Below are 51,251 nucleotides of genomic sequence, written 5' to 3' on the forward strand. Positions count from 1 at the left end.
AAATTAGTATTTCGGAAGCTGTCAAAAGAATTCAATACCCCCTTAACATAAAATTGTCCATATTTTGAGTTAGAGCTGATGAAGTTTTCTGTAATTTTGATATAATTTGTCCCAAAAGTAGTACACCACAATGTGAAAATATTATAGAGAAAGCGCAGTTGGGATTTTTAAAATTTTTATTTATTGTTTAAAAGAAATGCACTACGAAATAACTGTGTTCTCGGGCCAGTCATCCCACCAGAAGATCAAACGGTAAAATAAAATTCGAGTCAATGCCGTCTCCAGACTGTCCGCACCGCAAAACACCTATAGTGAGCAAGTCTTATGAGTAAAAAGATTTATCATGCATTTATTAATACTTTATTAAAGTCACGTGTGGCATGTCGTCACATATTTATCTATATTTAACCTTCCTGGTACATGACAGGTAAAATATTCTAAACCGTTCAATAAATTTTCATGTAAGTTCCAAGCTTTCATTAACCAAATCACACTCAATGTTATCTTTACCTACCTTATACCAATACGGGAACAATGTTTCCTGTACTAAAAATGTGGATAATTTGCTATATTTTTTAACAATGGGGCGTCTCTTTTTGAAGACTCCGTGACCTTGGCATTAGAGACGATATAACGGTATTATATGTCTCTGATAACATGTTAAACAACTTTTCTGAGATTTTTTATTGGTGTACATTATGCAAGAATAAACTTATCTTGAGGTAGGAATGATCCTGGCTTTATAGTCACGCGTCAAACGCACGGCCCCCTCTTCATCAAATAAGCCTACATTTTTGTCGTCAATCGTCATATTATAATTATGTGCTACCGTTAGCGTCAAATGGAGATGCGCGTTGTCATCAAAGTGAATTGACTAAAAAAATTCCATTAAGGTGGCTGGGGCGTCTTAATTAGAATTTTTTAATAATTTGTCAAAATGAAGTTTTTATCATGCTTTTTTCAAAAATATAATAAAAAGTATGGGTCACCGGACTTTTTTTCACGCTACAGGTTGTGCAAAATTGTCAGATTTTGTATAGATTATGCAGGGAAAATCCAATTTTGTGTGACAAAAAGAAATTATTCCTGTAAATTGTGATTTTTTTTTCAACATGTCAAAGTAAATATCTTGTCCAAATTTTATGAAAATTAAACGAGCCAAATCTATTTTAGTCAAAGTGTTGGGTATCCCTTAATAAAGTATATAAATGTACAAATTGTGACATTGTGTATATTTACTAAAAGAAGCAAGATTTTACTTGCTGAATGAGTTCACGTGTTTATTTGTGTTCTTGTATATTTTTTTATTTCATATTGTAAAGGAAAACAACTCTTATTGGATGTTGGAAAATGATGGTTTATTGCGCAGCGTTGCTTCAAATGTTCAAATATACATAATTGTGTTTCAGTCACAGATCCCGCATTATGGTTGTTGACAAATTTTAACCGTTTTATTTTGCGCTCGAAATGTGGTCATTATTATTAAGTTGAATTATTATTAAATGAAACTATTTTACTGGCAAACCTATAAAATCACTATAAGCTGAACCATCTCACAGAACTTGTTAATTCACAAAATGATGTTTAGTCTTTACAAGGGAAGATTCAATTAATAAAGATTTATTATAACTGGATGTAGTGACGCACCCTGGACAGTAGCAATGAAGCAAAGATATTTTTTTTCTTATTTATCTGATTTTTTTTTTTTGCATTTAAAATTGAGAATGGTAATGGGAAATGTGTCAAAGAGCAGAAAACAGCCGAAGGCCACCAATGGGTCTTCAACACAGCGAGAAAATCCCGCAACCGAAGGCGGGCTTCTGCTGGCCCCTAAACAAAAATGTGTACTAGTTCAGTGAAAATGGACGTCATAATAAACTCCAAAACATATAAAGGAACTAAAATTAAAAAAACATACAAGACTAACAATGACCAGAGGCTCCTGACTTGGGACAGGCGCAAAAATGCGGCGGGGTTAAACATGTTTTGTGAGATCTCAACCCATCCCCCATTCCTCCAGCCAATATATCATACAATCTTGGTAAAAGTTTTTTAATCATTAATCATTGGAAACTTGAACATAAGCTTGTTCATAACCATGAAAAAGTATCTAAAGAGGAATTTATTATTTTCTCCGTATTTTACTGATAATTGGAGTCTTAGTTTTTGGCAGTCAACATTACATTATGGATTTTATTTGATTGAAATTTGTTGTTATAAAATTTTGGAAATCATTTTAGATTAAGGAATATAATTCCCCAATGGGTAGCTTTGATTCCGGATTTGGCTATACTTTAGGTCTTTTTTGGGTTTATCAGCTCTTCAACATTTGTATTAGGTTTTGGATTTTTAAAATTTTGCCTCGAGCATCACTGCAAATATATTAATTGTCGAAATGCGCATCTGGTGCAGTAAAAATTGATACCGTTAATGTAAATAAACTGATAGCAGCATCGCTGGCAAGACACAGTTTTCAGCAAAACATTTTGCGAAGATTTGCCTTAATCTACTTAGTTTTTACCGTCGGTAAGCAATAATAGGTCCCTTTGTGATTCGTGTTGAAATTGCTTTGCTGACATCTATATCCTAAACTCACAAAAAGTGTAAAAACACTATCATTTGTTTTTGTTGCTCAAATCTTGTAGAAATAGCCAATCTTTAATATGTTATCCTTGTAGGTTGATTGACTATACGGTATTGTTTTCCACATTGCTGGAGGCTGTTCTGTAACCTTGTTCACATCCTGATCCAGTGGACAGTTGTTTCATTTCCAATCATACTGCATCTCCTAATCTAAGGTGCCATGGCAAAAAGGACTATTTTCATCACGTTGCCGTTGTCTGTTTACTTTTACAACAATCTTCTCTGAAGAAACTACTGGCCAGGGCCAATTGGAACTAAACTTTACCACAATGCAAGTTTTGTCTATTATTTTTGAAAACAGCTGTAGATAGGGAAAATATGACGGGAGCAAAAATGCTGAGAATGAGAGGGTTGTCAACGGTCTATTTGGACAAAAAAAAATTCAGACGACTCCTTAAACGAGTTAGTTCGTTAACTACTTGAGTAATTTCCCTTACATTGCGATGTTTATTATGTTTTAAGTGTTTGCCTATCATCATTCTATCAGCATGACAAGATATGCAAATTAGTCATATGACAGAAATCATCGATCGACTCCTTGTTAGAATTATTGCCCTTAAATGACGATTTTTACATTTTTTTTTTTTTTTTGCTTTTTGCCTTTCATCTTGAAAACTTTTATAATAGAAAGAGAGACACCATACACTGCAAAATTGATAAACAAGACAGACCTACAAATAAGTCATGATCGCTGAAATCATCAGTCGACCCCTTAGAGAAAATTTTGCCCCTAAAACAGAGGCTTAAAATATCAAAGGATAATCGAACTCATTGGTCGGAGACAACTGGCAAAGCCATGGCGAAAAACGAAAAAACGACTAAAAGACAGAAAACAATCTACAAAACACAACATAGAAAACTGAAGACAGAACAACACAAACCCTTCCAAACACCAGGGGTGATCTCAGGACTCTGGGATTACGGTCATAACACTTTCGAGTACGATTTTCGTACACAGACTCAGAAATCAACCAATCAAAATCCTAAATTTGGCTTTCAAGTACAAATATTATACTCCAAGTACTGAGTTAAGTTTTAAGACCGAAATTCCGTGAAGTAAGGGTAAGAAGATCCTGATCCACATATGGCGAATTGTACCCATTTTTGCATTTTGGGACAAAAAGATAGACTTTTACAATAAAAATGATCAGCAAAAAGTGATCTACAAATTGGTCAACATAGCCGAAATTATCGATCAACTCTTTATACATGTTGTTAGGAGCAAGGACTTGTATAGTGATATACAAATTCTGATTAGGAGTTATTGCTCTGAAATGAAATTTTTACCGATTTTTGCGTTTTGATAACAAAATTAAAATTTTAAAAAACTATAGAACATAGAGGAAAATTGTAAACAGCCAAATAATCAGCAGGACTAAATCTAGAAAAATGTCAATGTACCCAAAATTATCAGCCCACTTCTTATAGGAGTAATTGCCCTAAAATGCCGATTTTTAACTTATTCTATGAGGATGAAGAATTCTATTGATTTCAGTAAGTCAAGGTCATTCGTCAAAAATAGATTCTTTTTTCAAAAATAAAGTTCCCGTTCATTTGCGTGATTGGAAGCACAGATGTAAGATATAGGGAAGGAATGAAAAACTATTGATTTTGGGGTTACTAGGTTAAAGGTTAAGGTCACAGTTACTGCAAAAAATATATAAATGGTAGCTCGAGTTTCAGTTGCTTCATTAAAATCAGATGGAAGCGATAGGGAATGGGGTAGTTTAGTATTGATTTTGGAGTCATCAGGTCAATTCCAATGTTATTTGAAAGTATATTTGTCGGTTTCAAGACGGTATCCCACTATGTATTGTACTAGTAACACACTTATACAGGTGTAAACTTTAGCAATATTAATACCTCCAAGTGTACTAGTATTCTAAACCCTTGAAATAAGATTTAAGGAATGTGCATTTTGGGGAGCATCAGTTGGCAGTGCCAGCTTAACACTTGTTTTATATTGACGCAAATAGTCTCACGATCTTTTTATATTTTATTCAGAGCGAAGACTAATATGGCATCATCCAGCACAATAACATGCGGTGTTTGTGAGTCTCAGCACACGACAACAAAGGCGGACTTCTGGTGTCCTGAATGTGACGAAGGATTGTGTTCCCAATGTCTGAAGCATCACAGTGCATCAAAAGGCACACGTAACCATGAAGTTATATCTGTCGACAACTATAAACAATTACCTCCCTCGATAGCCAATATATCACAATACTGTTCACTGCATGACAGAAAATTCCAGAATTATTGTCCGCAACATGAAAGTCTCTGTTGTCCGCAATGTATTCAGTCAAACCATGCTACCTGTAATGGGATATTATCACTGGAGAATGTCATACAAACAGCAAAGACGTCAGTTTTATTGGAAAGTCTTGATCAAAACATCAAAAATCTCAAAATTAATGTCGAGAGACTTGTTGAAGATCGGAAACAAAATCTTGATGAAATCCAGAAACAAAGGCAAAAGTTTTATGACAATATAAAACTGGTCCGTAATAAGATTAACGAACACCTTGACAGCCTAGAACAACGAATAATTCAGGACTTATATGCTGCCGAAACGAAAGTCAAATCCCAAATTGAGGACTTGCTGAGTAAACTTGCTGAAAATTCAGAAAATATAAATTCAATGCAAAAAAATATTTCAGCTATCAAAGATTATGCGTCAGATCTACAAGCATTTCTTGGGAGTAAAATGATTGAAACAGAAATTCAGAAGCATGAAATATTTATGCAGTCATTATATGACGATGGAAGTTTGCGGAAGTTGGATATAAACTGTAAAATTGAGGACAAGATAACCGACGTATTGTCAACTGCTACTTTACTAGGTGCAATATCCATCGAATCAAGCTCTCCATTGGTGGTTATGAAGAGAGAGAAAGAAACACAAGCACAGACAAGGTCTTTGAAACACGTGCCACCTTCAACTATCAATGATATAACAATGACATTACAAAGTAAATTCAACTTTCTTGGTATCACAGGATGCACCTTTTCTTCTACAGGAGACATCATCCTGATAGACTTCGATAATACACGTGTCCGAATTTTAAAGGAAGATGGAACCTTGAAGAGTGAGATAACTCTTTCACCTTCAGGCCCAGTTGATGGTACCTGTATCGATGACAAGACAGTTGCCGTTTCATGTCCTTGTTCAAATCAAATACAAATCATAAACATTTCTACTAAAAGAGTTGAACGCAGAATAAAAACGACCAGCCAATGTTTTGGTTTATGTTACAGAGATGACTACTTGTTGTACTGTGATACTGGCAGAGGTATTCAGAAAGTAGATATGGCATTCAATTGCTCTTTTACTTTGGTTGAAGACAACACCTTGTCCAGGTTGAGTTATGTAGCAACATCTAAAGATAACATATTTTATACCAATAGCTCAAACTCCACCGTAACGTGCTGCTCATTGACTGGAGAGAAGATTTGGGAATACGCAGACCAATCAGTTCCTTCTCCGTATGGGATAGCTGTAGATAAAGGCTTAAACGTATATATTGCTTCACAAAGTAGCAACAGTATATTTGTACTGTCGTCGGATGGAAAACAAGCAAGAAAACTGCTAGGACATAATGAGGGAGTTAATACCCCTTATGGACTCGCATTTGATGTTACGAAAGAAAAAATAATAGTTGTGAATAATTTTGACGCGAAATTGTACGGATTATGTTAAGATACAAGTTATGATTACGTAGGGTACAGTTTCAGAGCTGATGTTTGTCAAATATTTAAATGTCTGAAATATATTGAAATGAGAATACATCAAATATAGTATTTTTATATTCCTTATTTCTATTTTATTACTTTGTTAAGATGTAATAACATATATGTTGAAATAAATAAACGTTTTACCTGGCTTTTAAATTTCTGGTTTTGATCGCGATCGTTTCTGAGGAAGGTACATGTTGTAAATCTAGAAAAGCGCGTCGGTCGCACTAAATTAATGAATGTTTTTCTCCTTTTACCTATGGTAAGCAATATCCCGGGTTTTTTTTTTAATGAATTGCTAATATTTTTGCAATTCTACAAAAGAAGAATGATCATTTTAACTCCTTTGACCCAAAAATTCTTTGAAAATTATTTTACTTCACATTCTTTTAACACGGCCGCAATGTTTAAACAAGTAAATCTGTTTGAGTTGCAGCATATAATTCTGATAAAGATTACTACTGTCACAGGTGAAATGAGCCATCAACTTCTAACACAATACTATGATAGAGTAACATTTACCATAATCCTAAGACTATGGTACAAACAGGGTCAATTGAATATGTAATAAGTATGTGGATTTACGTAAAATAAATTTGTTACAGACGAAGTTTAAATTTGTAGCACTACTGTGATGAACTGCTGATAATTGTATTCATTAGATTCGATTAACGGATATCCGTTTCCTTTAACGTTTACTTTACAATTTTGGTTACCACGGTAACAGTGATTCGTAGGTAATTGCATAAGTAAAAGCTTTTCTAGGAAGCTCGTAATTGGATATGTAACAGATTTCCTAAAATAAAACGTAACGACGTCAAACTTTTGATATCAATGAGCAGACATCCTTTTCAATGCTACTTACTTTGCGTTCACTGTTGCATTGCCATGGGTTACATTGCAACGAGGGAAATTGCATGAGTAAGATATTTTCAAGAAAGCTTGAAATTGGACAAGTAATAGTCATTATTAGTAATAGTAATAGTGGTATTGCAACGGCTGACACATTTTTTTTTCTTAAAGGCATCGACATGACAAATTGTGAAACAATTCAAATGATAAAAAACAACGTCTTGATTTATGACAAAACAATAAAAGAAAAACACATACATGTTCGACATCCAGCAACAACTGAAACACCGCTAGATTTCAACCAAATCACCGTATGAATCCATGAATAGACACTAAGCCCTTATTAAGGAAATGCCACCAAACACAAAATTCTGTCTTTTTTTTTTTAATTCTATCGATTAAAAAAACATTTTTTTTTATAAGATCAATCACATAGAATGACTGTTTGTTGGATTCAAATGGGGGTTTTTCATTCCATACATAGGCGGATCCAGGATTTTCAAAATGGCGGACCTAGAGAGACACATCGAAAAAAATAAGTGGACCCATCAGTAAAAAAATCTGTTATATTATTCGACTTGAAGTCCCGAGAGGGACAATGCTGCATTTATGTTATTTTTGTAATTCCATGTACAACCACAATGCATCATGTTAGTCAGGTTATTTTGATTAAGGTGCTTTTGGATACATTATTTATTTATTTGCCAGTCGTAGTGTCATTTCGTATATTTTCGAAATCCTAAACCCCCGTCCAGAATATTAAATAGTCGTCCCCTTTTTACGATTAAAGGACAAAAAACAAAAGCAATGAGTATATCAGGCCAATTTAAAAATATGGTATTTTATTTCACAGTTATATTAACAGATGAAAAACAAAAAGTATAAATATAACATTGGCAGTAAATCGTCTAATTTATTATATGACATTGCTTTTTCAGTTCGTCATCGACTTATGAATTTGAATATTGCTTTGGTATCTTCCGCCTCTTCTTTTATTAAAATAACATTGTACAATATTAAAGTTATTTGAACTCGCTCCAACGATAAATTTAAAAGAATTTTGATGTACATTAATTGTCTGGAATAAAATTTAATTATAGACAGAACATCTGTTCATACATTTCAGCTGACGAACACCCGTGGTTCAAGCAAACAGAAGTTCGTGTTTTAACAATGTTTAAATTTCAAACATGAGAAAGTTGTGATTTCAAATTTCAGGCAATATAATGTCACGATTGAAGATTTCAGCCAATAGAATCTTGTGATTAAGTTATGGTTCATATTCGGCAAACTTTAATCAGATAACAACCTTTACACTGTCGTTGTGTAGAAACACTGTTGCTTTTGAAATTGTGGCAACGATTACAATATTAGATAAACAACTGATTTTTATTTCTTTTTAACACAAGCAATTACAATATTTCTTTTGTTTTTAACTATGAGGTTCTGATTTTATTTCTAAACATAATTGATTTCCGAATGGGTTTGTTTCCAAGCAATATTACTAGAGTGTCTGCAAATGGGATTACTGACTTGATGTATATACATGAAATTCGTCTAAAAATGGAAAGTACGTCGATGTTAAAAAATACCAGAAATAGTACACAAGAAGAAATATTTAGAATAGTCAATGTAAATAAATTCAATGCATTTTTCAACAATTGGGTGTACATAAGATGATCGGCTAATTGTAAATGTTTTGAATTTTTCATTTTGGTAATTGTGAAAGAAAATATCCCAACTTGAAATACAGCATTAACAACAGTTACTACACCATACAACGTCGCTGCCGTTTTCATATCATTACGATCTAGAAAACACGCTAAATACGTTGGAGAAAAACGAAATGTCAACAGCTGTGGCACATGTGATTATTGGGAATAGTATAATGAAAATAAAACACAACATTAAATACATTATCGTCTTCTCTATAGAGAAAAGGCGCTCGTACTTGAAAGGGAAGACAATATATGTGAACTTTTCAATTGCTGCTAAGGTTAACAGGATATGCGAAAGGAACATAGAACCTAGTACTAAAAACGAATATAATTTACATGTCGTTCGATTCAGCCATATTATCCCGCTTAACATCATACCGGTAGATGTCGTAGTGAACTCTGCATGACATAATGTTTCTAAAATCAACAATACACACAGCAGAATGTTGGCTTGATTTTGTAGTTTGGGTTTGCACCATACTGATCGAACAATTGAAAAATTCATTGAACTTATGAATGATAGGATATAAGTAAAAAAAAGCTGCTTGAATAAGAACAAGCCATTTGAATTGATCGAATGATTCAAGATAGTAGAAATCAGCTTTCTGAACTGCTACACTTATGTTTTCCATATCTAATTCCGTTGTTCCATACAAAATCCGGTCAAATATCTGATAAAATATAAGAAAACGAGAAAATGTCAATTGCTAGTGACGAATAATGTCTTGGTAAATAGTAATAATTCTTCTGTGATTGAACTTAGCTTTAATTGCTTAGGGCTTATCATAATTCATTTATTATAAATAACAGTTCATTCTTATTAATGTTTTCGGTATTTATGAAAAAAATAAGATAAAAAGATAAACAATTTGATACTGCCTCATTTTTATAAGAAAAAGTACCAGTTTCTTATAACGAATGAAAACTCGCCAACTTTGATTACACAATACTAAGTGATGTTTTGAAACCAAATATGGTTGTCTACTGAATACTCATTTTAAATGCATCAGAGCACAGGTTACTTCGATTTACTTCGGATGCACCTCATTAAAATTTAAAATCGAGGCAGTAGAAACGGAGAATATGTATATAGAACAACTCTACCAGAGGCGGATTTAGAGACCCTCCTTGTGGAGCTAAACATATCAAATACATGTCCAACTCCTAACATTGCTTAGTTCGCCGTAAACTATAGGTAGGTATATTTCTGCATATGCATACATCAGTAGTATACATATTTAAATGCAAAACAATATATGCACAAGAAAAGAGAGAAAAAAACTTAAAAGAAAGATGGAATTATAATTTTACAATCGTCTGTGTTTTATGTTCAAACTGTTTTGTTGTTTGATGTTCTATTGAAAGTTTTTAAAAATAATCTTATTCTGAATATCAGACAATTTTGCATTGTAAATTTGCTTTCACGGTACTACAACCCGTCGATACTTATAGTTTGGCATTGCACAAGGTCATGTTTTTTTCTGACTGTTAATGACGTCTTTACACTAAATCCATTGGATGTTGGATGTGTACTGATTGATATTTTAGCCTTAGATACATGATTTTTTTATTAGTTGTTATTGGCTTTGAACTAGCTGTCAGTAACTGCGAGTACTCTCAGATCTGTACTTAGTGTCTTTTTGTTGTGGGGATGTATAAGTACCCGTCCACGTCCACTCTGTGTTTTTGTTAGATGTATTTCTATTTGTATCCATCAGATGAGTTAAGCCTTTTTCGACTGACGTTTATAGTTTGTTCTTATGTTGTACCGTTACACCCCGTCCCAGGTTAGGGGGAGGGTTGAGCGCTCACAAACATGTTTAACCCCGCCACATTCTGTATGTGCCTGTCCCTAGTCAGGAGCTTGTGATTTAGTGGTTGTCGTTGGTTCATGTCTGTCATATTTGTTTTTCGTAAATTGTTTTGTTATAAATAGGCCGTTAGTTTTCTCAATTGAATTGTTTCATATTTTGTTATGTCGGGGCCTTTTATAGCCGACCATACGGTATGGGTTTTTCTCATTGTTGAAGACCGTACGGTTGCCTATAATTGCTTACATCCACTTCATTTGAACTTTGGTGGATAGTTGTCTCATTGGCAATCATACCAGATCTCCTTATTTTTATAAAGATCATCTCTTAATAAAATAGTTTCGGTTGTCAATTCTGATAAACAAGAAGTGATACTTTTAGAATTCTGCATGATTCTATATAAAGAACACACTCTAAAAATTAATGAATAACATCTTCAATTTTAAACAGGCGTAACCTGGTGTCTAATTTTGCAAAATTAGCACGCAACTAAGTAGCATTCAGATTGCTGCTGCTGTGTCTGAGCCTAGTGTGAATAACATCAAGAACCCGGTCTCCAACTAAATGAAATTTTAGATGCTGGTGTTGTTACTAGGAAAATAACGTATTATAGCTTCAAGCTTGTTCAAAGCCCGAATTGTAGAGAGGAAGAATAAAAGAGAGTTCGAACACAGTTGCAGCCTAATGACTGGAATTCAATAATATTTAATTGGTTTCGTAGCTAGGCTATATTGATTATACAGTGGCAAAAAAATCTCTTGGCAGTCACTCATGTTTGATTGTGTAATAGCATATGGTTATGAATTTTGTAAAATATAAGTTATTGACTTAAGAGACGATGTTTGACAAATGATAACATTTTTGCTGATTATCTTAAAATCTATGATACATACAAACAACCTGTAAACAACAGTAGGATATACATTATCCACAAAAATGCCAAAAAACTGAAACCATTAATTAACGCCTTATATTATAGCAGGTTTTGCCTTTGAACTAATATTTATGTTAATAAAATGTTGTCTTTGATTCCTTTTTTTTTAGAAATTGACATGACTAAAACGCGAACCGCATAGAGGACCTCAAAATGAACTGTGACGTGAACAGTAATGACCACATTACCATTCGCACAACATAGAAGTTTATCATGAACAAATAAAGCGAAAAAAATATTTTTGTCCACACCAATTATCCGACTGGAGCATTAAGTTTTTGTGACCCCGTTAAGCAACCCAACTAAAAATATTTACATGCTGTACCTGTTATGTATACAATAGTTGGCTAATTGCAGGATTAACATTTGTTTTTTCCTCTTCCATCCACTTCATCTGAACTTTGGTGGATAGTTGTCTCATAGGCAATAATACCACATCTCCTTATTTTTATATTTGAATTTGTCATGAAATAGAAGTTCCATCATAATATAAGTTCCAAACGGCCGGAAGATATATTCTGGAATATTAGTTCCCCTGGAACAAATATATATATAACAGTATGTGTTCCTAACGGAATAAATGGTATGGAATACTTGTTCCAGCAGGAACAGATATCATGGAATGGTTTATAACAAAGTTTCCAGGGGATCTTCTGTTAGGCGGAACAAATAGAAGTTGACAAATTAACGTGTATATCCCATGTCAAAACCGGCTCAATTTTAAAAAGAAAGTACAATGATTAAATAAATCAGTTTCATTTTCATTTAAATATTTTATTTGAAATTTGTCTTTCTCAGTTCTTATGTTATTAAGGGTACACAGAAAATAATAAAAACCAAAATATTTGTCTTACCTTTATTTAATAGTAATGGATTCCAATGACAGTAAAATAAAATGGAGCCAAGTTACTTATTGATATGTAATAAAGGAAACTAAAGACATCTGTCAGAGTATCTGCATGTCAAATGACAATAATTAAAAATGATCAACAATTCGTTTATACATGTATGATGGTTGATCAATGTTCAATTATGAGATATTTTGCGATTGGACGAAAAAACGAATTGCCACACCCTTTGGTGAAAATCAGATACAAAACATCACGTGTTCTGTAAATGGTCACTACAATCTCAACTTGCGCTGTATTATTGGGTCTTCCTACCTTTCTTTGGTGAGAACTTCCGGTTTTTTTCTGATAATAATATTTGCGCTGATTTTGTTTTTGTTTCGCAATATGTCAATAAACATATTTTTTATATGATATGCAACATGTTTTGCTCATTTGAAACCGTTCCCCCTTTAAGCAAACAGTTTTGTTTCTTTTTTAATTTTCAAACAGCTGACTTAACATGCTAAAGTTATCGTCAATGTATTTCTCAGGAAAATAGTATATAATGGTTTTCACCAGGAAACTTACAGTTTTGGCGAGTATGGATATTTAATAATACGGTTTCTAAATGAAAAGTTTCATTGTGAAACTGACCAGATACAATAGAGTTTGCAGAAATATTTATTCTTTCAAATGTTCTGAAAAAAAATCTAGCATCGATAACAGATGAACTTATAACTAGAAACAGTTGTAGGCTGCCGGAATAGTTATTTTCAATCTTCCATATAGGGGTAAATTCAGTAAAAAATCTCCCATTGACTTTACTGCAAATCTATGTCATGTATGTCTTGAAATAAATTTATACCAGATTTACCTTTAGAAATCAGAAGCTTTCATATATCATTCATTAAAGTACAAATGTAGGCCCATCTTTTGCAACAATAAAAACATAGGGTCATGCGGCATTTTTGGGCATTCACATGGCCTTGTTTACAAATACTGTAGATTCTCAGTTAATTCCTATTCTGACCCCCATTACTTTTCAACCCTCTAATAAAAAAATTAAGTGCATTCAGCATTCTTTTTTTTTTTTTTTTAACTTGAGTATTGATCCATCTTCCAAAAAATATTTATTACAAACATTATCTACCAATCAAAAGAGCACAGGAAGCTCTCCCCCTAATGGGCGGTCCCTGATGACGTATATTTATTTACTGAATTTACCCCTATAGAAACTCAATCTTGTATTGTTTTCTAGGGAAATCATACTGTGCTCCTACAATTTGACGGTTACAAAAATGTCATCAGAGAGCAGAAAGTATTACTCCTTCGAATCATACAAACAAAAATGTTTTGAAGTCATGAGAATATCATTTTGATCAATTAAAAATATTTTTTATATTTAAAAAAAACAATAACATTTTTTTAAGCCAAACTTATGTTTTTGATATAGGGATATGTTTTTAATTCTTAACGATACATGATCTGCTGTCTTGTAATGTATATATATCATTTTTGACAAAGAAGATACAAAAAAGACAGAAGCTACCAAAGAGATAATTAAAATTCATAAGTTTGAGAAAACCCGACAAAAAAATGCCAAAAAATTTAATGAAAAACGATAAAAAGACAAACCACGTATATCACCCGCTTCACATGGAATCGTCGTGTTGCTTATTGCACATAAGTCTCATTTGTTGATGTCGTTATTTGGGAAAAGAGGGTTATATTTTTGCTACGTTATTACCATAATTGTTCTCTTGGAAACCTCTTCCTGGAGGATTTCTTGGGAAATCTGACAGTGTAAAACGTAATTTCCGGACGGATTTCTCAGAGAACTGACAGTGTCAAACGTAATTTCATCTTAACGTCAAACACCATTTCCTCAAAACGAATTCTCAGGACACTGACAGTGTTAAATGTAATGTTACATGTATTGTTAAATGTTATTTCCTCAAAACTTTCCTGTGGAAACTTCTTAATGAAGGGTTTCCTGAGGAAACGGACAGTGTCATTATTCAATTTAACGTTTTTCAAATTTCATGCCTGTACAAAGTCAGGAATATGACAGTTGTTTTCCATTCGTTTGATGTGTTTGAGCTTTTGATTTTGCCATTTGATAAGGGACTTTCCGATAGGAATTTTCCTTGGTGTTCGGTATTTTTGTTATTTTATTTTTTCCTTATAAATTTTCAGTTGGAAGCTTTTAAATAAAGGATTTCCCCGGAAAACGATTGCAATGTTTACTGTTTCAATGTCATTTTGCTCAAAAGATTATTTATTATATTTTTGTTACATAAAAAGATATTGTAGGTCTGAAACATAACCGCATACAGTTATCATGCCAACAAAAAGATCAAAAGATAAAATAAAATTCCATTTAATGCAGTCTCCAGACTGTCCGCTTCGCAAAATGCCTATTTTGAGCTATTCTTTAATGATATGTGTAGTATTGACTTATCATGCGTTTCTCGTTTCGATTTATTAATACTTTATTAAAGTCACGTGTAGCATGTCGTCACATATCTATCTATATTTTAATCTTCCTGGTACATGAACTTCCATTCTGTCAGGTAAAATATTTTAAACCGTTCAATTAATTTGCATGTAAGTTCCAAGCTTTCATTAATTAAATCACACTCAATGTTATATTTACCTACCAATACGGAAACGTACTAAAAATGTGAACAATTTAATTGCTATATTTTGTAAAAAAAGGGCGTCAATTTTTGAAGACTCAGTGACCTTGGCATTAGAGACGATATGTCTCTGATTACATGTTAAACAACTTTTCTGGGATATTGTATTGGTGTACTTTATGCAAGAATTAACTAAACACTTGGGATAGGAATGACCCGGGCTTTATCGTCACCCTCTTCGTCAAACATGTCAAATCAGCCTACAGTTTTATCTTTATGTCATTCGTCACATCATATTTTTGTGCTACCGGTAGTGTCAAATGGAGATACGCGTTTTTCATCAAAATCAATATGACTAAAAATACCATCAATCGTGATGTAGATATAAAAATACAAATTTTAAAAATATTTTGCAAATGGCTTATTAAACTAAATAGATCGGTACGAAGCACACAAAATTTACCCAAAAAACCAAGTAACCTACTAACATAAAAAAAAGACACAAAGCACCGATATCAGAGTACTCGGAATAACGAAAATCAATGTCATAGACAATTACAACTAATAAATAAATCAAACAGTGACTAGATAGGAAATAAGCCTTTTTATTGAAAATTTACGTACCTGCGTTTTCTTCATGACGTCACAAATAGTACTCCTTTTAATTTTTCACGAAAAATTCAATGAAAATGGGTAAATTTCCATTGATATTTGACAGAAAACTTAGAGCGCATAGGTCGACAAAAAATGTCTTTTAAAATAATGTTTGCAAACACATTTTACATGTATAACTTGAATATTTAGTTTGTCGACGTCTGCGCTCTATGTTTCCTAATCCTAAATTTGGTTGAAATTAGGCCGATTTTGTCAAATTTCGCCAAAATCTCCTATCTTGACCTATTTGGGAATTAAAAATCAATGCTTTAGAATAAAACTTTGACACAAATAGTTCTATTAAACTTCCTCATATGTCTTTAAGTCAACTTGAAACATTTTCTTTTTCTTGTAACATTGAACTTTATAATGGGGGCCAAATAAGGCCCTTACCAAACATACTCCTTTAGACATTGTGTATATTTACTAAGAAAACCCGAGTTTACGTGTTTATTTGATTAAAATTTGTTGTTATAAAATTTTGGAAATCATTCTAAATTAAAGGAATATATCTCCCTCATGCGTAGCTCTGATTCCTTGTCCGGATTTGACTATACTTTAGGTCTTTTTTTGTTTTATCAGCTCTTCAACATTTGTATTAGGTTTTGGATTTTCCAAATTTTGCCTCGAGCATCACTACAGAGATATTAATTGTCGAATTGCGCATCTGGTGCAGTAAAACTGGTATTGTTACCGTTAATGTAAATACACTGATAGCAGCAATCGCTGGCAAGACACAGTTTTCAGCGAAACATTTGGCGAAGATTTGTCCCGTCTACTTAGTTTTTACCGTCGGTAGGCAGTAATAGGTCACTATGCGTTTCGTGTTGAAATTGCTTTGTTGACATCTATATTCCAAACTCACAAAAAGTGTTAAACATTAGCATTTGTTTATGTTGCTCAAATCTTGTAGAACTAACCAATCTTTGATATGTTATCCTTGTAAGTTAATTCACTATATTGTATTGTTTTCCTCATTGTTGAAGACTGTTTTGTAACCTTGTTCACATCCTGGTCTAATAGAAAGTTGTATCACTGACAATCATACTTCATTTCTGAATTTAAGCTGTCATGGCAAAAAGGACTTTTCTCATCATTTGCTTTCGTTGTCCGTTTACATTTACTACAATCTTCTCTAAAACTACTGGGCCAATTGGAACTAAACTTAACCACACTCATCATTAGGGTACATAGTTTAAAAAAAGTAGATGACAGTCCGGCTGCAAACTTATATGGCCGCCAAGGTGGAAATAGGGATTAAAAGCAAGTTTTGTCTATTATATTGAAAACAACTGTAGATAGGGAAAAAATTACGGTAGCCAAAATGCTTCCGAGAATGTGAAGGGTTATCAACGGTCTATTTGGACAAAAAAAATTCGGACGACTCCTCAAACGAGTTATCGGTAGTTTTGTTAACTACTTGAGTTATTCCCTTAAATGACGATGTTTTTCATGTTGCCCTATCATCTTTGAATCTATTAAAGATTCAGAGAAACAGCATGACATGATATACAAATTAGTCAATGACAGAAATCATCGACCGACTCCTTATTGGAGTTATTGCCCTTAAATGACGATTTTTACTTATTTTTCTTTTTGCGTTTTGCCTTTTATCTTGAAAACTACAATATAAAGAGAGAAACCATACACGGCGAAATTGATCAGCAAAACAAGATCTACAAATAAGTCATGATCGCTAAAATCATCAGTCGAACCTTACAGAAAATGTTGCCCCTAAAACAGAGGCGTAACATATCAAAGGGTAATCAAACCCACAAGTCGAAAATAAAATGGCAAAGCCATGTCGAAAGACAAAAAACGACCAAAAGACAAAAAAAAAATCTACCAAACACAACATAGAAAACTGCAGACTGAACAACACAAAACCCACCAAACACCAAGAATGATCTCAGGTGATATGGAATTAAGGGTATGAAGAACCTGCTCCACATATGGCGATTTGTACATGTTGTTAGGAGTTATTGCTCTTAAGGATGTATAGTCATGTCAGGTTTAGGAATTTTTGTCAGATGTTTGGACTCCTTAGGTTTTATCCTACGATAGAGGGTAAAATATTTTGCCCCATATCACTCACTTTTCTTTTCATAAAAGACCCCAATAGCTAATAAAAGGTCATTTACCAAAATTTAAGCAGATTCTAGATTTCTTTTCTTACGATTTGAGACCCAAATAATGCCAATGCTAGATATACAGTAAAAGTCCGAGTTAGCATTTTCCCGCCATTTTAAAAAAATCAAATTTCCCGAAAAGGAGTTCCATAATTTATCAATATTTTTATCGTATTTTACTAATGCCTTTCTGATTAATAGTATCAATTCTAAATTACAGATTTTTTTTTATGTCACCATTTTTGCGTTTTAAAAAAATTTTAAAAAAAACAACAACAAAAACTATACATCATAGAGGGAAATTATAAACAGCCAAATTATCAGCAGGACTAAATTTAGAAAAAGGTCAATGTAGCCAAAATTATCAGTCCACTTCTTATAGAAGTTATTGCCGTTTACTGCCGATTTTTACCTGTTTTTTGCATTGTGGACAATATTAATCTATAGGAGAAAGAGATATTGTAAAAAGAAAAGTGATCAGCAATATAAGATCAACAAAAAAAGCTTTAAGTCATAAGTTTTATATATATTCGATAATGTTTGAGAGTTGTCATTCTAGTTATTAGTTATCAAAAATTGTGTCCAAACCAAACACATGACAAACATGTATTACTTGGAAAACGTAAACAAATTGAGATATTCTAATGAATGAAAATGAAATGGTATTTGGAGGTAGACTTTTTCAACAAATTGTCGGCATTCCTATGGGAACGAATTGTGCGCCTCTTTTTGCCGACCTCTTCTTATTTTCATATGAGTCGGAGTTCCTTCAGACATTTGTCAAAAACAAGAAGATCAAAGAAGCCAGATCATTTATTTTCACATTCAGATGTATTGATGATGTCCTTTCCATTAACAATCCAAACTTTTCTGATTGGGTTCCTACAATATATTCTCCAGAACTAGAAATTAAAGAAACAACAGACACGGCTTCCTCTGCCTCATTTTTAGACTTATACCTCGAAGTTGACATAAGCGGTCATCTCAGTACCAGAATCTATGACAAACTAGACGATACCAAGACCTTGTTGATAAATATTCCGTATTAACTTCACAAATAATACATGGTGGTCTTGAAGTATAGATTCTAGGTACTGACGTTGTTTATCATCTTAATTACGTGTTATAGTGTTCTTTTATTTGTCTTTGTAAATTATTAACCTTTACTCAGGAGTATACAGAACGCTTGCTTTCCGATTCAATCGCCGGTAACGCTTGCTTTCCGATTCCGGAAACGAGTACTTTCCGATATTGCAAATGAAAGTTACAGAGAGGGTTGAAAGGTAGGTTGATACAATCTTAATAAACATGATGAATTACCAACTTTTTTGAATGAAATTTAAGTTGACGGAACAAAACAAATAACTAGGTTCCAGATTCATAATTTATTGTTTCTTTGAATGATAAAAGAAAGTTATTTCGTTTACTCCAAAACTGCGTTGTCTTGTAAAACAGACTTTGCAGCCAAACATATCCAAATTTTAACAATCTCATCCATAATTATCAACTTTTTCAACAAAAGTTTTCTTTAAAAAAGGTTGATATATCCTTTTTATACAAAATATAAGACTACAAATGGGTTTATTCACCGTTTTTCTGAATATCGACGTGATACGCTTACTTCGAGATTTAAGGGATACAAGTTCAGTCAAATATATTATAGTTAGAAATGTTTCATTGTAGAAAATATTTCCATTAGGGAACGATCATTTAAATATGAGGGGGGTTATGCTTTTTTTTCCTAAAATATATTCTGATTCCCAACTTTGAAGAAACAAATATTTTAATCAGGGAGGACAGAAATGTTCTGATTGAGAGTTTTTGCCATCAAAATATATTTTAAGTTCTTCAAACAATAAATAATGTAATGCTTGTCTGGTACGAAAACGGATTTTAGAATTAAAAAAAACATAACCCCCCCCCCCCCCCTTTTCAAAGTTATATGGTTGTTCGGAGTATTGGTCAGATAACAATCATTTAATGTACATGTATTAAACCCTTACTCTTATGCGGGTGTAGTTATATTTAGTATCTTTTCCGTAACAGATTAAACCTGTTTTTTTCGCCAAGAAAATGTAATAACTAAAATATAATTTAATTTAAACACGCAAGAACCAGAAACCTTTTACCCTTCTGAAACACATGAGTTTCACCCTGTTTTTACGTACCTAAATTTTTCTCGTGTCCTTATATAGTTTTTAGTGTGAAATTGCCCCTTATTTGTTGTTGTTTGTTTTTCTTGCCCGAGTTTAACTTTTGTTTCTAAATTTCACCATTCATCATTCAAGATACTTATAATAGTTATTCTGTACACAAAAAAAAGTATAACAATCTGATAATGTATGACATATTTACTCAGTTGAAGTTATATGCATATATATTCTATATAATAGTCATTTCCGCAAATCGTCAAATTGCCTTCAGTCATGTATATAGAGTCATTTAGCTTCCACGTCTATAATCAGGCAGCGTGCCATTTAGTAACATTGGCATATCTTGAATTTATGTTTGAAATAACTGTATCAGGTATTATTTGTTTTTATTGATTTCAGTGAGCTGGGTCTCATTATTGAATCGTATTTCTTAAATAAAGAAAAAAACAAAGTCTTTTAAGCATGCAAAATCTCTTTTCATATGTGTTTGAGCTTTTGATTTTGCCATTTGATAAGGGACTTTCCGTTTTGAATTGTCCTTGGGATACGGTATTTTTGTTATTTCAACTTTTTTTTAAATTAACCAAATAATTAAAAAAAGACCTGAAAAAATACATTCTTGTTGACGAATTAAAGAAGAATTTGACCAGTTGCCGAAAAAGTAAGGTGTCAATCCGACTTATTACCTCCGCTGTGTCGTAGGAGGGTCAGGATTTTTGGGGGAGGGGGGGTTCCTTCAGTTCTGTATTATTAAAGTTTGTACCATTTTTCTCAATTCTTTATTTATTTCGCCCATTATATTCTATTCTTTATATTTTAGAACCCCATTTTTCTCTATTCTTCATTTTTTTATTCTCTATTTTGTAAACCTCATCCAGACCCTCTCGTAGGGTGTGACTTCATATATACATAAAAAAAAACAAAAAAACAAATATAATAATCTGCCCGTGATTTGATGTTCGACAAATCGTTCTATCTGAAAGAAGTCGTTCCCAGAACGACGCTTGAAATAAACAATCTGAAAGACATCGTTTTCTGGTTGGTTTTTTTTTCAACCGGTATTTATGACTAGACTAAATGAATTTTAGTTTATGGAATAGTAATAACGAAAGGAAGGCAAATAAATGATTTTGAAACTGGCTTAATTTAAATGTTTTAAACAGCTACATACAAAAGAAATGCATTCTTGTGTTCAATCGTGTACAGATTTGCGTTTGTGGTACCGTTTACGATCTGATTAAACATTTTCATAATGACATGCATAACATTTTTATCCAACTAAAATAGCTGTAGTGTTCCGTGAGATACAAGAGAGAACAACACAAACAACGCGTTTAAAGAATCATCCATCCTCATATCGTATCTCCTGCTTCTTTGTCATCAAAAATCTCAAAGCAAGCGTTACGCGTATCGGAAAGCAAGCGTTACCGTCAATTGAATCGGAAAGCAAGCATTCTGAATATACACCGTGTTACTGTTTAGTCCATTTTTGGCAATATCCTTTTGGCGTGGCTCGGTACTTATGCATCCCGCCATTGTGTTGTTGTGCTGTGGTAAATTTTTGTATTCTTGTCTTTCATTTTTGCTTATGTGCTTTGTCTATATGCCATTTTGTTTTTCTTTGATGACATATTTGTTTGTTTTATAGTGATTAAGATTATAACACAATGCTGACTGCTGTACCCCTATTTTTGACCTTTTTACCTATTATGTCTGTTTGTTTTGTTCACACATTTTTGTCAATATAATGGAATTTTATGCGACTATCATACAAATGAGAGGTTTAGCTAGCTATAAAACCAGGTTTAATCCACCATTTTCTACATAAGGAAATGCCTGTACCAAGTCAGGAATATGACAGTTGTTTTCCATTCGTTTGACGTGTTTGAGCTTTTGATTTTGCCATTTGATAAGGGACTTTCCGATTTGAATTTTCCTTGGAGTTCGGTATTTTTGTTATTTTACTTTTTGTAAGAGTAAACCTATTGACGTAAAGTGTGCTACTACTATGGTGTGTTTAACCTTAAACCATTGTCGTGACGTCATCCTTTTCATTTACCGTGGATTCTTTTTTCTAGAATCAACGCTTCCTAAATCTGTCGCTGAAATGGACTCCTCAGGTTATATTCAATTGTTTCCTTTGTGTACCTAATTTCATTAAGTTTGAATTGGCTAATTTACTGATTTCTGTTCACTAATGGAATCAATTTAAAAACTTACCTTTAATTTTTGTAATTTTTATATGCGTTCACTGGGAATCGAACCCCTCCTTGAAATCTATTATGTGTGGCTGTTATCAACACATCGACGAAACGGCTACCAATGGGTTGCAATTTAGATGTGTATTTTATATATATAAATGAACATATGATACACATCGGTACAACGAACACACAGGTCTTGTACCTTTATATATACATAATAGGCAATCGTATAGTATAAGTTGGTAGCCGCGAAGTTAGCATGGTTAAGATCAATGAGTTAAGTCAAGTTAAAGGCAGGGACTTGTCGGTTTAGGTTCGAATCCCTGTACTTTCTTTGTTGTCCCTATCTTTAGTTTTTCTGTTTTTCTTATTGTGTATGTTATTGTTGATATTTTTGTAATAATATCGGGTTTTACCGTTTATTTTTGGATTATTATTGGCTATTTCACATATTTGAAACGAAAATGATTACATTCAATTTGTCCATTTTTGTTTTATAAATATAGTATGATTTCATCTGTTTTACTACATAATTTAACAAATGTTTATTCGCAAATTCCTATGCAAGTAAATCGTGAAGTGCCTAGAATTAGGCTTCTTGCTAGAAATTTTGGTAACATACTTATTATATAGACTAAGAAATAAATTCGAATATGTCTTATTTTGTAAACACGGATAATTTTCAGATGCCTGATAATTTAAAGACAGATGTTTTGTATATATTTGTATTTCTCTAACCAATTAATTGTGAACTTATATTAATTAATGCATCGTTGAACATGATAACATGGTTATTTAAACTCACTTACAATAACTTCTAATTAAGAAAAGACTTTAATTATTTTGAAAAGACATTATCACAATAGTTTAAGTTATAGATACAATGAATAAGCGTTTGATTCATGAAAAACAAATCATTCGACCACCGGGCTCATGGTTTCTTTTTCAAGAATCAACGCTTATTCATTGTGTCTATAATACATAAGTGTCTCGCCCGGTCGGCCCTGGCTTACGACTTTTTGGGCTTTTAAATAATATATTTTTACCTTATGGCAATCAATATAATTTAGAGAGACAAAAATATTACATTATTATTGTAAAACAAGAATAAAAATAAAATAAAGAATGATTTGATAAAAAAAATAAATGAATAAATATTGATAGATTATATCATTAATGTGCAATTTTAATTTGGTTAATTGTTTTGCAATACTATAGATTATTATAATTTTAACACCCTTTTCAACAATAGTACAATATCATTATTATAGTTTAAATTCCGTTTTTAACAATATATCATAGAACACTACAATACAGCATTTAACGCATGTAACGCATATAGTAATCGCTATTGATGACCTGATTTCCCCTTGCTTGATTAAAAGCTAATGCAGATGAAAGATATAAGGAAGATGAAGAAGCCTATTGATTATAAGGATCAGTATGTCAAAAGGTCACTTGCTTGATTGGACAGATGTTAGATAAAGGGAATCGGTTAAAAACCTATTGATTTTGAGGTTACTAGGTTAAAGGTCAAGGTCACAGTTACTGAAACATATATATTAATGGTAGAGTCGAGTTTCAGTTCCTTCATTGAAATGAAACTTATACAGATAGAAGAAATAGGAAATGGGTTAGCCTAGTATTGATTTTAAGTCATCAGGTCAATTCCGATGTTACTAAAAAAAAATTTGTCGGTTTTCGGATGGTATCCCACTATGTATTTTAACACATTTAAAAAGATGTAAACATTAGCAATATTGATACCTCCAAGCATACTAGTTTTCTAAACCCTTGAAATAAGAATTAAATGGATGTGCATTTTGGGGTGCATCAGTTGGCAGTGCCAGCTTTGCACTTGTTTTATATTGACGTAAATAGGCTCACGGTCTTTTTATATTTTATTCAGAGCAAAGACTAACATGGCATCATCCAGCACAATCATATGCGGTGTTTGTGAATCTCAGCACACGACAATAAAGGCGGACTTTTGGTGTCCTGAATGTGACGAAGGACTGTGTTCCCAGTGTCTGAAGCATCACAATGCATCAAAAGCCACACGTACCCATGGTGTTATATCTGTTGACAGGTATAAACAATTACCTCCCTCGATAGCCAATATATCCCAATACTGTTCACTGCATGAAAGAAAATTCCAGAATTATTGTCCGCAACATGAAAGTCTTTGTTGTCCACTGTGTATTCAGTTAAACCATGCTACCTGTAATGGGATATTATCGCTGGAGAATGTCATACAAACAGCAAAGACGTCAGCTTTATTGGAAATTCTTGATCAAAACATCAAAAATCTCAAAATGAATGTCGAGAGAGTTGTGGAAGATCGGAAACAAAATCTGCATGAAATCCAGAAACAAAGGCATAAGTTTTCTGACGATATAAAACAGGTCCGTAATAAAATTAACGAACACCTTGACAGCCTAGAACAACGAATAGTTCAAGACCTATATGCTGCCGAAACGAAAGTTAAATCCCAAATTGAGGTCTTGCTGGATAAACTTGCTGACAATTCAGAAAATATTAATTCAATGCAAAAAAATATTTCAGCTATCAAAGATTATGCGTCAGATCTACAAGCATTTCTTGGGAGTAAAATGATGGAGACAGAAATTCAAAAACATAAAATATTTATGCAGTCATTATTTGACGATGGAAGTTTGCGGAAGATGGACATACACTGTAAAATTGAGGACAAGATAACCGACGTATTGTCAACTGCTTCTTTACTAGGTGAAATATCAATCGAATCAAGCTCTCCATTAGTGGTTATGATGACAGAGAAAGAAACACAAGCACAGACAAGGTCTTTGAAACACGTGCCATCGTTAACTATCAATGATATAACAATGACATTACAAAAAAAAATCAAATTTTCTGGTATCACAGGATGCACAACTTCGTCTACAGGAGACATCATCCTGATAGACTACGCTAATAAACGTGTCCTGATTTTAAAGGAAGATGGAAACTGGAAGAGTGGGATACCTCTTTCACTTTTAAACCCAGTTGATGGTACCTGTATCGATGACAAGGCAGTTGCTGTTTCATTTCCTTATTCATATCAAATACAAGTAATAACTATTTCAACTAAAAGAGTTGAACGCAGAATAAAAACCAACAGCCAATGTTTTGGTTTATGTTGCTCTGATGGCTACTTGTTGTACTGTGATACTGGCAGAGGAATTCAGAAAGTAAATATGACAGACAATTGCTCTTCTACTTTGGTTAAAGACAACACCTTGTCCGTATGGAGTTATGTAGCAACATCGAAAGATAATATATTTTATACCAATAGGTCAAACTCCACCGTAACATGCTGCTCATTGGCTGGAGAGAAGATGTGGAAATATGCAGATCAATCAGTTCGTTCTCCGTTTGGGATAGCTGTAGATAAAGATTCAAACGTGTATATTGCTTCAGATAGTAGCAACAGTATATTTGTATTGTCGTCGGATGGAAAACAAGCAAGACAGCTGGTAGGACATAATGAGGGAATTGATACCCCTCGTGGGCTCGCATTTGATGTTAAGAAAGAAAAAATAATAGTTGCTAATTATGATGAACCTAAATTGTACAGACTATGTTAAGACTCAAATTATGATTAGTAATACGTAGTTTACAGTTTACAGTTTCAGAGCAGATGTTGGTCAAATATTAAAATATGTCTGAAATCAATTGAAATGAAAATAAATCAAATGCAGAATTTTTATTTTCTTTACTTCATTGTATTGCTTTTTTAAGGTGTAATAACATATATGTTGAAATACACGTTTTACCTGGTTATTAAATAACTCGTTTCCGAGGAAGGTAAATCCAGAAAAGCGCGTCGGTCGCACCAGATTTATGAAAGTTATTTTCCTTTTACACAAAGTAAGCAAAATCACGGATTTTTTTAAAGAATTGCTAATATTTTTGCAATTTTACAAAAGATGATGGGTCATTTTGACTCCTTTTGACCTCAAAATTCACTGAAAATTGTTTTTACTTGACATGCTTTTAACACGGCCGCAATGTATAACCAATTATGTTTGGGTTGCAGCATATGATAAAGATTACTATTGTCACAGGTGATGATGATGATGGGTGGCTGCTTAACATCCAGCGGCAAATTAATATGCATATTCAGGACGAGAACATGTTAATGTAATATGAAAATTAACCCTGTTTTGAACTAGACCGACAAGCTGAGCCGGACTTTTAACGTGCTAGTTCACAAGTTAATAGTCCACAGGAAGACATATCACCTTAACCCGGACACATTATTCTGACTCCGAGCCGACCAGTCTTTGCTCTTACTCCTTAATGTCGCGTGCTTAGCGGAAAAGCAGCAAATACCAATTTTAAAGTCTTTGGTTTGACCCGGCCGGGGTTCACCCACGACCTCCCGCACTCGAGGCGAGCACGCTACCAAGAGACCACCTAGCGGTTTGTCACAGGTGAAATGACCGCCAACTTATAACTCTATACTGAGATAGAGTAACAGTTATCACAACACTAAGACTATGGTACAAAAAGGCCATTTGAATACTAGTATGTAACAAGTAAGTGGATTTACGTAAAATAGATTAGTTCAAAGACGAAGTGTTTGTTGCAGTACTAGTACTGTGATCAACTCCTGCTGATTTTATTAAATCCATATTATTTTTTTGTCTATCTTCATTTTTTAATTGTTAAACGTGATTTGATTTTGATTTAAATATCTATAATGTTGGGTTTTTTTTTCTGAACTTTTGAGTAATCCCCCATTTTGGTCACTAAGTTTACATAAGGAGTCGAATTTTGTGGTTAAACAAATAAAACCAGGCCAATTTTGCCACGCGTGTAATTAACGATTACATTCGATTTGTTAGTTATATGCTGTAACTCTGTATTCATACGTGGGGTAACAATTCAAAGTTATGACAAAATAACAGGTTTGATACAACATTTGTACAATGCGGTCTATTTAGATCAGTTACATGGAATGCCTATATCAAAAAGAGTACAACTGATCTTTATTTTTAACACTACAAATTTCATTTACAAATAAGCTTCGTGACTCTGAGGTTCGTGACGAGAAAACAAACCACAGAAAAACACCTGCTCTTGGGAATTTTTTTTTAATTTTGTCTGAAAGAGGATTTCTGTATTTATTTACGGAATAGATATGAAACATCTAAAAAAAAAAAGCAATTATTGTTAACTTAAGAACAAACATGGATATGATTTAGCTGTACTACATGTTCCACAACTTTTAAATGGGTGCTAAGACAAATTCAAATGAGTTTTAAAGCACTCAACTCCAGTTTGAAATGAGATATTTCTGTGGTCATTTTGTTATTGAGTAAAACACAAAGTAAACAATCATATGACTGTGTCAAGAAGACACCATGCTCTAATCGTGATGTATTTCCATTTTAGGATTTCGGACCGTAAGATCGGATCAAAACCTTAATTTGGCATATCATCACAAAAGTTAACACCAAATGAACATGTGCACTAACTATCAAATTGATGCGACAACAACTTCATGGAAAACTTCTTTAACCAAAATTTTAACGGACCGAAGCACAGACAGGAAAACACAATGGTGCCTTCTATCGTAGACTGGGCATAACAAAAAACAGATCGTAACCCTTGGCTAACAAAGATGCTTGTTTATACGTTTTTATTGACTGAATAAATTTTATTGTTGAAATTAAAGAAATGCACATGTAGGCCAGCCAATAAAACAATTATAAGAAGTCAGATAAATAATCATACCATGTGTCATTATCAAACCGCAAGCGTACTCGACTGATAAAGAGCGGATACGTTTTATGAACATTGAGAAAGTTATCTTCATATAAAACTGTTACATTGACCCTCAAAATAGGAGAAGAAAATCACAAATTACAAGAATTACTTGAAAAGACAGACAACGCCATGACGAAAAGAAAAAGATCCAACATCAGACAACAGTCCACAAAGCACAACACAGAGAACCAAAGATTGAGCAACACTAATAGTAACCCTACCAAAAACTATGGGTGATAGTATTCAATGTTCTTGATATCCATTCTCTATTTTCAAACACACTGAGTCAGTTTCTATACACGAATAAAAAATCTCCATAGCTAACTTATGCAAATCTTGTTTTATACCAACCTCAGATATGTGGGCTACGTTTTGGTTATCAGTGAAAAGTTTAACAAATCTATTCCTACAACGATCCGGAAAACTTTTTAAAAAGCACCGTTTGAAGCTCACTCCGCATGGAACCTTCAGCTTTTTTTTTCATGTTTCAACATCTGATGCTCCATTTGATTAGAGAAATGCAAAGCCAGCATCCGCATATGAAATTTAATCAGTATAAGCTAAATTCTCGGGTGTCTGAATAGGAACTGGCAAAGATTTTAGGGAAGAATGCCAAAAATTGTAACTCTTCAATGGACATGAAACACGATACAACCAATGTAAACTAGATGATCGTTTGAATGCATATTTATATGATGGTACCCGTGTCTCAAAACAAACTTCCCCCTTTCAATGTATAAAGAAAATGATCACATTCACCAGTTATCGAGAGCAGAAATTCCTAGGAAGTCGTAAAACCCATTTTTGTGCTCGTCAAGAAGAAAGATGGCTCTCCACGCATGTGTGGATTTTCGTCAATTAAACAACCATTCGATGACAGATGCATATGCTTTGCCCCAAAAAGCGACATTCTGGATTGCATTGACCATCAAGTTGAGATACTGGTCTATCATAGGGAAAAAACAGCATTTACTGTTGGTCCGCTCGGATTTTGTAGTATAACCGGCATATGCTTTGCCCCAAAAAGCGGCATTCTGCATTGCATTGACCATCAGGTTGAGATACTGGTATATCATAGGGAAATAACAGCATTTACTGTTAGTCCGCTCGGATTTTGTATAACCGCATGTCATTCGATTTGACAAATTCACCAGCTACTAGTACTTACAAACGCCCAATACAAAAATGTCTCAGCGACTACCATAAGAACATTTGCTTTATCGTCATTGATGACATGTTTTCCAATTCATATGTGGAACATCTCGAACGACTGAAGATAGGTCTTTGGCATAATACGTATAGAAACAGACACAGAGAAAAATTAGAAAGTGATGTATTGGCCTAATCCAACTACACCAGACGAAGTTCGACGTTTAAGATGATTTCCTGACTACTACCTAGAATGAAAGAGAGAAAACAGCATCCTTGAACGAGTAGAGACTGAGAAAACAGCTATCAATCAGCTTAAGCAGAGTTCTCTCATTACATGTACTAGCTTATCCAGGTTACCATAAGACTATTTACTACGCGCAGATGCCAGTGGTTTAGTTTTGGTAGCTATACTGTATCAAGAGCAAGAACATGAGCACGAGTTATTGTGTATGCAAGTAGAGTATTGTTATGCCTTAGGGTAGGAGATAAGGATGATAGGTTTATATGTGTATCATGTTTTATTCTTTTCTTGTGTTGCTCAGAGATTTCATTTCTACTTTCACTTTTATTTTCGTGTTCCGCTACTCTGAGCTGCACTGTTGTTTATATAATGACCGGAAGAACTATGGAGATGAACATTTTATATTTCAGGTATCGCGGCCGTATTATATTGTATTGTATGTATTATATTATTGTTTATTGGAAATATAGTTAGGACAGGGTTCGTTCTCACTGTTTGACCAGGGGGGTACCTTGACATGTTCCCAGCTTTAGTTTGACCTGTATATCGCTTGTCCCATTCGCTCGCCTGTTTTATTCGATCACGTTAAGGGTCTTTATTGTAACCAGGGTACGTTCCCACTAAGGGTTATCTTTGATAAGCCCATATCTCCCTTTTCCCTCGACAGTTGTACATTCCTATTTGTTTTTGCGCCATCTTCTATATTATTGCCGTGGGAACTTCCGGTTTTAAAGACCAATCGGAATTGACAGAGATGGCCTAGTTCCCAGAGCCCTTTACTATGTATATGTGATTTAATTACCAATCACTACGTTATTTCGCCGGACACACTTATCCCTATAGTAACGGACACACTTTCTGTGTCCGCGGACTTCCGGTACTATATAAACGGTTGTAGCAGAAGATTCCAGGGAGTTCACAGCTCAAGGAACCTTGACCATTTTTTGTTCCATATACCATATAACCAGAGCGAACCACCTGTGAACCATCAGCTTCAAACCATTACCAGGTTAATGTTTACCCCGATTATATATATATATTTATGACCTGACCAAGTGACCTAGATTATTTACTCTAATACTACAACTTTTCCCATGTTTACGCACGACGAATAACGTCCAAGGGGGGTCTCTGTACTGTTTTCCATCTGGGGTTATTTATTTATAACATATATATATTGAATTATGACTGATTAAATAGTCATTGTTAAACTTATAACTGTTTTTGTTATATTTTATCTTATTAAGAATAAGAAACCAGTGTCTTAGACTCCTCAGTCCAGCTACCAAGTTTTGCAAGTTACCATTGCAGTTTCACAATTACCAGTAAAAGTTATTGAAAGGCCTGCTACCAAGGTTGATTTTTATCTCGTGTAATATAATTAAATATACACACACACAAAATATTAAGCTTCGTTATGCTATACCAGAGGCGTTACATTTGGTGACCGGCGGTGGGATTCGATTTATAAACCCAGTTTTTTTTCTTGACATAAAGTGAAACATAAAATTAAGTAAAAGTTTAAATTTTATTAACTCTACTGACATAAAATGAGTGAAAATAACGCATTTGGATCTGAAGCTTCAAGTGCAAGAGAATCACCAATTTTAAGCGGTCAAAGTTCCCATACAAATATGACCTCTCCTGAAATATTATCACCATCTGCCGTGCAACCACCTGATTTTAATACTATACAAACCAAATTTTATGTGTTAACTGGTATTGTTAGCCATTTACACAAAGGTTTAAATGACCAAGCTGAAGAGAACCAACTATTCAAAAACCAATTTGATAATTATAATGAATATACCAATAGAAAAATTGAGAACCTGTCATCACAATTTAACACCAGATTAAGTGACATGTCAAAAGAATTTGATACAAAGTTAGAAAACCAATCTGTGGAAATCAACACAAAATTAGAAAATAATTTTGTGAACCTTCATGGTGAAATGGGGAAACTCACTACAGCAATGGAAAAGCAAGCTGGTTATATTTTAAATAAGCTTTTCCCTTTGAAAGCCAGTTTTAATGATAAACCATCTCCAAGTTCAAATGTCGATACCACACATCTTGCTAGTTCTGGTCCTAGTGTGCATGAAATAAATAACCAAAATAAATCAAACAACCAAAACCTACAAAACCCTGAGAACCTTACATCAGGTCATGTTCCTAGTGCCTTCATACCTATTGAAAATACTAAGACTACACCAAGTACAGGCATGTTTATGAAACCAGTACCTGTTACATGTCCGCAGATTGACAAACCAATAAATGTTGCATCTAGCCCAAGTATTAGTTTTAATGACCATAATTCAGGGAATGTTGGCTATACCAAACCCAACAGTTATGACGGAAATCAAACTGGTCAGATTATAAAGTGCATTTTGAGATTGTTGCACAATTAAATGGCTGGTCTAGTGAAATTAAAGCTTTAAAATTAATTTCTTGCATGCAAAACGATGCACTTGCAGCAATTGTTGATGTAAGTACTAATTGTCCACCATCTTATAGTGAGCTTGTAAATACTTTAACTAGAAGGTTTGCACCAATAACCAGACTGAGTTGTACAAAACTCAAATTGACACAAGAATTAGGAAAAGGGGGGAAAGTTTGCCTGAACTTGCACAGGATATTAAAAGACTTGTCCGTTTGGCTTACCCAAAGTTGCTTACCGTAGCTTTAGAGAAGCATTGAATGATTATGACCTTGCTTGGGCTCTTACCCAATCAAATATTGATGCTATTGATGATGCCCTTAATTTGGCTCTGAAATATGAAGCTTTTCATTCAAGCCACAGCAAACCAAATTTAAGGAAACTTGCAGAGGTCAGTGAAATTAATACCAATTATAATGCACCGAAAACCCATTTTAAAGGGGGAAATTCAGGAAAAGGGGCATGCTATTATTGTGGGGAACCAGGACATTTTAAAAGGGATTGTCAAAAACGCATGACTGACAACAATCAATTTATTCAGCAAATGAAAAGTGGTCAATATAATAACAACCAAGGTTTTAACCGACCAAATAACCAAACAAGAAGTGAAGGTCTACAACAAATTCCTCAAACCAGGGAAACTGTTAGTCGCTGGCAGTGAGGGTCACCTCCCAGCTGAACCTTGTATTTCGAAAACACCCAATATTTTAAAAGTGAAAACTCATGACCATGATGGGTTATTCATGAAAGTTGAAATTTTTAGTAGAACCATTCATTGTTTAATTGATACTGGGGCATCTATGAGTGTTTTAAACCCCAAAATTTTTGATAGTTTACCTGAGCATTGTAAAACCAAATTACAACCATATGAAAATAACTTGAAAATGGCCGACGGGCATAATGTTAGACCATTAGGCACCATTAAGTTACCATTATTAATAGACAATCAGTACATATACCAATTTTTTGTGGTTGCTGATATTGACATACCTGTTGTACTAGGATATGATTTCATGTATAACAATCAATGTGTGATTGATGTACCAAATAAAAATCTTTTATTGAACAGTCAAACTGTGGACTGTCATTTAGAGAGTCAAATACCTAGTTTCTTTAAAATATCAATTGACAAGCAAGTGACAATACCTCCTAATAGTGAAACCATTATTCATGCACTACCAAATGAGAAACTACCTTATGGTACAACCATGATTCTTGACAATACCAGTCAGTCTTTTAAGAACAAGGGTGTCCTTGTTGCAAAATCTATTCGCACATTCAAGGGAGATAATTTACCTTTAAGAGTCATGAATATGACTGATTTGCCCCAGACCTTATATAAAAATACTTGTGCTGGTACAGCTGAAACTGTATGTTCAGAAAACATTCTGGGAAATATGAATGCAGAACCTGATTTAGTTTTACCTGAACATATGCAAGTTGTGATTGAAAAATGTAAAAGTAACCTTAAGGTGGATCAATGCAAAATTGTAGTTCACCTTTTAACTAAATACTCTGGAGCCTTTGCAATGTCCAAAAATGACCTGGGTAGGACAGACATAATACAACATAAAATAAATACAGGATATGATCATCCTATAAAACAAAACCCACGACGTGTACCTTTGGCTCAAAGGAATGAAGTTGACGAAGAAATTCAACGAATGCTTGAGGGGGGTATTATACGTCATTCCCAGTCACCATGGAGCTCCCCTATTGTAGTTGTTCGCAAGCGAGACCAGTCAATTCGCCTGTGCATAGATTTCGCTTAGTCAACGAAATGACTATTAAAGATAATTTTCCTTTGCCAAGAATAGAGGACTGCCTTGACGCTCTATGGGGAAACCAATGGTTCAGTACTCTCGATTTGGCTAGTGGTTATCACCAAGTAGCCATGGACCCTCAAGACGCGGCTAAAACAGCTTTTCTTACCAGTAAAGGCCTTTTTGAATTTAATCGTATGCCTTTTGGTCTGTGAAACGCTGGTGCCACCTTTTCCAGACTTATGCAATATATTTTATCTGGGTTACAATCATGACAATGGGAAATTTGTGTAATCTACCTAGATGTCATCATTGTGGTTTCTAAATCATTTGAGGAGCACATTACCAGGCTCCAAGAAGTTTTTGATAGAATTCAGTTGGCTGGGTTGAAAATTGCTCCTAAAAAGTGTTTTATTTTTCAAAAGAAAGTATCATTTTTGGGACATGTCGTGAACGCAGAGGGTATTTCACCAGATCCAATAAAAATGGAGGCTGTACAGTCATGGCCCATGCCAACCAATGTTAAGGACGTTAGAAGTTTTCTTGGAACCTGTTCTTACTATAGAAAATTCATTAAAGATTTTTCAATAATAGCCCGACCCTTACATAGACTTACAGAAAAGAATGTGATTTTTAAATGGAATGCTGAATGTGAAACAGCCTTCAATATTCTGAAAAAGGCACTTATGACTAGCCCAATTTTAATATATCATTGTATTGATAAGGAATTTATTTTAGATACCGATGCCAGTGGAACAGGGGTGGGGGCAGTTTTATCCCAAACCAATGATGAAGGCAAAGAGTGTGTTATTGCGTATTTTAGTCGTACTTTATCAAAAACTGAACGACAATATTGTGTTACTAGAAGGGAATTGTTGGCTATTGTTTTAGCAGTGAAACATTTTCATCATTATTTGTACGGGGTCAAATTCACTGTGAGAACTGACCACGGAGCCCTTAACTGGCTCAAGAATTTTAAGAACCCTGAAGGTCAACTAGCCCGTTGGCTAGAAATATTAGGAACCTATACTTTCATTATAAAACACCGTGCTGGTTTAAAGCATGGAAATGCTGATGGTCTATCTAGAAGACCATGTGTTAATAGTAAACACTGTGAATTGATCTTTATATATGAGTCAAACAGACATCAGCATTAATATTCTTTTTTATTTTACACTACTTATTTGCATTAGGGCTTCAAACTCCTTGTATTTAATGGAAACCCGACAGAAACTGCTTACCTCCGGTCTGTGTTTTTGTTAGAAGTATTTCTGCTTTGTATCGATCTGATGAGTTCAGCCCTTATCAGAAGTTAGTTGCCAAATTGAAAATCCAACAATAAGGTCAATTAATATGTTGGATGAAAATGAAACTGAAGATACCCCTATTACTACCAATTGGTTTAACAATAAGACCCCTGAAGAATTTTAACAAGCCCAATTAAATGACCCTGTTATTTCTAGAGTTTTGACTTGGAAAAAGTCATCAGAAAAACCAAAGTGGCCAGAAATTTCTCATCTGAGTCAACACCATAAAACCTATTGGAGTCAATGGGATAGACTAACAGTTGTTGATGGAATACTTTATAGAAAGTGTGAAAATACCACAACCAATGATATAAATTTACCAAGTGCAGATAAGAACCGTGTGTTGCTACTGTTACATAATGATCAGTTACGGGGGGCAATTAGGATTTAAACGTACTATAGCCAGAATAAGCCATAGGTGTTATTGGGCTGGGTATACCAGTTTTGTAGAAAGGTGGTGAAAGCGTTGCACTGAGTGTCAGAAAAGGGACCAGCCTTTCCATCATACCAGGGGACAAATGAGAACATATATTGTTGGGGAACCTTTGGAAAGGGTATCCCTTGATATTTTAGGTCCAGTGACCCGAACCTATAAGGGCAATAAATATATCATTGTTGTGACAGATTATTTTACCAGATATGCTGAAGCATATGGGGTACCTGATATTGAAGCCCAAACTGTAGCAGATAAACTGCTGGAAGAATTTATATGCCGTTATGGTCTCCCCCTACAAATACATACTGATCAGGGATCTCAATTTACCTCTGATTTGTTTATTCAATTGTGCAATAAATTACATATTGACAAGACCAGGAATAGTCCATTTCATCCCCAAAGTTCAGGATGAGTGGAAAGATCAAATCGAACAATCGAGGACATGATTAGTAAATTTGTGCCTAAACACCAGAAGGACTGGGACCAATATTTACCCTATCTAATGATGGCCTATAGATCATCAGTTCATGAAACCTTGGGAGAAACGCCATGTTTCATGATGATGGGCAGGGGAGTGAGGCTGTCAGTAGATTTAATTTATGGATTGGCTTGTGGAATTCAACTTAATAAATATAGTGTAACCAACTATGTTGATAAGTTGACAGATAAAATAGAAAAGGTCCATGAAGTAGTAAGAGACCGCCTTGTTAGTGCAAGTGAGCGACAAAAGAGGCGGTATGACCTCTCTCGTACTTTTCCCACATTTAAAGTAGGAGATGGAGTACTCCTACATGACCCAAGGAAATATAAAGGACGTTCACCCAAATTTCAAATGCGGTGGTCCGGCCCCTTTACTGTTATTAAAGTGCTTTCAGATGTTTTATATAAAATCCAGGAAGGCCCAAAAATGAAATTTAAAGTGGTTCATGTGAACAGACTTACACTTTTTCAAGGAAATATGAAAAGGTGGTATCAACCGTTAGGGGAACCAGCCCAAAATACCAGACTTCAAGTCAAGAATAAACTAGACAGAGAACAGACAGACCATGACTGATATTGTTATAATATAGATATGTTTATTATTACTAGTAATTTGAGTGATATTCAATGTGTTATAAACTGTTATATTTATTGTTGTTAATAGTTCACTTACCTGAATATTAATGAAGTAAGAACCTTTAATTTCGATTGAAACATGTATTTATAAATTCCAAAAGTTATATGTAGGCTATATATATATATACAAAGCGTTTTGTCATTAGACCAGTGACTAAATGAAAATTAACACCATACGAAGTTGGTGCATTTATAATAATAAAAAGGAGATTTATTATTCATACATGTGTATTGTACATGTGCATAATATGAAGGTTTACACCTCATTTTTAATAATTCACATTACCAATGATTTCTTAGTTGATACATGTTGTATACATGTACATGAAATGCGTTATGTAAAACCATTGATGTTATATTTAAAAAGTTACAGTAACCAGACATTTGTTTACTTGTGTGTATTTATACATATATATATATGCAAATACCTGTATATATATTGATACCAGAACCTTAGCAAGCCATTGTGTTTAAAATGGATTTTATGTTATATTTTGTAGTATGAGTGATTTGGTAAGAACTGATTTCATTTACCCGTTCCAATGTGATGACTGTGGGAAGAGATTTCCAGTTAAGGACAGCCTCCAAAGGCACGTCAGGAGGTCACACAGCCAGGAATTCGTCAAGTGTCGCTGGTGCCCTTATTCACAACCAAAGTGTGATGGCTACAGAGTTAAACAACATGAAAAATGCCACGAGAAATACACAAACCTTATTACCACCAGAAACAACTATGTATGTGAGACTGAGACGGAGGAATACATCCCAGAAGACAGACCAATCTCCACTGAGACAACCAGGCAGCTAACAGAATTCCTGGAGGCCAGCATGCCGGATTTCTCAGACCTGTTAGGTGTGGAGCCCCGCACTCCATCACCAATGAGACAACTTTTCAATGAAGAGCCACCACAAGAATGTATTATTCCTTCAGACCAACTCTTCTCCAAGTATTTGCAAGACCTGTCACCAGTTAATTCTCCAGACATTTTCTCCATTGACATCGACTTGGAACCACAGGAACCTTCTATCACTTTATATAATCCTGAACCATCACCTCTAGTTTCTATAGCCACCATTATTGATCAACAACAACCAACACCTTCATTTTCCATTGCAACTAGTATTAATCATCAAGAACAAACAGAACAAATTTTAGATTTAACTATGACCAGGACCATAACACCATGTACACCAGAAGACCCAATTACCACCAACCAAGAAGAACCTTTAGATCTTTCTATGAAATTGAAACCCGCAAATAATTTGAATATAAAACCAAAGGAGATTACTACCAACTCTTTGACACCTGTTATTGATTGCTCAGTACCCACAAACCTATGGAATGTAAAACCCTTCTCACTAGAAACAGACAACCACGAACATCTTTGCCTGGACCCAAGATTATTCTTTGCTGGAGCTCCATCACAATATCACACACACCTTTTGGCTACTACCTTACAAGAGAAAGTAAACCTATGCAGGACATCACAGAAAGCTAGATACAAAAGACAGCTTGTTCCAATTGGTGTTAGGACCAAAATGAAGGAAGAACGTTGCTACCTACCAGATGGTACCATCCTAGAGATGAAAGAAGTATGGACTTCCGACCAGCCAACATCATCACCAACAGAAGAGTAAGGGTTTATTTTAAGGGTACATTTTGTAGGTAAGTGTTTGGTAAGTAGGTCTCTTATTTTTAGTTCGAAGACGAACCCTTGTTAACCCTGGGTGGGGGGGTAGTGTTATGCCTAAGGGTAGGAGATAAGGATGATAGGTTTATATGTGTATCATGTTTTATTCTTTTCTTGTGTTGCTCAGAGATTTCATTTCTACTTTCACTTTTATTTTCGTGTTCCGCTACTCTGAGCTGCACTGTTGTTTATATTATGACCGGAAGAACTATGGAGATGAACATTTTATATTTCAGGTATCGCGGCCGTATTATATTGTATTGTATGTATTATATTATTGTTTATTGGAAATATAGTTAGGACAGGGTTCGTTCTCACTGTTTGACCAGGGGGGTACCTTGACATATTCCCAGCTTTAGTTTGACCTGTATATCGCTTGACCCATTCGCTCACCTGTTTTATTCGATCACGTTAAGGGTCTATATTGTAACCAGGGTACGTTCCAACTAAGGGTTATCTTTGATAAGCCCATATCTCCCTTTTCCATCAACAGTTGTACATTCCTATTTGTTTTTGCGCCATCTTCTATATTATTGCCGTGGGAACTTCCGGTTTTAAAGACCAATCGGAATTGACAGAGATGGCCTAGTTTCCAGAGCCCTTTACTATGTATATGTGATTTAATAACCAATCACTACGTTATCTCGCCGGACACACTTATCCCTATAGTAACGGACACACTTTCTGTGTCCGCGGACTTCCGGTACTATATAAACGGTTGTAGCAGACGATTCCAGGGAGTTCACAGCTCAAGGAACCTTGACCATTTTTTGTTCTTCATACCATATAACCAGAGCGAACCACCTGTGCACCATCATCTTCAAACCATTACCAGGTTAATGTTTACCCCGATTATATATATATATTTATGACCTGACCAAGTGACCTAGATTATTTACTATAATACTACAACTTTTCCCATGTTTACGCACGACGAATAACGTCCAAGGGGGGTCTCTGTACTGTTTTCGCTCTGGGGTTATTTATTTATAACATATATATATTGAATTATGACTGATTAAATAGTCATTGTTAAACTTATAACTCTTTTTGTTATATTTTATCTTATAAAGAATAAGAAACCAGTGTCTTAGACTGCTCAGTCCAGCTACCAAGTTTTGCAAGTTACCATTGCAGTTTCACAATTACCAGTAAAAGTTATTGAAAGGCCTGCTACCAAGGTTGATTTTTATCTCGTGTAAAATAATTAAATATACACACACACAAAATATTAAGCTTCGTTATGCTATACCAGAGGCGTTACAGTATTTACCAAAGGTAAGACAAACTATCCTGCTCACTCGATTTAATTCTGGGTTCGTCTGACCTTGCGCTTTTTTGTCAAATATTTGTTTCGGTGATAGGACTATAGGCAATAAGTCAACTATATTTTGGTAAATGGAATGATTATAAAGTCTACATGTATGTCTGGCAGGGTTCAACTGTCATTGACCTCATTTAAGAATTATAGATAATACGAAGTTTATGTTAAACACAAGTAAAGCAGGCAAGACATTTCAGCGTGCACTCTTGTTATGACAATTTATCCTGTCTAAATTCTGGAGAAAATTTAAAGGCATTATCAAGAACTTTGCTAAAGGGGTTCATACAATCTATTAGTTGCTTTCATTTTTTCTTATGTGCTTTGTCTATATGCCATTTTGTTTTTCTTTTTTGACATATTTGTTTGTTTTTATAGTGATTAAGATTATAACACAATGTTGATTGCTATAACCCTATTTTTGACTTTTTTACCTATTATGTCTGTTTTGTTCAGACATTGTTGTCAATATAACTGAATTGTATGCGACTGTCATACAAGTGAAAGGTTTAGCTAGCAATAAAACCAGATTTAATCCACTATTTTCTAAATAACGAAATACCTGAACCAAGTCACACAGTCTGTTTTGGGGACTAGTTGGGGCTCTAATCCCAGTCATCATGCCACTAACTAGTACCAAAAACAGATCGTCAAACATCAGAGCAATCTCAGACTACAACTGCCGATACTAGTCTTAGTCCATTGTTTGTAATGACAGATACTAGTTTTTTTGCAGTTGCGCATAGCTCTTTTTTGACAACAACTGACAGTATTTTTTTATAGTGTCATATTCTTATTAACATCTTTTGCCTTTTGTTTGCAATTTCATATCTCTTTGTTTCAGTTTCATCCCTAAATGTTTTCAGAAAGAAAACTTTTAAATAAACATATGAATGTGCCTGTTCCATGCCAGAAGTCTGTAATTCAGTGGTTGTTGTTTGTTACTTTGTATCATATTTGTTTTTATTTTGTTGATTTGTACATAAACCAGCAGTTTTCTCTTTTGAATTATTTAACATTCGTCTTGTCCAGGCCTTTTATTGCTTGCTATGCCATTTGGGTTTTGCTCATTGTTGAAGGCCTTGTGGTAGCCTCTATTTGCTAACTTTTAGTTCATTTGGTCTCTGGTAGAAAGTTGCCTTATTACTAATAATACCATATCTGTTCATTTTTTTAAGGAGTATATTTAAAATCTATTTCTGCCTTCTTTGGTAGGGTAGAATAATGGAGAATTTGTAAACATATCTATAGTCTATTCAAATAATTCATGAAATGAGTTATCAGGGAGCAATATTCTGAAAGGCGATACTCAGAAAATTACAAATAAATTAGATTTATTGCACAATAGACAAATACATATTACAGTGACAAATACATGATATGAGACATAATGAATAGTCATTTCAGAACAGAGTCTTAGACAACATGAAATAATTTTTTTTTAAATTGCCAAAATCACAAAAGAGTATAGGGTAGTTTTATTGAAAAAATGTTAAAATACTTAAAACTGATCTGTTTGTTCAAAAATATTAAGGTCCTTATTTCTGTTTCTATAAGTCTTTGATATCTTTAAATGATTTTTTGCTCTTTTTCTTCCTTAGGTTTGTTTCTGTTTGGTATTCGTGGTGACTGTTTAGTTGAATCTGTTGAGAATAAAACTGTTAATTAACTCACATTATCCAAATTGCACAGAGTACCCAAGTTGCAACCATTTAGCAACAATAGCAGCGGAAATCTTACAAGTTTTTGCATTGAATTTAGAAAAAGTGATATCTTTATTTTATTTGTTTAAGCATATCATTGACATTCATTTTTGCAGTTTTAAAATATCATTATAATGTACAATATCGGACCAATTCTTACCGGGACGTTGCCATTATGTTTACATACGTCAGTGACGTCATGTTAATGGGCGATAACTCGTGTAAAAAAACGAGAGTCTCAAAGGTTTGTTTGCCGGTGAATAAAACGGTGATTCATAGCATATTATAATATCTAGGTTTATTCGACATTCCTTGCATTAAAATGAGAATTAACCCAAATCGTTCATATACATCATGTATGAGTCTTTCTACAGTCGTGTGTATCCTCAGTCAGTTATTGGTGGTTATTTTAAGCCATTGGTTAATGAAGTAGTCATAAAATGGGTGCACTGTAATCAAACAGCCGTTTTCATATAAGTCCTGTATTATGTCATCGCACAGGCGTAGCCGAGGGCGTATACATCTGATCAAGACTCAATACGACTGTACTTGAACATAATACAGGATTAATATGAAAACGCCTGTTTGATAACACTTTAGTATAATACAGGCAATTAAGAATTACTATGATGTAGTGGTGGGGATATGAATGCGTCACCTGGATACAAAACCTATAATGAATTAGAAATGCCTTGGCCAGGCAATTGGTGGTAATGTAAATCATTTTTGAGATAATTAATGATCAATTATTTAAGGGGGGATATGACCTCAACGAATAAATCCTTCGATGCAGTAAAAAGGAATTGACATTGCATCTGAAATTATATATGGTTTTTGGGTTGGACCTCGAGGGTTGGACATATGATATAAAACTCAAATTTAACTTGAAGGTCAAAGGTCAAGAACAAAACATCAATCATTTTTACCTTGAGGTCAAAGGTAAATGTCAAAATGATATTATACTGATATGATATTTAATGGTTGTACACTCTATGCCAAGTATCATAAGTCAATGTCAAAAAGATAAATAAAGTGTTGGCTCGGACAAATTTGTATGAGAATAGAATCCAGAAGAAGAAGAAGAAGAAGAAGAAATACTACTTAAGTTAAACATAATATTTCAATTCATTTCTTCTTTGAAGCCAGGGAAACATGATACAGAAAAGTTAAAACTGAGAACTGAATAAACCGGCGTTTCTTTTCATGATGAAATGAAATATGGAACGATTTTTCGGTTTATCTGTAAATATGATGTGGGTATTGGCGTACAAAATTAAAAGCCTGATAACTGTGACTATGATGAGTTTTTTCACTTTGAAATTCTATATTCGGTTTTTTCTTTGTTACGGAAATTTGAAATAATAGGAGACATAAAAAATATATGATTAAAGAATTAAACGAATCTTATATTACTAGTACATGTAATAATTGATAATGTTTAAAGTCATTATAGAACTGTAATTGAGATGATGATGATGGCTGCTTAATGCCCAGCAGCAAATTAGTATGCGTATTCAGGACGAGAACACGTTGAGGTAATATGAATATTAATTCTGCTTTGCACTAGACCGACACGCTGAGCCGGACTTTAAACATGATAGTTCACAAGGTAACAGAATCAGCAAATACCAATTTTAAAGCCTTTGGTTTGTCCGGCCGGGGTTTGAAACTTCTACCTCCCGCACTCAAGGCGAACACGCTACAACTAGACCAACGAGGCGGTCATTAGAATTTAAGAGGAGATTTGATTGATTGAATGCCGTTTTCTGAACGCCCAGTGGAAAATACTTCATGTATATTTATCAATAATAACAAATCATAAGTCCAATAAAAACAAAGAGACCCCTTGACCAAAAACTTGATTGTTAGTGTTGGATAGTTTTGTTTGATCTTTATTTCTGTTATACTTACACAATTGAATAATTAAAATTGTTGCATAATGTCTTTTTATGTCGTATGAATTACAATGTATGTTATTGTTCAAAGTTCTGTAATTTATATTCGCCATCCGTAATAATTGTCTAAAATGCTTACTTGGTATGCTATAATTGATAGAAATGTGCATGTGAAAGAAAGCACTCTTCTCAAAAGCGTCATCGGAGATTACATTCCACGGAGGTTACGTACATTTCGATTATTTCGTCATTTATAAAACAATAAACGTGTTTCTGAAGGGATGATTTGTATCAAAATTTAATGTTGATATCGATATCGATCTGTTGGATATAGAATTTATATTCAAAATTGGCATTTGTTTAGAATACACCATTCCACGCAGTTAACACATCTCTGCAGATTTTACGTAACAAAAGACGTATTTATGCTTCTATATGCCAATCCACGAAAAACATCTGTCTTTTAAATTTTGAAATTTAGTCAAATAAGAACTGTTTGAGTATGAACCCATTATCAAAAAACTTTCGTATCATTATTCCCAAACTTTCTCTGGTTTGTCACATTCCTTATGATTTTGTGTCTAAAAGTAAAATAACAAAAATACCGAACTCCAGTGAAAATCCAAAACGAAAAGTCCCTTATCAAATGGCAAAATCAAAAGCTTAAACACATCAAACGAATGGAAAAAACTGGCATAATCTGACTTGGCAAAGGCATTTCCTTATGTAGAAAATGGTGGATTAAACCTGATTTTATAACTAGCTTAACCTCTCACTTGTATGACAGTCGCATTAAATTCCATTTAATTGACAACAATTTGTGAACAAAACAAACAGACATAATAGGTAAAAATTATGATATTTTTTTTTTGTTAAATAATCAAGAATTCTCTAAATATACTGCCGAAATTTACACACATCAACTTACTTTAAATAAATCAAATATTAACACCAATAAGTGTCTTTTCCTAGATTTAGATATTTCAGTTTTACACCAGAAACTCTACACAAACAATTACGACAAAAGGGATGACTTTTCTTTCCCTATTGCTAATTATTCCTTTTTTGGGGCGGTAATGTTCCTCTGGCACCGACTTACGGTGTTTATATATCCCAAACTCGTTCGTTATGCCCGTGTCTGTAGTGACGTTTTGGATTTCAATGAGCGTAATCTATGTATTACTGGTAAATTATTAAGTCAGGGATTTCGTTATCACAAATTACTTAAAACCTTTACTAAATTCTCCCATAGATACAAAGATTTGGTTTGCAAGTTTGGCTATACTGTAAAAAACTTATTTCAGACGGAATAGCACATCCTAAATTTTACAGTGATGTTGTTTACCGAGCCCAGAAATTTATATACGATCAGGATAAACTTATCAATCCTTTAAATAAACTTATAAACTTATTCTGAAAGGTTATCAATTCAACACTGTTATTAGATCCTTGAATATTGTTTTTATTGGTATAAATATTGATTTTGTTATCAGTAAATTCAAATCATACTAATAGTTTTGTTATACACATATGCACTTTAACATGTTTAACGGTACTACAATCTGTCGATCCCTTATTTTGGCATAGCACAAGGTCATGTTTTTCTCTGACTGTTAAAGACGTCTTTACACTAAATCCATTGGATGATGGATGTGTATTGATTGATATTTTAGTCTTAGATACATGTTTTTTTTTATCAGTTGTTATTGGCTTTGAACTAGTTGTCAGTAACTGCGAGTACTCTCAGATCTGTATTTAGTGTCCTTTTTGTTGTTAGGAATGAACAATGGATAAATACCCTGCCACGTCCGGTCTGTGTTTATGTTCGATGTTTTTCTCCTTTGTAACGATCTGATGAGTTAAGCCTTTTTCAACTGATTTTTATAGTTTGTTCTTATGTTGTGCTGTTACACCACTGTCCCAGGTTAGGGGAGGATTGAGCGCCGACAAACATGTTTAACCCCACCACATTATTTATGTGCCTGTCCCAAGTAAAGAGCCTGTAGTTCAGTGGTTGTCATTGGTTCATGTCTGTCATATTTGTTTTTCGTTAATTGTTTTGTTATAAATTAGACTGTCAGTTTTCTCAAATGAAGTGGTTTATATTTTTCATGTCGGGCCCTTTAAGCCGACTATATGGTTTCGGTTTTTCTCATTGTTGAAGGCCGTACGGTTGCCTATAATTGTTTACATCCACTTTATTGGATCTTTGGTGGATAGTTGTTTCATTGGCAATCATACCTCATCTCATTACTTTTTATAAAAATGTCAAAAATAGGGGTACAGCAGTCAACATTGTGTTATAAACTTAATCAATATAAAAACAAACAAATATGTCAACAAAGAAAAACAAAATTGCATATAGACAAAGCATGTAAGTAAAAATGAAAGACAGGAATTCAAAAAATGACCATAACACAATAACACAATGGCGAGATGAATAAGTACCGAGCCACACCAAATGATATACCAAAAATGGACTATTAAAATAGTAAAGGTTAATAATTTACAAAGACGAATAAAGGAACACTATTACACGTAATTAAGAGGATAAAAAACGTCAGTACCTAAAATCTATACTTCAAGACCATCATGTATTATTTGTAAAGTCAAAACTCGATACGGTCTTATTTTCGTAGATGTAAAATTTAAGTCATAAAGAAACTATGCACTCGAGAACTTAGTAAATTTCAAATGTTCAGAATAGAGCATTCTCCATTATTTAAGAAACACTATGCGCAACTTTTTAAATCTTTGATGTACTTTTGTAAAGAATTGATTGATTGATTGATTGGTTGGTGTTTAACGCCACTTTTAACATTTGTGCTATTTCGTGGTGGTCAGTTTTTATTAGTCGAGGAAGCAGGAGTGCCCGAAGAGAATCAGCCACCTTCGGAAGGAAAACTGACAATCCATGTCATTTAATTTGGAGTCGAGCGCACTTGTCATGTACAGGAATTGAACTCACAACCTCAGTGTTGACAGGCTAGTAATACAATAGTTCGACTACTTAGACCACTCGGACACCGAGGTCCCCTTTTGTAAAGGAATTTGAAGTTGCTACATGGGTTGTGGTAAACTATTATGTACTCGTACGATCATTTAACTTCAAATATGAGTGTGGAAAGGTCAACAGATCGGCAAGTCAATAAATAAACAAATTGTCGAATATAATATTGTTGACAAATTGACAATGCAAACTTTTAAAAGACATTTTTTTACCTTTCCGTACATAACTGAATTAATTGCTCATACAAGTGAGAGGTTTAGCTAGCTTTAAAACCAGGTTCAATCCACCATTTTCTACATAAGAAAATGCCTGTACCAAGTCAGGAATATGACAGTTGTTATCCATTCGTTTGATGTGTTTGAACTTTTGATTTTGCCATTTGATTGGGGACTTTCCTTTTTGAATTTTCCTCGGAGTTCAGTATTTTTGTGATTTTACTCTTTATTACACTTAATGTATTTAGTAGTATCATTATTCCATAGGACTCGACAGAAGGTAGTACAATTTACGAGTTCCTCTCGTAAACTATAGTTATATAGATATAAGAAGATGTGGTATGAGTGCCAATGAGACAACTCTCCATCCAATCAAAATTTATAAAAATAAACCATTATAGGTCACAGTACGGTCTTCAACACGGAGCCTTGGCTCACACCGAACAGTAAGCTATAAAGGGCCCCCAAAATTACTAGTGTAAAACCATTCAAACGGGAAAACCAACTGTCTAATCTATATAAAAAAAAAAAAAAAAAAAAAAAAACGAGAAACGAGAAACACTTGTGAACCACATCAACAAACGACAACTACTGAACATCAGATTCCTCACTTAGGACAGGTGCAAACAAATGCAGCGGGTTTAAACGTTTTAATGGTGCCAAACCTTCACCCTTTTTCTGAAACAATAGTGTAACATCACAACATAGAAAGACACACTATAAAATATCAACTGAAATAGCTTAACTCAATCAAAGGACATACTAACACCATTGAACATACACTTAACAAAAAAATTTGACCTATGATACAATGTAAATACAAAATAAATAAACTAAGGGAAGAATAATAAAAGTAACATGTTATATCGGTATGAAATGTTAAACAATTAAAGAAAAACAATCTGCTCGAACAAAAATATCAGCCGTTTGCAATAACTTTAAAAACAGGTAAATGAAAATAATTTTGTTGTTAGGTATACGTATACAGTTCCAATAGAGAAAGGAAATATTTTTATAAAATAAATAATTTAGATGTTCATAGTACGAAGTGAAAATTTATAGTAATACCAAACACTTATAAAAGCTGGTATATAGACCAGATATAACCCTGAATAACATTTAATAACAAAAAAGCAATACAATTAGTATCAACAGGTCAAATAAACAATAAAGTACGATTTGAGAGTACTCGCAGTTACTGACAGCTAGTTAAAAGCCAAAACAATTAATAATAAAAAATCATGCATCAGAGACTAAAATCAAACTAAAACACATCCCAGGGATTTAGTATTTTAACGTCATGGACAGTCAAAGAAGACATGACTAGTGCAATGCCAAAAATAAATGTATCGACAGACAGTAGGATAGTTAGGAGTTTAACCTCTTTATAGATCAAAACGAACGTGGGTGTGTCTTTATACATCCCGTTTGAAAAGAATACAAATTTAGTTATGTTTTAATTTGCTGATGACAAAATCGATATTAGTGCCAATGTAAACTATATTCAAAGATCTAACTACAACATTGGTAAGATAACCTTTACTAATAAGTTTGTTTAAAGGTTCGATGAGTTTACACGGATCACATAGTGATTTCCGCGCTTTAAGTACAATATTACCGTAAAATTTAGGATGTGAAATACCGTTTATAATCAGTTTTCTACAAGTACAGCCAAATTTACTAATCAAATCTTTGTATCTATGAAAGAACTTAGCAAAAGTTTTACGTAATTTATGGTAACGGAATCCATGATTTAATAATTTACCAGTGATGCATTGATTACGTTCGTTAAAATCTATGACATCACTACACACACGGGCATAACGAACGAATTGGGATATATAAACACCGTATGATGGAGCCAAAGGAACATCGCCGTCTAAAAAAGGAAAATTAACAATAGGGAATGAAAAATCGTTTCTTTTGTCGTAAATCTTCGTATGGAGTTTTCCTTTAGAGATTGAAATGTCCAAATCCAGAAAAGGACAACTACTGCTGTTTATGTTAGATTTAGTTAAAGTAAGTTCTATTGGGTAAATTTCGGTAGTATATTTAGAGAACTCTGGATTATTTAACGAAAAAATATCATCTAGATAACGGAAGGTGTTGTTGAATGTATCAACCAAATGTAACAATGACGTGTCTTTCCTGAGTTTGGTCATAAACTGAGATTCATAGCAATACAGGAATAAATCTGCTATTAAAGGGGCGCAGTTAGTGCCCATAGGAATACCTACTACTTGTCGATACACTTTATCGCCGAAACGTACATATATGTTGTCTAGGAGAAAATTTAAGGCTTCAATTATATCTTCACATTTCCAGTAAGTGTATCTAGCATACTTTCCTTTTTCGTTACAGAAAAAAGCTTTAAACGAGTTACAGCAAATAAATTTGTAATGAGATTTTTCAAAAGACCATTTAATTAAATATGAAAACTTTTTCTTGATAAGATTGTGTGGAAGTGTAGTATAGAGAGTAGAAAAATCATAACTGTCAACAGAATTAAAAGGACCATCAAAAGCATGTATTTTATCTAAAACCTCTAAAGAATTTTTAACACTCCAAAAATAATTAATACCATTATTTTCATAAGCTTTATTACAAAAGTTAATAAAAAGTTCTTTGATAGTAGTAAGGGAGGTAGTTAGAAGCACTGATAGATTGGTAGTAGAACACTTACTAGATGCGGAGATGAAACGGAATTTAAATGGTTGTTTGCGCAATTTAGGTAACCAGTACATAGTAGGGACTTTCAAATGTTCGGAAGAGGCTTTAAGCTGGGTAGTTGCAGTGGTATGCTTGTTTACAATTTGACTCTCTGTGGAGCGTACGGACCTGAATGTAGATGAATTTGTAATTTCGTTTTGGAGAACTTCCGTGTAGTATATGCGTCACACCACCACTACATTATTTGCTGCTTTGTCTGCCGGTACGAACACAAACCTCTTTGCGAGTACTTGGAGTTTATTTTTTATTCTGGAAATGGGAATATCATGGACCCTATTACTAATTTCAGAATTGTTTTCAAAATGAGATATACGAATATTAACAGTATTCATAATTTTATTCAAATAACTGTCTAGAGATTTTTTATCAGATTTTTCACGTTTACACCAATTTTTACAGTAGACAGACAGAGCGTCTTTAATGATCTGACGACACTGTTTCCAATCTATTTTAGATGGGGGACGATATTTCGGTCCTTTTTTAAGAAAAGTTATGACCTCACGGTCTTCGACGATGTTGAGGTATCCTGTAAGGACATGACCATAGGGAACATATCTAAAACAAGATGTTTCACAATCTCAAGTGGAAGGAACATTATTTTCTATATTGACGACTGATGTAACTGACGTATAATTAAAAATCAAACTTCTGCTGGGTTTTTATATTTCTGCATATTCATACACCAGTAGTATACATATGTATATGCCAAAAAAAATATATACACAAGAAAAGATAGAACAAACTGAAAAGAAAGATGGAATTATAATTTTACAATCATCTGTAGTTTATGTTTAAACCCTTCTATTGTATGAAGTTCTATTGAAACGTTTTGAAAATACTTTTATTCTGGTTTTCAGACAAAAATCATCATTAAAAAATAATTTTGATTGTCATTGATATAAAATTAAGTGGTTCTTTTAGAATTCTGAATGCTTCTATATACAGAACACACTTACAAAAAAATGACTAAGATCTTCAATGTTAAACAGACACAACTTGGTGTCTTAACAAAATGAACACGCAACACATTAGCATTTAAATTGCTGCTGCTATGTCTGAGCTTGGTGTACAAGACATCAAGAATCCTGTCCTCAACATAATGAAATTTTAAATGTTTGTGTTTTTACTAGGAAAATAACGTATAATAGCTTCAAGCTTGTTTCAAGCCCGAATCGTAGAATAAAAGAGAGTTCGAATACATTTCCAGCCTGATTACTTGAATTCAATCATATCTAATTGGTTTTGTAGCTAGGCTTTATTGATTATGCAGTGGTAAAACAAATCTCTTGGCAGTTACTTATAATTGATGGGGTAATATCATATGGTTATAAATTTCGAAAAAGAATAAGTTATTGACTTAAGACATGTAAGTGACGATGTTTTACAAAAGATAACATTTTTCCTAATTATCTTAAAAACTATGATACATACAAACAACCTGTAAACAGTCAAACACAGTAGGATATAGACATAAGAAGATGTGGTATGAGTGCCAATGAGACAACTCTCCATATGCTTTATCCACAAAATTGCAAATATGACTGCAACCATAAAATAACGCCTTATATTATATACCGCCTTGCATTTGAACTTTTGAATTTTTTTAAGAAATTGGCATGACTTAAACACAAAAAGCGATGAGGACCCCCAAATGAAGTGTGACGCAAATTACTACATAACCATTCGCACAAAATAGAAATTATTCATGTACAAATAGAGCTAAAAATATTATTGTACACTCCAACTATCCGACTGAAACATTAAGTTTTTGTGTCGCCCGTTAAGCAACCCAACCCATCTGAACTTTGGTGGATAGATTATTTGAATAAACACGTTTTAGATACGTAATTTCACAGAGTGACATGTATATTAGGTGTGAATTATTTTTTTACCGGGTAATCATAACATGATCTAATAAGTTGAAGTTGACACCTTGTACACAGGAAGTTGAAATGTTACTACACCCAGGAGGCCGGAATCTTTAAAAACAATTAAAATTCCAATTGGAAAATTAAAAAAACGTAACTTTTTAAATTAGGATCGTATAAATAATGAGGTTTAACTAAATGGGAAGGGGGACCTAATATAACCGTAATTTGTACTAAACTGACACGTTTTGCTTTTTAACGCCCGCAGTTA

At 33.7% G+C, this 51,251-nt stretch overlaps 2 protein-coding genes across 3 annotated transcripts; both read left to right on the forward strand.

Annotated features, from left to right (window-relative positions):
- The first annotated feature begins 399 nt into the window (after positions 1-399).
- On the forward strand, positions 400-6,527 carry LOC127724235 (uncharacterized). Of its 2 annotated transcripts, none has more exons than XM_052231156.1 (2): positions 400-427; positions 4,648-6,527. In XM_052231156.1, the coding sequence occupies exon 2, from the start codon at positions 4,661-4,663 to the stop codon at positions 6,341-6,343; it is 1,683 nt and encodes a 560-aa protein (XP_052087116.1). In that variant the 5' UTR covers positions 400-427; positions 4,648-4,660; the 3' UTR covers positions 6,344-6,527. The 2 variants fall into 2 exon arrangements, with proteins under 2 accessions (XP_052087116.1, XP_052087115.1); XM_052231155.1 differs by having other exon boundaries at positions 417-461.
- Positions 6,528-15,057: 8,530 nt separating this feature from the next.
- Positions 15,058-26,029, forward strand: LOC127724234 (uncharacterized). Its single transcript, XM_052231154.1, has 2 exons — positions 15,058-15,096; positions 24,212-26,029. Exons 1-2 carry the CDS (start codon positions 15,077-15,079, stop codon positions 25,905-25,907), a joined length of 1,716 nt encoding a protein of 571 aa, XP_052087114.1. The 5' UTR covers positions 15,058-15,076; the 3' UTR covers positions 25,908-26,029.
- Positions 26,030-51,251: the final 25,222 nt, after the last annotated feature.

Source organism: Mytilus californianus, unplaced genomic scaffold (genome assembly GCF_021869535.1).
Source record: "Mytilus californianus isolate M0D057914Y unplaced genomic scaffold, xbMytCali1.0.p SCAF_14, whole genome shotgun sequence".
In the NCBI taxonomy this organism is placed as follows: domain Eukaryota; kingdom Metazoa; phylum Mollusca; class Bivalvia; order Mytilida; family Mytilidae; genus Mytilus; species Mytilus californianus.

Excerpts from the sequence above, each read along its gene's own strand:
- LOC127724235 (XM_052231156.1), top strand. The coding sequence starts at position 4,661 with ATGGCATCATCCAGCACAATAACATGCGGTGTTTGTGAGTCTCAGCAC.
- LOC127724234 (XM_052231154.1), top strand. The coding sequence starts at position 15,077 with ATGAACTTCCATTCTGTCAG. Across the intron at positions 15,097-24,211 it reads ATGAACTTCCATTCTGTCAG|AGCAAAGACTAACATGGCAT; the intron begins GTAAAATATTTT and ends TATTTTATTCAG.